Source organism: Talpa europaea, assembly GCF_964194135.1.
Source record: "Talpa europaea genome assembly, chromosome: 12".
NCBI lineage: Eukaryota > Metazoa > Chordata > Mammalia > Eulipotyphla > Talpidae > Talpa > Talpa europaea.
The window spans coordinates 47,220,045-47,291,200 of NC_140079.1; the positions used below are offsets into that span (position 1 = coordinate 47,220,045).

Genomic DNA, 71,156 nt, shown 5'->3' on the forward strand with positions numbered 1-71,156 from the left:
CTAGGGGCGGGGCCCTCCGCGGGGTCGGCGGCTTCCTTTCTCCTAGCGCCGGGGCGGGGCCTTCCGAGGGGCGAGGCGTCGACTCACAATCCCCCAGGGGAGTAAGCTATGTGAGGGGCAGCCCAGAGCCCGGAGACTCGCCCTCTGGGGGTTCCTGGCGTGCAGGCGCCGCCCCCCGCGCCCCGCCGAGGAGACGGCAGCCGCCCGCGCGCCCCGCGCTAGGGCGCAGGCGCGGCGCCGCCCTCCTCCGCCGAGCGCGTGTCCGACTTGAGCTTGACGAACTCCTTGGCCACCTCGTCGTTGCTGCGCTGGGACAGGATGCGCAGCACGGTGAGGCCGGTGTCGTCCATGTGGATGCGGCGGCCGAGCGGGAGCCAGCAGGCGGCACTTCCGCGCTGGGCCAGCTCGCGGAGCTGCAGCACGGCCAGCCCCACCGTGCGGTCCTCGCGCGCGAAGCAGTAGTCCTTGACGCACACCTGCAGCTCGTAGCACTCGGGGCCCGCGTCCGCGCTCAGCGTGCTGCGGGGGGGCGGGGCGTGAGTGCAGGCCCCGCGCCCCCGCCGCGCCCCGCCCCGCCCCCGCCGCGCCCAGGCCAGCGCTCCCCGCAGCCCCTTTCCCCTCACGCTGCCAGCCTACCCCAGCCCCCGGCCAATCCTCGTGCCCCGCCCAAAGTGAACCTCCCCTAGCTATCCCGTGCTCCCAGCACGGACACCCAACTCGTGGCCCTTCTCTGGCTCAGCTGCGTCCCCCACCACCGAGAAGCCCCTTGACCAGGTTCCCACTTGAGCCCAAATACTCCCCGTGCTGTGGCCCCTGCCCCATGCTCTCTAGCTCACTCCTCCAACAAGACCTGATGCCTCACCACGAGTGACCCTCCCCCCACCCCACCCCTACTCCAACATGCTTCACCCTCCCTCTAGATTGTGTCCCCAGCTCTGACACTGGCTGAGCAAGACCCCCTTCTTTTCCGGTCAGCTCCACAGTGTTCCCTTGCAGCCCCCTCCCAGTCTGTACTCCTAGTCCTCAGGTGCTTTGTCACACTCCAGGAATTATCGCCACCCCCCCCCCCACTAGATGGTGCTCCTGATCCCAAACCGACCATCACAGTCTTCTGACCAACAGCCCTCTCCTGACAGCACTAGCCCAGCTCTTCTCCCTCAGGGTCCCCCACAACGTTGATACCTCTTTATGCCTCTGCACTTCTGTCTCCCAAGAATGCCCCCTCCCAGTGTTCCCATGCCCCAGTGAGGTTCACCCTGATCCAGAGACCCCCCCACCCCAAACCCCACTCTAGGTAACCCCTCCCTATACCTGACCAGACTTCTTTATGACCCCTCACATTCCAGGCCACCTGTCCCTTGAGGTTAGGCCCCTGGTATCTCTGACAAAGCTCACCAGGAAGCTCCATTCAGATGTGACTCCAGCCCACCCCAAGTGACAGCCACCCCATGCCCTGGATCAAGAAGCCACAGTCCTGTCCCTCAGAACAGATTCCTCCACATGAGCTGCCCAACAGCCCTGATATGGTCCTGCCCTGATGGAGGCTTAGAGTAGCAAATTTAGGATAGAGGCTTCCCAATGCCAAAAACTGGAGGTGTGGGTACATTCCACCAGTTATAGAAATGAAAAATCCTTAGGTACAGGAAATCTTTAGGCAGGGACTACTATAGCAATGGAGACTGTCAGCCCACAAAGGAATGAACTCCCCCCAAAAAACACTATATAAGAAGAACCTCCAATTTGCAGTTCTTGTCCCAAGACTGCTGTGTGCATGCAGGCATCTCTTGGAACAAGTCTTTTCTTTTGAAAAGCAGCAGCAGCAGCAGCATCCAGGAGCAGCTCTGTCCCCTCCTGTGTCTACACAGGGGCCTCTTTTCCCTTTTCTCTGTTTTCTAATAGACCTGTTCTTTTAAAGTGCAGTGTTTGCTTGTTTGAGTGAATGCAAATATCTTTTCCTTAGTCAGCTCGCCATGTGCTGCTGAAAGGGTACACCGTGGAAACTTTTCTCAGAGGAAACCCAAGGACCCAGCTCACTGAACCCCATCTCATCATAACCCCATCATCTCACACCTGCCGTAGGGCCTTCAGGGCACCGGTGGGATCTCTCCCGCTCCCCTTCCTTCTATTATCCAGGGAAGTACAGTTGCTTCTGCTGCCTTCCCCTTTCTAGAGGGGGATTGGTGTTTGGTAGCAGTTTGGCTGCCTTCCATGAACTGACAGACTCTAGCCAAGACTACTCGTTGGTGGGTCTCCAAGTGTGGTGGTGGGGCCTTCCGACTGCCTGCTGATAGGGCAAATGTCTGGCTCCTTCAGCCTCTTCCCACTTAAATTTCCCTTCCTATACTTTAGACATGGTTCTCGCTCTTTCACAGAAGGGCTGGTGTTTGGGGCCTGTTTAAGACTTGCCCCCCACGAATTTGATGCTGCAACAGAGTATATGTCTCTCTCTGTCCCAGATAAGCTCTCCCATTTCTTTTATTTTCCCTCCAGGTTGCATGAAACCTGCTCTTACGTTCTGAGGGAAAAGAGCTTTCCTACAGAGATACCATCAGAATTGCTGACCGCCAGATGATGGCGGAAGCAAGCTAGTGTCAAACATGCTCACCAGCCGCTCTGTCGCAGGGGCAGACACGCTGCCCCTTGCCCACTCCCTCTTCCGCTCCCTTGTAATTCTAGATAAACACCCTACACTCTGCCAAAGAGCAGGACAGTGGTCTTTCAGACACTAGTTCCCTGCCCTCCTCAATCTGCCGACAAATTAAACTACTTTCCTTCTCCTGAAACTGCTTGGTCAAGGGAACAGAGACTGGGCCAGCATTCTGGCATCAAATTGACTGATTCTGGCCAATCAGAATCAGTGGGTTATGGTGGCTTATGCACAGCGGGTGATCTTTTAGATCCCTGTAGCCCAATGGGGGCAAACAACTGGCTTTCTTCTCTCTCTAATCTCTCTCTTCCCCTCTCTCTCAACCCCACCTCTCCCTTTCTCCCTGTTCCTTAGCAGCAGCACAGACTTCAGAGCCAATTCTTTGTTCAAACCAGCTCTCTTTGCCACTTACAATAGTGGGCACAGGACTGTTAGTTAAAAATGTCTAGGGTGGCTGCCACTTTCTGGAAGACTCCTGTAACAGGCTAAGGTAGTTTGTGCCCTGGGCTACTGTCTAGTCTGGCCAGCTGGAAGACAAAGGTGTGCACTGCAGGAAGCCACGCTGAGTATTTCACAACCCCCACCCTGCAGCTTTCCAATTTTTAGGATTTCAGCCCGAGACCTGGCTTTTACACCTCTTTCCTCGGTGCTGTGGCTTGTCCTTCGCTTCTGACTTCTCTGCCACCGGTCTTTTCCCTTTGCTGCTCTGAACAAACACTCCACCTGAAAAGACTCTTCTGCCCATGTGGGGTCTGACCTTGGGGCTGCTCCAGACTTTCAGCGCAGAGGCCAGGCTCCCTTCCTGATGTAGCCCATCTTTTGAGTGCTTCCTTAATCACTGGTATTTTTATACCCTCCATCCCTCATTATGGTTTCCTGATTTTCTTTCCTTGGGCTCAGGTTTTTAATTCAAGATACAAATCTGTGTTAATTTTAAAAACTGTAGAAGGACAGAAACAACTCCTGTCAGACACTCTGGAGTGGCAGAATTTTACAATTCTGTCTTCCAAATCATCTCACCAGATGCTATAGAGTTTCCATGATAGCAGGCATTAAATCTCGTCAAAGAGTATTTAGGTTGTAGGATGAGGGTCGTCAGTCAGTAGCTCCCCCTTCACTCTTAGCCTGTCACAAACACATCCTTACAGTCATCCAGGGGTGTGTGTGTGTGTGTGTGTGTGTGTGTGGTGTTTCGTGTACAATACCCCTCTCCCCAGAGAATATAAAATTAAAAGGAGCAGTTAGTGAGTAAAGCCCTGGGGATGCCCACCATATAGGACTACTTCCCTGGAGGGTATGCCTGTGGCGAACCCCGCCCCCCCCCCCCCCCCCCCGCAGTTTTGGTCTGTCTTTGACAGCCCCAGTCACAAGACATTCATCCTGATGGTTCCTGCTCAATCACTGGACTGCTCCCTGGGGGGCACCCTTGGCGCTCCCCTATGCAGACACTCATCTGTGATGGGGGCTGCTCAGTCTACCCCTGTGGACTCTGCACTGGATTGTAACCAGAAAGAGTTAATGCTCACTGATTTAAGGTTCTATCTGGACCCTTAAGTCCCAACTTGGCTAAATGGGTGTATTGAACGTTACATTGAGGCTAAAACATACCTTACTTGAGGAATTAGACTATCTTTGTTTTAAAATGGGTATGGCCCTAGTGAAACTGTCCACCCACCCAAAGTTTCTTCTAGCAATGTGAGAAAAATGTGGCCTTAGGCGACTGATGCAAATTTTCTGCCCACATTTTCTTTAAAACTAAAGGGCTATTCTTAGAAATATAAAGTTAAGAAATGGTTTCTTACCTAAAAGGGAAATTGAAATTGAATTTAAGTTATTTAAAAATTGAATTAAAAGTTTTCAGTGTCTTCATAAATATTGGTAAAATAACTATTTCTTCTTAAAATTAGTATTCCTCAGAGGTAACCCAAGGACCTGCTTGTGGAACCCCAACATTACACTTCATCAGAAGTCCATGAGCCCCATGCACTGCAGCCCCTCTCTTGCAGCTTCCTGCCCCATCATAACCCCTAGACTCCATAACCAGAACTCAATCTCCAAGATGTCCCTGCCTGACATGTCCCTTCTGGCCAGACCCCCACCCTTCACAAGCCCTCATCATGATGTTATGTCATACTGCCTCCCCTTGAACCTGACTGCCCTGAAAGGTGGTCACCTCCATCCAGTGTCCTCCCATGGACATCACCCCTCAGTGCTTCCCATCCCAGCACCCCCACCAGGATTTGACTCCTAACCCCTCCCGTTCCTATACCCAAGGACCATTGGCCCACAAGGCGTAATGGGCCTTGAAGTTCACCGGGCATATGCCCCCTCCCCATGCTTCCTAAAGTACCCCAAACTCACAACTGGAAGCTCTCATTATACTTGGGAGCCCAGCTGTTGTTCTTGGATTTGGTTGCAAACTTGCGTTTCTTGTCACTAAGCTGGGGTCCGATGATGTTGACCTCGATGAATGGTCGGAAAATGCCAGAAGTCTGCCACTTGAGGTCATTAGCAGCCACCACTGTTGGGGGAAGCAGAGATTAAGTGGGCAGGCAGCTGTGCTTTTCAAAGTCTGTCTAAAAGACCACATTTCCCAGCATGCTCCTGTAGCTAAGCATGACCATGTGGCTAAGTTCTGGCCAATGAGATGTGGGAGGAATCGATGTGCAAGGCTTTCCAGTTGTGGTAAAAAAAAGCAGTGACAGTGCCCAGGACTTTCTCCTTCCCCTGCCTCCAGGCAAAAATATTGGTGGGGGCTGAGTTCAAATTTGGGACCCTTATAAAGAAGGAAAAACACAGTAGGAATGAAAGTGCCACAAAAGATGTCAGGGGCTCGATCCCCAAACCGTAAACTTCCATATAAGCTCATTTATGCTTCAAGTTACCTCTGAGAAAAATTAATTCAGTCTTACATAAAGCACTGTATGTAATTTTAGGTCTTGGCTAAAGCAGCCCAAAATAATAGCCAACAAAAGGAAGGCAGGACTGAGAGATGGAAAACGTTGGAATGAAGTACCGTAACACTCTTTGTGCTGAAAGTGCTTACTTTGGAATCCTGTTTTATGAAAACTGTTGTTTTTTTTTTTTAAAGGAAAAAGTCTGTCTGTGTAAGCCAGTATGAATTAGATTTCTGTCTTAGAACCTAGTGCATCTGGGGCCTCCCTGGTGGTGCAAGGGGTTGAAGCTGTCTGCGGCCTTTGTGGCATGAGTTGGATCCCCAGCCGGCCAGGGAGGTGACCCACATGGCGCAGCAGACCTCTCCTGTCTCGCCCGCTGCTCCCCTCAGCAGTGTGTTTCGGTACATCTGCCTGTTCTGCTCCCTGCTCTCTCTAGTGAATCTTCTCACACATATAAGTCCCCCCCCCCGCACCCCCCCCCCCACAGCCTGGTGACTCTGGCCCGTACTCCACTTCTTAAAAAAATATTAAAAAAAAACCCAAAAAAACCTAGTGCATCGGGTTGAGGCACACTCCCAGCTCCCAGCCCCCACCTCAGGCTACTCACCTTTCACTGTGACTTTTTGTTCCCCAGTTCCTGGATGAGTGAAGAGCTCAACATGGACAGAGACTTCACCCACAGGATCTTCCACACCCGAGCCTGGGCGGGGCAGGGGAGGATGCTTGGTATTAGCGCCATTCTTTCCCACCCATCAGTAGGGTCCTGGCTCCCCCCCTACCCCCCACTGTGTGCTGGCAGCACCAGGTCATCAGCCCTGACAGGGTGTCACTGAGGACACTAGGATGGTAGGTAGTCTCGGGGAGATCAAGAATCCTGAGTTTTGGCCTTTCGCTATCTTGCTCTGTAATCTAGGGCAGATCTCTTAACTTCTCTGAGCCTAAAACCTCTGCTTCCCCTTTTCTCATTCTACTCACCACCATGTCGTCAAAACTCAGTCTTCATCTTACACCATCTCTTCCTCCCTGTCTTTCTGTGCCTCCATTTCCCCTCTTGGCTGCAACAATGCCACACTCTCCAGATTCTCAGCTTGTACTAAGATTCCCTTTCACCTCTTCAGTAGCTTCCTGTCACACTATTGGGGCATTCTGCACCTCAATCTTTGACCCCGTTTTGGCTTTCATTCCCTCCCTAAATGCTGAAATACTAGAAAACTCTATCAGTCCTACCTTCAAAACACGTGTAGGATCTGGCCCTCTCCCTTGGCGTCTGTTCTGGTCCAAACCCCATCAACACATGCTTTCACTCAGCTCTCAATACACCAGACAAAGAAATCCTATTGTCATACCACATCCCTTCTCTGCTTAAAACTCTTCCATGGCCCCCATCTCACTTGGAAATAACCAAATTCCTTTTCTGAGACCTGCAATATCTTTCCTGACATGTCCTTAGCATTACCTCTCCAGCCTCACCTCCTTCTACTGTTTTCCTCACTAACTCTTCTCCAGCCACAAGGACTTCACTGCTCCTCCACCACAGTGATAAGCTGACCAGCGTCCTCACCCTCCCAGGAGTGACAACTTGTAAGGGGATCTTTTATTATCTTGCCCATTCCCCGCAATGCATCTCAGCTTTTGGTGAAGAAACACACTCCACCTTCACCTCAGGCCCCGTGTTCTCTCCCACACTCCAGGTATGGCTAAGGGAACCTGGTTGTCCAATCAGAGCATTCATGCCCATAGCTGAACTGATTAGTTCAGGGATGGTCATGTGACCTGAGCTAGACCAATAGGAGCTGCCCCTGGGACTTTAGGTACGACCATTAAGAAATGGTGTCTCTCTGGTGCTAAGTTGGGCAGAGTGTCTATAATGCCCAATAAGGGAAGAGGTCTTGACAGAAACCAGTGAGGAATAGTGTTGTTGGGAATGCTGGGGTCCTGATACCAACTAAAACTCTAATGTTTCAGTTCCAAAGTCAAGAAATTCCCTTTTCTGCTTGAGTTAGGATGAGGTGAGCTTCTGTTTCTGGCCACCACAGGCCTGATTGTTTGATTCTGATGCAGATCATTGAAGGAGCCACTTAAAAGCTTTTCTCCCAGTTCCTCCCTCTGGGACTCTGGAAAGGTCATCCTGTGGGGCCTAGGGACCTGTGACCGCCAGCACCCTCCCCTGACCCCTCCCCAGCCACCCAAGAAGCTCCCCACATCTGGAGCACCCCATGCATTGGGGGAGGAAAGGGGAAAAGACAGGGGTGGGGGTGGGGAAGGAGACGGGTCAGTCCAAGGTTGATCCAGGTTATCTCACACTGGGTGGTAAGTGACTGAGGCTCGGGGGACAGAAAGGCCCGGAGACCCCATGACCCCAGTACTGGGGCGTGCACCCTCCATTTTCACCACCCACCCCAGGCAGTCTTCCTTGTCATCTCAGGCTCCCAATCCCAACCCCCCACCCCCAGTCACATGCTCAGCCTCCCCTCGCCCCCACCCCAGGCTGATGCTTCATAGCAAGCTCAATCCGGGCCAGACTGAAGGTGCCAGATGGGAGTTGGACAATGGTGGGTGGGGTTAGGGTCAGACCAAGGCCAAAGCTAGTAAGAAGGGGGAGGGGGGCAGTGCTGGGCGCCCCCATCCCATGGTTTGCTGGCTCCAAGGGGGTCTTTCCTGGTCTCTCTGCTCCCCCAACCCCACCCCACACCTGTTCCCCAAGTATTGGGCCCCCCTGCAGAGGAAAGTTCCTTGGGCAAGTGACTTCACTTTGAGACTCAGCATCCTCATCTATGCAATGATGAACCCCTTTGCAGGACAATTGGGAGGAATCTGCTAAATCCTTTCCTGAGAATTGGTTGGCAAAGGGTTGGCTCAGTTAGAATCAGAGCCTGAAAAAATAGTTTTCTTCCTGGGAAAGGGACATCAGCAAAAATAGCTCAATTGTATTACACATCAGGAACTGCTCTAAATTTAATTCATGGAATTCTAAAAATCACCCTATGATTAGAGTCTGTAACTGTCCCATTTTACAGATGAGAACAACGAAGTTCAGGAAGGCAGCCGCTTGCCCAAGGCGCCGGGCTCGCAGTGGCAGAGCTGGGACCCCAGCCCCGCGCAGAGCCACAAGGGCACCCCTCAGGGGGACCCAGCTCTACCTTCAGAGTTGCACCTAGGAAGGAACGAATTCCCTCGAATCGCTTCTCATTCCCCACGTGGAACCAGCAAGCCGTCCTTCCCCCTCGCCCACCTGGGCGCTGGCAGCGGTCTGGCCCTGCAGGGCCCCCCCAGGCCAGGGAGGTGGAAGGACGGGCCTTTTACTAGCCGGGCCGGGAGGGGCGCAGGCACCGGGCACCGGGTGCGGGCGGGCGGCGGAGGCACGTACCCTTCTCAGGATAAATGTCTTCACTAAGAGTAAACCTAGTCCCTTTTCCACCATGGACTAATCACGGGGAGAGGGGGAGAGAGGAGGGGTGAGAGGGGAGGAGGAGAGACGAGCGAGCGAGAGGTGAGGATGGAGGGCAAGTGTGCGTGGCGGGGAGCAGGGGAGGCGCGGAGAGGGGGGCGGCGAGTGAGAGGGAGGAGAAACAAGAGAGAGAGAAACGTCAGCTGCACACGGACGGACAGACAGCCTCCCGCTCCGATGTGGGGGGCACCAGGGACACTAAAAGCAGCAGCATGGACTGGGCACAAGACTGAGCGCCGCGGCCCCACGCCCAGGGTGGACCCAGGGCAGACTGGGGGCGGAGGAGGAAGGGGCTGCAGGGCTTTGCTCCCCCCTCCCCTAGCCTCCCCCACACTGCTGGTAGCTCGCCTGGGCTCGGAGGCCAATTGCTCTCCCTGCTCAGAGCGCCTAGGGACATTTTAAAGAGGTTCCCCAGGGAGGGGAACTCGGACCCTGGAGTCTTGGCCCTCAGCCCGGGCTGCTGTGGTGTGAGCTCAACGCGGGACAGGAGACAGAGGCGAGAGAAGAGAAGGAATTTGAGAAATGGGAACTCCCTCTCCGTCCACTACCTCTAGGTTGGGCTCCTCCCAACCTTGGCATTGTCAGTCACGCCTTAGCCCCGCACGTCACAGAGCTTCTCCCCAGGGCTCTTTAACCACCAGCAGGGCCGGAGTCTGAGGCTCCTCCCCTGGGGCTGCCAATCATCCCGGGGCTGAGCAGCCGCGGTCACACGCAACCCGCATCTGTCAATCACTCCCTCGTTCCCGCCCCACAGGGGTCCCTCGCTCAGAGCTGTCCACCACTCCGGATCCACGAAGTCGAGATCCCGCCCCAAGGAGCTGTCAATCACTCTCCGGTCCTCGAGATCAGATTCCGCCCGAGTTATCCAGGCCCCGTGACGTCACAAATCTGCCCGGGAGATGACGAGTCCCTCTGGCCCGATGGCGATCCCCTCTTGGTCCCCACCTGCTGTCGATCACTTATTGGCCCGTGACATCACAGAGCTCACGCCTGGCCCATGACGCCACAGAGAGTCAATGGGCAACCCCAGCAGCCGGGGGCTGGGCTGCCCCTGTGCGCCGGGCTCCTCATCGAACTAGTGGGCCGCCCCTTACCCTGGGTCGACTGTGTCTGCACGAAGGTCTTGATGAGCAGGTCGGTGGCCTGCGTATAAAGAGACAGGGCGTAACGCAGGGACTGCAGGTCGGGGCTCTTCTCCAGGAAGGTCTTCTTCAGGCCAACGCCCCCCGCGTGGAAGTATTGCTGTAGGGGACAGGAAGAGAGGCTTGAAGCAGGATCCCCTCCTGTCTTCTCCCCAGCCAAGCTGCCATCTATGCCACCGAATGACCAGGGCTTCTCAAAGACCCAAGTTGGGGTGTACTAGTCCCCATCTCCTCCCCTGCCCTAAATCTGTCTAGAGGAACTCCCAGTGCGCTCAGATAACTCCTAGGTCTATGAGCACCCTCTTCAGGTCTTTTGTGGCCCCAACCCAGCAACCTCTGGCTTTCTTTCCAATAGTCTCCTCTAGAACATTCTTGCTCAGGATCTTTGCACTTACTGTGTTGACTGATGGGAAAGGCCCTGCCACTCCCTCATTTTGCCTTGGCTGGTTCTTTGTTTTCCTTTAATTACAGTTTTCACAGAGCTTTCTTGGACCACCCTTCCTTAATATGCCAACCCTATTTGGCTATGATTCTCCATTTCAGTAAAATCTTGAAAAAGAGTAGTTTTCACACTTCTCATTTCATGAAGACCACAGCCTCTTTTATGCCTCCATATTCTTGCCTGGGCTGATCTTCTGCCTAGAATGCTGTTTGCTTTACCTTGTGAACTCCTATGCATTCCTCAAAACCCACTTCCTACATACCTTTTCAAGGCGGTCCTTCCTGCTTCCTTCCTGGGTTCCTCCAGCCCCTAGCCTTCACTTTACCTAACCCTAAACTCATAGGGCTGGGGAGTCTGTATCCTGCTGTCCCCCTCCTCCAGCCTGGCATTTCTCAGGGCCCTGCCATCAGCCAGCCCGGTGCTGAAGTGAAGGGGCATCAAGGAGTGTTTATAAATGGAATTAATTTAAGGTGTAGTGAGCCTAGGTTCATGACCATACCAGCCACATATTCTGCATGTTCTACCTGGGATGGGTGTATGTGTGTGGGGGGACATCTCTCACCTTGATGGTATCCAGGGCCAGCTCCACTACTGCACACTGCTTCGGGGTCAAGCTCTTGGCTTCTTCTCTTACCATGTGGTCCTGGATGGAAGGAGAGAGAGGCCAGGTGGGCAGAGCAGGCCCCCCTCCTTGGACATCTGTCTATCTATTGGTTTTATCTCTGAGGAGTTAAGTAGCAGGTTTGTCTTTTCATCCCTGTGTCCCCAGTTCCAGCATATGACTGTCACAGAGCAGATGCTCAATAAATGTTTGTTGAATACATGATTTTAGCCATGTTCAAGCTGTTGGACCACGCACAGCTTTCCAACACAGAGGGGCAAATAAACTGAGGTTAACCCACCTCCACCTCTGACCTCACCTTGAGTTTCGACAGCTGACCCAGCTCCTTGGCTGCATTGAAGATCATCTGGGTTCCCTGTAGGTAACAACAGACACATCTGGGGTAAGGGCAGGGATCTTCCAGCCCAGTCCCCAAGCACATGCTGACATCCCAGCCCTGGATGCCATCTTAGTTCTTGTCCAAAGTCACTGGAAAGGGCAATGCTGTGCCCCGGGATCTGTCCTGGAGTCCCCCAGGAAGCGCTGAGTGGAAGGTTGTAAACCTGACTCTGCAAATCCCAGACCCACTTCCCTCCTCCACCATGACCCCAGGTTTGTGGGGGAGAGGGAAACAGACAGAGAACAAGCTGCAGAGGGGTGTGGGGAAAGGGAGGTTGGGCAGCCCGAATGGTGTTTGTGGATATAGGCAGGACCTGCCAACCTTAAGTCAGGGAATCTTGAGAAAACCACGGGATGGGCTCTAGCAAAACCCTTCACTCCCCTAGGCCCATTCCTTCCATGGGAGGGGTTCCCCAGTAACCTGGGGGGCTGTTAATCTGACCTTTTAAAGGAAGAATCCTCCTTCCTCAACACACACCTCAGTACCCATCCCTACTTTCCCCCAAAACAGACACCAGCAAGACAGCATCCTGGTTATGGCTCCAACGAGCTGGGTGGGCTTGGGCTCAAATCCCAGCTCTGCTGTGTGGCCTGGGCAAGTCACTAACCTCTTTGCGCCTCAGTTTCCCAACTAGATGAGGGAAATACATCTACTCTGTGCTTAGCTAAAGCAAAAGTGTCTTTTTGTTCAATGTTCAATGTTTTTATCGCTTGGTTTCAAAGTCATGGGTAATGCTGGGGAATATGAGGTTCAGTTGCCCTGTATAGTCCATCATTGTGCTGGGTGAGTTGAGACGTGTCCTCTGTCCTTTCTGGGCCCGGTTCCTCTGGATAACAGGGGTATGGGGTGGGGCTGAGTATCAATGAAGTAACTGGGTCCTGGGGTGATCTGGGCCTTCCGGGTGTGGCTAGACATAGATGGGGAGCATTTACAGCGGGGATATTTAGAGTCACATTGATGAGCTGCCACTACTGTTATTATCCTCTTGGCTATTGTTACTCTTTCTATTCCTTGTCTGTGATTCTCCGAGGCTGTCACGAGGCACCGTTACTCAGGAACCCAGCAGCACTTTCGCCTGCTGCACCCTCCCTGCCCACTCCCCCACCCACCCCTCACAAGCAAGCCAGACAGACAAAGGAAGAAGAGACCGACAGACAGATTCACAGGACACCCCCAAACTGCACGGACTACAGAGGTGGAAGGAAGCACAAGGTAGGACAGGGCAGGAGTGGGGTGGGGGAGCCAGACAGACACTGAGAGGCCGGTCTTACATCTGAGTGGCTTGGCAATTTCACCCTGCCCTGTGGAGAGAATCAGGAGGAGGTCAGAGTTCCAGTGGCTGCTGGGGGGATTGTCAGTGGGACTTCCCTACCCCAAAAAGCACATTCCCACTCCCCAGCCCATGAGATCCCTCCCAGGTCCTACTCTAATGCTAAGCCCCTCCCCAGCTAGACAACTTCACTTGTCCCTGGTCGGGGGTTGGGGGTCAGACTCCCAGACTGCAAGGAGGCTAGAACTAGTCTTCCCCCTACCTGGGACAGGTTCCCAATCCCACGGTCAGCCTGCCCTGGGGTAGGTGACTTGGGAAGTGGGAGAGAAGAGAGAGGGCTCAGGTCTCTCCTCCCCCAGCTTCCAAGTCCTTACCCTGTCAGGCCTGACTAAAGAACTGTACTAATAGGTATTACAAGTTTGCTCAACATGGACACGCCCCAGACACAACTGTGGGTTGCAGAAAGTATATGCACGCACACACTTGGATCAATATTCAAACACACACAGCCAGAACTCTCAAGCAAAATACACATGTGCGCTCTTGAATCCTTGCACGTATGCACAGGCACACATATAACCCCTATTTTTTAACCCCACAGGGATGCACATACAGGGCCAGGCACATAGAATGTGCCCCTCAAAGGGGTGGATGGGGAGTAGGGAGACCTACAGCCCACGTTCATGAAGCTGAGATGCCATGTGTGAGCACACAGGAACATCTCCACAAGTGCAGAGCGGTGGAAACTGTTCATGGGCCGCCACAGCTCCACCTCCTTACAACGAACACCCTTCAGAACAGAAATATGTATTAAGAAACCTCATGTCTCAGTCCAGAGGGCCAGTGTGTAGGCCCTTTTTGAAGCCACAGTCAGCTGAGCCAGGACTGGGATGAGCCCCCTTGGGTATTGCTGTGAGCGGGTAGGAGCTGTTTGTGCAGCGTTTGCTCACATGTGCACACACACACCAACCTATGTCCCTGGGAATCACCTTGTCTGTGACTCCTGATTTTGAAGGACTAGATTAGGACACGTGCCTACTCCCCAGGACCCCAGCTAAACTTCCTGCTCATGCACACACGCACGCACGCGCATCCACGGCCACTCAGACACCAGAGCTTGGAACCTCGGCGGAGATGAGGCCCTCATTACCTTTTCTAATCCCTTGCCATGTTTTCTCAAGAGGGTGCCCTGCAGAGACAATGTCACAGGGTGATCAACCTGGCAAGTCATGTGGGGTGGGGACCCGGGGCGATCACATGTCTTCAAAGGATGGGGATGAGGGGCTGGTGAGTAGACTGCATGGGGTGTGTGTGCCCTAATGACCAACTCTTAAAAGATGGGGGAGAGAGACAGAGACTGAGAGAGAGAGAGAGAGAGAGAGAGAGGAGACAGAGAGATGATAGACAGAGAAGCAGACAGATATAGAGAGATACAAACAGAGCTAGAGACAGAGTGAGCCAGAGAGAAGAGAGAAGTCTCTGCCCAAATAAAATCCATTTACATATACTGTACACAAGGCTCTTGTCTCTTGGGTCAACAGGAAAGCAAATAGGCGCCAAATGACAGACCTGAACTAGAATCCCTTCTCTGGTATATATTTACTGGTGACTCCCCCTCGCTCAGCCTAGCTTTCTTCATCTGCAAAATGGGAATAAAAGTATCCACTTCCCTGGAAGGGGTGTCATGTGGTGAGCCAAAACAGCAGTCCTAATGAATGAATCCTGAGCTTCCTGCCTGCAGGCGTGCGCTTGGGAACACGCCATCAGGCTGCTACAGTCAGAAGCCCAGGCTGCAACCTTCAAGAGTGAGGTGAGTGCTTGTAACCCTCTCCTCTCTCACTCACAAGGGGGGCTCTAAAGTGTTTTTTATCCATCTTTGCTCTTGCGTGCTCTGCAGACTACGACCAGCAAGAACAAAGATGTTAAGCGCTAATTCACTCGCCATGCATTGGTCAGTTCAGGGATGGCTGCGATAATGCATCACCCCATTTCATCCTTAGATAAACTCTCAGAAAGATGCTACAACTAATTCCTTCATCCAGACAACAAACAGAGGTTGGAGGTGAAGGGACTTCCCAAGGTCACAGAGAGAGAGTGGCTGGGCTGGGATTTGACCCCAAGTCTGCCTGACCCCAACGCTTCCTCCCACTTGAGTGCCTGGGTGTGCCTGGGATTTGTGTGTCCATGTGATCTGGAGTGGGTCGGGCAGGGTGGGCAGGGGCAAGCTCTGCGCAGCTGAACAGGGCTCTGGGGAGGGCCTGTATTTTGAGGGTGGAGGGCTGCTCACAGGTCAGAATCTAGAGGGGAGGTCAGAAGGACTCCCTGGACTTCAAATTTCCTCCTAACTTTTGGGAGAGCCCCACATATCCTGGTGGCATCTGAGCACAGGAGCAAGGTTAAATTCCAGCTGAAGGAAGAGAGCAGAAGTGAAGGAGGAGCTGGGAGTGAGGAGCCAAGGAGGCTGAGCTTCTGAACTCACAAAGCAGCGGCAGCTGCGGGACGGTGGGCGTGGCCTCCCTCCCTCCCGGGCCCACCCCCTCCCCATGCCCCGCCCCAGACAGACACAGGCACATCTAGGCGGAAGGTGGGACGGTGGGGGTGGGGTAGGGATGGTGGGTGAGGAGGAGGCGCTGGGCGGGTGGGATAGGGGGTGCAGCCACGCGGTGGGCCTAGTCCAGACACAGAGCGGACGGACATACAGACGGACAGACGGGCCTCTACTTACGATCATCTGTCAGCCGCGATGGGGGCGGGGCGGCGGGGGAGGGGGGAATAAGTCACCATGAGTCTCCCGGGAAGGCCAGGGAGGGGGGCGGAGATGGCACCCATGGGCAGACCCTGTGTCCCAGCCCAGCCCCAACCGCGGGTGAGCAGGCAGTGGGTCTCCGAGCCTCCCCCACCAGCTTTGCCACTAGGTGGTCCAGACAACCCTCCCCAAAGATCCCTTGTCCACCAACGGGTGCCTCCCACTCTACGCTGTACCATCAACCTGCATGCCATTGCTGTCCTCAGCCTCCCATTCCCATGCCTCTCAAGAACCACACCCAGCCACAACCCTACGCATATGTCACAGTCTCCACTCTGACAACACCAACCCCCCCCCCCAACTCGACCCCTGGGGATCATGGTCTCTCAGCTGTTCCCAGAAGGGTCCCAGAAGCATGATGGTTCTCTCTAGATGGCTGTTGAGCCCTGGTTGACCACTCAGACCTTGGATGCTCTCCTTGACCATTGACCTCAGGGAGCCCTCTGATTTATTAATCTCTGGTTGTTGAAGTCTATGATGTCTCCACTTTGTCTTTTGATTGCCCTTTTGGGGCTCTGTGATGAACCCACTGATCCCTATCACCTATGTGACCCATGAATGGCCCTGAAACCCAAGCTGACCTCTCTGTTTTCTGGGTGATCTCTGACCTCTGGATGATCCCTTGGCCCACATATAACCTCTATGTCCCTTGGATGTCATTTGTCTCTACTGGCTGTCTTTGACCTTTGAATAATTGAAATATAAATGACCCCTTTGACACTTGGATGACATTTGGCTCATGTGTGATCTGTGAGACCCAATGCCTTTGGCACTCTCTGGGCTCCTGGAGCAAGGCAGTGCAGGTATCCCCTCTGGCCCACTGTGGACCTCACCGTCTGGTCAGTGAGGGGTGGCAGGACGATGGTCTTTTCCATGGTGTTCATGACCAGCTTCCATAACTCCTTCAGTACTCGCTTCAGCACCGTCTTCTCACAGATTTTGGCAAAGAGAGTGAGGCTAGAGGCAAGGGGCATGTCTGAGAGAGGGCCTAGCTGGCCCGAACCCACAGAGCCCCTTCCCCTCAACACATCAGCAAGGTGGGAAGGCATTCTACAGACAGGCTAAGGGCACAGAGCCTTTAAAAGGACCTCTAGGTGACCTGGTAGGGCTACAACGCATGTTGCACACGAAGAGTAAATGGTGGCTGGATAGGTCAGCAGGGGCCAACTGGAAGACATGTCAATGTCTAGAATGCCTGGGCCTTAGTATGAGGTCAGTGGGGAGCCATGGAGTATTCAAGAGGGAGAGACACAGCCAGACTTTCCAATACAAAAGAATGGAGTGGGGTGTAAATTGGAACAGGAAGGGTAGAGAGCAGGACTAAGAGGGGGCTAGGGCCATGAACAGAAGAAAGGGAGAGCAACAGAGTGATATTGACTTTAAAGAGATACTACCCAAGAATTTATGATTGGATGTATGGGGATTGAAGGGAGAGCATAATCCATTAGGATCTTTTCAACAACTGACTCCCCCAAGCCTGGTTCACCAAACCATCTCTCCCACAACTTTCTTTAATGCTCCCTTCATCTATTTTTCTTTCCTTCCTTCTTTCCAAGCGCCCATCGCCATTCCTTTCTTCCTCCCCATCTCCCATCCATCCATCATCCCCTCCCTCCACCCATGCATACACCCACGCATGCATGCATCGATCCCATCACCTCTCCATCCTCCCACCCATGCAAATACCCAACTAGCTATCCAGCCCTATGTCCACCCAGCTGTCCTTTCATCCACCTATTCTCCATCTAGCCTTCCAAGTATTTATCTTTTAACCTATGCATCTATTCTACCCATTCCTCATGTGCTCTGTCCATCCACTCACCACCCATTCACTCAAATATTTACACATCAATCCTTCCAATAACTTTTGGAAGGATTTATATCCTCTATTTATTTATATAAATGTATAGTTTTTATCCCTTCATGCCTCCACCCTCCCATCTAAACCATTCAACTACCACCCAGTCAGCATACTCTGAGTGTCCTTTCCAGGCCAGCTCCCTGAGTGTCCAAGGCCCTGCCCACCATCCCTCCCCAAATGGCCCAGTCCACCCAGCCTGGCTCACTTGCTGTCAAGCAGGTCCATGATGGGTTGCAGGACGTTGTCAGCATCCTGGGCCACACTGCTGCAGGCACTGGCTGGCACATTGCCTGTACCCTTCACCTGGCTAAGGATGTCACCCATCTGCTTGACACACTCCTCTATATGTGGCTGGAAGCTGGGGGCACAGAGGGAATGCGCTCAGACCACTCTCCTGGTCTCCCAAAGGAAGGGCCATATGGAGGCCACAAGTGCTGATCTGCAGACCTTGACCTTTTATTGTTAGCATCAGGGACTGGCATATAATAGCAGAATCTGGCCCTGCATTATTAATTTTAATTATATAATCCTACCCAGGTACTATTATTATCATTATCCCCACCTTACAGATGAATAAACTAAGGCCCAGAGAGGTCTAATGACTCACCCAAGGCATCACAGCTAGTAAATCATGAAGCTAGGATTGAACTCAGCATCATCTAACTCTGAGCCTTACTATGTCTGCTGAGTCTCTGGGTGTCCCAGAGGTCTGGGTTCTGTCCCCTCCCCTCTGCTCCCAGCCCTAGAGATGTTCCCACCTGGTAGCAAACACCCGGCTGAGCTCATCTAAGACATTGTTGAGTTTCACCTGGAGCTCCTTCAAGATGTCACTGGCCTCAGCATCCAGCTGAGGAGGGAGAAGGACATCAGGTCAGGTTTATGGGCCATCTAAATGTGCCAGGCATTTTTCCCATCTAATTCCTTTCCAGAGAAAGGTATCCTAAGGGCTTGAAGGAAACTAAGGCACAGACAGTTAAGATGCTTGCTTGGGTTTGAGGAAGTGGCTGATCTGGAAGTAATCAGGCATGAGCTCTGAGGCCTGCAGGGATATGGGGGTCACCCCACCTGGCCCTATCTCACCTCCTTCCCTCCCATGGCTTCAAACATCTTCTCTAGCTGAACTCGTAGCTGCTGAGTGTTGTTCATGAGGATGCAGGGCTGCGGATGTGAACAAAACAGGGGGTCAGTGCTCAGACATCCTTTCAAGAGCCTCCCCCCTCCCGGACCGCGAGGGACACCAAGATGGCTCCAGGGTCTGGGTCTGGAGGAAGCTAGGGTCCCACAAGTCATTTGAGACTGGAAGCCAGCCTTTGGGACGAGGTTCCTGGGAGTGTTAGGGAGGGGAGGCTCTCTGGGTACTGGCAGGTAGGAGGAAGGAGGACTCAAGTAACTCCTCTTTCCTGGAATAGGCTGGGCCTCCAGGAAAAGGGGAGTCCTTGTCATACATCCATACTCCCTGCATGGGCTTAAGGCTTTGCACACTCATCCATATGCCCTGACGGCTTCTCTCACAGCAACCAATCACGTCACGCCTTACCCCCCATATCCCCTATAGACACGCAGACATACACAGTTGGACACACAGATATAGGTCAGAGCCCAGGGAATAATGGATCCCTAGGGGTGAAGAATGGGGCTGGGAGGGGACAGGACAGGGGCCCCCGCAGGTCACCACTTTCTCCTTCTCCTTGGAGCAGTAGGAGGCGTAGTCCTTGGAGATGATGTCTGCATACTGGAGTAGGACATTACTGATGGTCTGGGAAGGACACACAGTGTGGATGAGAGAGAAGGCTGGGACTGGGTGGGCCCCTGGTCACTACGTCCCACAAAAAGCCACTAGCAAGATCAAGGATGAACTGGAACCTCTCTTAGCACCTAAGATAGACCAGTGGGCTAGGCAAATTCTCTACCCATGATCATCATCACCAAGAGGAAGATAAAGAGGATTAACCCTGCTCCAACCACATGCATGACCCGATTCCAAACTACATCCCAGTTTCCACCTGCAGTCCCCAACATCAACCCAGCCTAAAGCCAATCTGATTGAATCTCAACCCCTGTCCAATGGTTCCAACTTCCAAACTCACCTGAAGGTTGGTTCAAATTCTATATAAATCCTAAGACCCACTCCAACCTCAAGGCCAAATCAAATCCCAATCTTACTAGTAACCCCAAACCCAAATTCTACCCTCACCCAGCTCCAAATGTCTAACTTTCACCACAACGCAGACCTCAACCCCAACCTCAACCTCAGCCCAAATGCTAATCCCAACCTCAACTCCAATGTCTATAATATTGCCAAACCCAACTTTGACCTCAACCTAAACTCAAAGCCTGTCTCCAACTACAAGCCCAGTTTCAACTTCTATGGAATGATCAACTCCAATGCTGTGCTTGGGATTGGTTATTCCACTGACCTCAACCACAACCTCAATCTCAATATCAACCTCAACTTTGATGCAAATCCCCGCCTCAACCTCAATCCTAACCCTGTAATCCCAATGCCAACCTCAATTCTGACCCCAATCGTGACCTCATTTCAACTCCATGCTCCCCCTAGGCCGTATCCGCACCTTGGCAAAGCGCCTCATGTAGTGCCCCACAATCTGGGGGTCTGGGCACTCCAGTTTCTTGATGATTTCAAAGCTCTGGTTGAGCTGGGAGAAGACATCCACTACAGAGCAGGAGAACAGGGCATGCTCTGAGGTCTGCTGGAACTACAGCAGGAAGGGGGCCAGGAGGGAGGAGAGGGGTCAGAGTAGAACAATTCCCAAAGCCCAAACCACCCCCCCCAACAGGGAGACCCAGAGACCAACCATCCTGGAGATGAGATGGACAGATGTGAGGTTGACTTAGAGCTAAAAGAGAGGTGGATGCAGAGGTCACGGGGTGGGTAGGTGGTCAGGGTTGATGAACTGACAGTCTATATTTGTCGAATGAACAAAAGACTTTCAACACCATCAACTAGACAAACATGGTAAACACCTAAGGATACCTGTGGCCCCAATCTGCATCCTATGGAATCCCAGAGGGAGTGAGGCCACAATGGGCAGACTGGGGCCTTGGTTGTGGGTCAGCTTTCTTACCCCATCCTTCTTGTCTCGTTCCAGAGCCCCGTGCAGGAAGTCCCGGGACACTTCCTCATTCTCATCCAGCCACTGGATGACGAAGGGCTCAAACCACCTTGAATGGAGAAAATGGGGTCCTGTGACTCCTTGTTCCCCTAATCCTCTGCTCAAACTCACCTTGTAGACATGAGTGTTCACTCTGCTGCTGCCCTCCCCCACCAGGCCTCAGCCACTTTACCCATGAACCAGACTGAGTGACCATTGTCAGAGGAAAGCCCAGACTTCTGGGGATCCTGGTTGATAAACTTTCCACAGGCAAGTGGGTTTACTCTCTGAGATCTCAACACAATATAAGGTTGTTTGCAAATGGTGGTCACCATCCTATCCTTCAAAACAGTCCAGGAGTCAGAAATCTTGAGTTTGTATCCTAACTGTTATTTATCAAACTTTGGGAAAGCCCTCCATTTCCTCATCCACAAAATGAGAACTGTAATATTTGAGTCTCATAGAAAGGATTAAAAGAAAAAAGGTACGTGGGGCTGCTCAGCACAGTTCCTGATACAGATATTAATTGTCTGGGCTACTAGAGTCCATAGTATGATGACTAAGAATGGAGAACCCTGGATTTGGGCCTCAGCTGAGCTCCTGGTACCCAGGGAACCCTGAGTAGACCAGCATCCCTCTCTAGGTCTCAGGCTAGCTGCCAATGTGACAGTTCTGGCGTGGGCTCAGGGACTTACGCAGGATACTCAGGCACACGGTCCTTGAAGGCAGGAAGCTCTGCCACATACTCATTGTAGAGCCATTTGACCTTGAAGTGGAGGTTCATGTAATCAGCACTCTTGCATAAACGATGCTTGTCATGCTCTGGGAAGGTGAGGAGCAAGGGAGTGGGTCAGCCAGAAGGGTAGCTGCTCTCTGTCTCGGCAGTGCCCATACAGGCCATCACTGGTGTCCAACTTCAGGCATGAGGTTGCAGGGCATTCACAGCCTTGGAGGGGACATTAAGGTACAGCTGCCTGCTGTGACCAGGCTGGGACACAGAGGGTTGGGGGGACTCACCCTCCATAGCATACTTCATGTCCTGGGCAAACAGGTTCCACATCACTTCAGCACTGATTTTACCCACATTCAGCTCCTGGGGAAACCTGGTGAAGGTCACGAAGGGGTGAAACCTTGGCAGATGGAAGCCAGATGGCGAAGGCTGCTTTGGCCTTCTCAGCCACAGAGGATAGTGAGGATAGGCAAGAGAGCTAGATCCAAGTTGCCTCATAGCTACTGACTTGCTGAGTGACTGGAGATTGAGATCCTGCTTCTCCCTATACCTACCTACCCCTCCATCCATTCATTCACACAGTCATTCATCTATATCCATCCATCCATCCATCCATCCATCCATCCATCCATCCATTCCTTTATTTATACTTCCACTAATCTAGCCATCCATCTACCTGCCCTTTCATCCAGTCATCCATCCATCTGTCCATCCTTCATTCCATCCACCTCAAATCCCTGAACTTTACTCCATATCTAAGTAACCCAGAGATGTTCGCACCCCATTAAGGGGGGCCCCTCTAGTGCTCACCTCATGGAGAAATAAAACATTCAGCTAAGACAGATGAAAATTCCACAGACATGTAAATCCAGCCAAAACTGTGCACACAATCACACAATACACAATAAACACTATCTATTCTTATTTATAAGCTTATACACGCATACAAATGCGTATGTATACACATTTGTACACATCGTTATTCACACAGATCACATGCAAAATACATGTCTAGATTACACCAGTAATTGTGAACATACACACAATTTTATGTTTATGTCTGCAAATTATGCCATATTTCATCTAGGCAGAACCATATCCACAATTGTCCTTACATATACATTTTATATATAATTAGACATCATAATCTTTACACTCAAGACACAAAATTGTACACACACACAAAATTGTACACACACCTCCAGATAATTAACTTACACACACACACACAACTCACTGATTGAGGCAGGGAGTGTAGGAATTTTTGTCTTCTTCAATGATGGACACTATAAGAGTGATCAGTTTGGACCAGAAGTCAAGATTCTTGATGCTGGGACCCTGTTCCTCTGGGGGAACTTCTCCCTTCTTGGCCTGGAAACAACAGTGGGGACATTAGCAACAAGGAGTCAATGACCAGCTCATTATTGAAAGGCAGGAGGTTGGTGAGGAAGGGGCCCCTTTAACGTGTGTTAAAGGGGTGGGAGGTCTGTATGGCAATGAACTGCACTCATGCAAACTGGCCCAAACAGGGCTCAAGTTCAGTAGTTCATGAAATTTAATTAGACTCAACTCATAAAACTGAATGGAACTGAATTTAGTTGAACAAATCCAAGTCCACTAAACCAACTGGAACTGAAAGGAATGCAAATCAGGCCCACTTAGCTTAAAAGCTGGCAGTTCTCAGATTTAATTTAACAAACTGAATTTGGGCCAATTACACTGAATAGAGTAGAATTAAACTTAACTAGATGGAATTAAACTCAAATAAACTCAAGTGGATTGAACCTAATCAACTTGGCCATTGACCTAAATCAAAATAATGGAAATAAATCTACCTGAAAACAACCCAACCCAAAATACCTGAAACTCATTTAATTTAACCCAACTCAACCCAGTCTAACTACCTATTCAACTCAGCCTAACGCACTAGCACCAACTCAATCCAACTGTAGCCAGTCAATGGAAACAGGCATAGCTAAACTCAGGCGAAGTTACCTGAACTCACCTAACCTAACAACCCAATTCATATGAACTCAAGTCAACGCAACCCCGTCAAGAAAAATTTCAATTCAACTGAATGGAAATGAGTGAATTTTTGCTCATTTAAACTCAACTTAATTCAACTCAGTTCTGCTCACCAAAGAGCAAAGACGTACTTCATCTAAATCTAACTCAATTAAGAGTGACTTGATTTTGACTCAACTCAACTAAGAATGAAATAAAATTGGACTGAATTCACCTACCAGAAGCCCAGGCTGAGGTTAGAGCCACATCAGGCCCTCTCACTCACCCTCCCATGATTTCTCCATTCCAGTGCAAATCACCCTGGGTCATAAATCTCCAAGTTATACATTTTTATCTTCTTAATGGAGCATAAGCCCGTTAAACCTTTATTGATACGCATTATATATGCAGATAAGCACATTAAAAGATCTCAAATAAATTGAGTTGATGTTAATAAAAATTAAGATATTCAATTCAATTCAACTAAACATTCATTGACCGTGATTCTATTTCAGGCATACTGTATTATGCCAAACTCAAGCAAATTTAACTATAAGGAAATTTACTGAGTACCAGTTGTGTACCAGGCGCTAGCACTAAAATATATTTTACCTAAGGTGTACATCTCATTCAATCTTCTCAATTCTGACTTGTGGACTTATGGCCCCATTTCATAGAAAGAGATGTTGAGGCTCAGAAAAGTTAAATTGCATGACAGTGGACAGATCTGGGATTGGGCCAGTATCTGGTTGGCAACTCTACTCCCTTTGGCCTCATCGAGGGTCCTCACCGGGTCTGTCTGGTACTCCCGACTGTAGAGTTCATGACAGTTGTTAAAGATATACTCATAAGTAGAGTTGAGGCAGGCTTTCACGCAATCCTTTACCACCTGGCTGGCTCGGGGTGGGCTCTGAAGTTCTTGCACCTAGAAGGAGGAAGACAGGCATGGGTGGGGACAGATGGAACAGGAGTTGCCAAGGACGTGGCTCCAAGTGGCTCTGGGTTTAAAGAAATGTAGTAGTGTGAAAACAGTGTCACTGAGAAAGGGTTCTGCTCTCCAGGAGAAATGTTACTTGTTTAGGAGCTAAGTGTCCTGGAGGAGCCTCCTTGGCAGACTAATAGTGCCGCAGACCAGCACAGCAGTAGACGATGAGGCCACCTCAGGGTTGAGAGAAGAGTGCAGGGTGGTCAGGGCGTCGGCGAAAGAAATGACAAACAGACACACTTCAAGAGTGAAAATCTGAGTGTAATTTTTTTTAAGTTTGTGACTAGTATATATATGTTTTCTAAAAGCACAGGAATGAATATCAAAGAAATTAGCTTGCTCGCTGGCTCAGTCTATCACTATCAGGGAGGTGATCTACATAACAAGCAATGACCATTATAGAAGAAAGGAGGAAGTTTAGAAAGACAGATAAGGGATTAAAGTTTGTAGTTCTAGGAAGACGGGATAGGATTTTTAGCATTCTTGTAGTGGTTCTTGGTGGTCTTATCTATTGATAAGCTTCTGCCTTTTCAGGGAACTTCCGCTGCACTTCCTCTCTTTCTTTCTTAAAGGAGACCGGGTCTCACCAGACGGCAACGAATGCGGTTCTTTTCCAGAACGCCTGAGGAGCCTCTTCTCCGTGCTCCGAACAACTGTGTGTGGTACCCCCGCCCCCGGAGAGGTCACCACGTCTGAGGAGGTGAAAGTGCGGGCACCTGGGTGCAGCGCACTGTGGCCGACTGTGGCCCAGAACTGCCGATCAAGCGATCCTCCTGCCTCAGCCTCCCATGTAGCCTGGGATTACAGGCCAGCTGCCTTCCAACATGGGATCACATAAAGGCCCTCACGACAATGGCTGAACATCTAGTTCAACAAAATAATGCTCCACGCACAGCCGCATCAATCTTCCTGGCTATCATTGCCATCTTGGCGACTCAATCCACGCCTGTACAGTCGGCCCACTTTTGGGCTTATGTACCCGAGCCGCCTTTTCTTCATCCAGTCCCCTGGACTGAAAATTCTGCCATAAAAGTTTACGTCAATGACACTAACCTCCTTGGTGGGTTAGCTAATTTTCACCCTGAACATATGGTTTCTTCCCCTATTGATTATGAGGGTTTCTCTGATGACCCTCCACTCTGTGTCTTTACTAACTCTGTATCCCTTCCCGGTTGTATGATGCTACATTATGTTTCCATGCTCACTGATGCACCACCTCGTACCCCTCCGAAGAACCACCGCACGGACAACAAAGACCGTGTCATCTGGGACCTGACGTTTATGGCTTTGGACCAACTGACGGCAGACAATGAAATCCGCACCTTCTCCTCGCCATCCTTTACTCCCCCTTTTCCCAACTGTGTTCAAAAATACCGGGATGTTGACCAATTCTGGGATTCCCTTATTTCTTACCCAGTTTGGCTACATTGTGGTTTTCCTCAGGCAATGCCTATATCCCCTCTCAAGTCTCAGTTTACTGTGTATGATTTTTCATTTGCTGTTCCAGCCCTTCACTACAGAAAGTTTTCTGTTGGATGGGTACCACCTATGTATGCTTTTCATCATCATAATAAGACTTATTTCCAGCCTGAACTTTTTCGCCTTTTCGCTGCTGTTGATACCGTTCACTTCAAACAACCTGGACAGGACACCACTAAGATCCCAGTGCGTGCCTACGTTGGATACCCCTTCGCTATACTTCTGGGGAATGCCTCAGCTACACGCATTCAATCGCATGGGACTTCTTACTCCATTCATTGTTCCAGTTGCATTGTTACTAATTGTATTATCCCCTCTCTTGTTTGTCTCTATCCTGTGGTGGTCTTGCTCAAAAGACCCTCCTATGTTATGTTACCTGTTGATTTACATGACATGCCTTGGTATGATAACATTGCCATGCAAGTTTTAGATGAGGTACATGCTCTTCTTCGTCCTAAACGTTTTACCCTTATTTTAGGCATTGCGGCCCTGATTTCCCTGGTTACTTCATTACCTGCTTCCTCTGTTGCTTTAATTCAGGAAGCTAAGACAGCTTCTTTTGTAAATGACCTTACCAAAAACGTGTCCATGGCGCTCGCAATACAGCGGGACATTGATTATAAGTTACAAAAAAGTTAAATGCTCTAGAAAAAATTGTTATTGCTATTGGCAATGAGGTTCAACTTCTCAAACAACAACTGTCTACTCGTTGCCATGTTCAGTTTCGTTTCATTTGTGTTACGCCTTTACATTATAACTCTTCCTTACATTGGAATCTTACCAAACATCACCTATTAGACATCTGCAAGACAATGACCTTTCTCATGACCTTTCGTCTCTCCAAGCTGAAATTTCTGCTGTCACTAAGTCTCATCTGTACACTTCACTCTCTTCCTTTGCTCATTCTCTAGCTTCCACTCTCCAATCTTTGACTCCTACTCACTGGTATCATCTCATTCTCTCTTTTATTGCTCTTTCCCTACTCGTCCTGTTGTTTACTCCTTCCCCTCTGTGCCCGCTTACTTCACAGGTCCATTCATCATCTTCAACGAGATATGTACACCTTCCAGCTCCGTTCTAAAAACAAAGGGGGACCTGCTGCACCTCCCCCTGCAGTGACCTTTAGGGCTAACCGTCCCTAGGTCCGGCTGGGCAACCAGCGCGCAGGGGGAGAACAGCAAAACCCTACCTGCTGCACCTCTCCCCGCAGTGATCTTTAGGAATGGCTTTCGCCACGGTCCCTAGATCCGGCTGGGCAACCAGCGCGCGGGGAGAGAACAGCCTGAAGCAGAGGAAGTGCAGCGGAAGTTCCCTGAAAAGGCAGAAGCTTATCAATAGATAACGACCACCAAGAACCACTACAAGAATGCTAAAAATCCTATCCCGTCTTCCTAGAACTACAAACTTTAATCCCTTATCTGTCTTTCTAAACTTCCTCCTTTCTTCTATAATGGTCATTGCTTGTTATGTAGATCACCTCCCTGATAGTGATAGACTGAGCCAGCGAGCAAGCTAATTTCTTTGATATTCATTCCTGTGCTTTTAGAAAACATATATATACTAGTCACAAACTTAAAGAAAATTACACTCAGATTTTCACTCTTGAAGTGTGTCTGTTTGTCATTTCTTTCGCCGACGCCCTGACCACCCTGCACGCTTCTCTCAACCCTGAGGTGGCCTCATCGTCTACTGCTGTGCTGGTCTGCGGCATAATAGGACTGAGTTCCCTTTCCTACCTTCATCCGAAAGAAAGTGATGCTGGTGAGAAGGTCCACAGTGGATTTGAGGTCCTGGAGTCTCTCGGGGCTGCTGGCTGGGAAGTTATTCTGTTAAAGGAAGAGGATGGATGGGATTATGAGAGGTGGGGCAGGATGAGACACAGAGTTTGAGAAGAGACACAAGAATCTCAAATTTTGGCGAAGCAGACCTCTCCTGTCTCTCCCTCTGTTCCCCTCAGCAGTGTATTTCGTCAGTCTGCCTGGTCTGTTCCCCACTCTGTCTCTGGTGAATCCTCTTACACTCCTGCGCATCTGGCTTGTACCCCAGTTCTTGTATAAATAAATAAATCTTTAAAAAAAATCTCAAATTTACAGAGTGGGTTGGAAGTCAATGAGAACACCTCAAAGCCATCAGGGGTCTGCTGGGATGCACCAAGCACATTGGGCAGGCACTGCCCACATGTGGACATATGTGCCCACATGTGGAATACATTCTACCTGTTAAGATGGGCTCTCTCACATGTCTACCAGGCACAAATGTACATGGGGTCAAGTCATGCATGAACTTCTCACCCGGTACATAGAAAGATCAATCCGCAGAGAATTATGCAGCTGATCCAGGAGCTTCACAAAGCGCTCTTTCTGAGGAGGTGGGGAAAAGGGAGGATGGGGTCAAGTGTCGCAGCTAAAGGTGGCTGTCATATTTGCTGAGTGGTTACAATACACCCCATCCACCATTAAACTGATCCCTCATAACATTGCTTCCATCCTACAGAGGTCGAACTGAAGCTCGGGGTGCGGTGTGGGGGGCGGTGACTGATACAAAGTCAAATAGCAAATCAGGTTCTGACTGGGGATATGGGAGTTGTACAGGGACTCACTAGTACAGAGTCAGGCTCTCCCTCATCCCCCAGCCCCAGGCCCTGGAACTGACCCCAAAGTTGGAGGCGGCAAAGCGGTCAGAGGCGGACACGTTGGTGGAGGCGGTGGTGTGCGCATAGTAGGCGTTGATGTTGGCGAGCAGAGTACTCATGACGGCAGGCACCCCGGGGCACATGTACTTGGAGGAGAGGCAGGCAAAGTGGCTGGTGGGAGGGAGCAGGAGGCGACTGGGCCTGATGTCCAGTCAAATGGGCCTTGTTCCCCCAGAATGCCTCCAATACACCTTGTGGCTCCCCCAATCCCAAAACAACACCTGATTCTGCTTGATTCCTCCCTCCAAGTTTCTGTCTCCTCTCTGGGTTGCCCTGTTACTGTCTCCAACTGTGACTTTCGCCCCTGTTACTCCTCCAGCCAAGAGCAATGGCACTTTCCTGACCTCCAAGGGAATTACCTGAACACCACCACGCCCACTTCCTCTCTGGCTCCTCCTCCCAAAAAACTCTTTCCATCCCAGATCTGCCAGGATCCATTAGGTGAACCCCCTAGCTAAGTTTTCTGCGCCCCCTGGTCCTCATGTCCACCCCAGGCTGCAGCCTCACGTCATGGCTTGGTAGATGGACTCAACGCCGTAACGCATAGCAAACTCATCCACAATCTCCTGGGCTGTCTCATCGTAGTAAACCTTCCAGGCATCGTCACCTTTGGCATCTGGGATCTTCACAACCCCATTGTTCTGCATGTCTGTCACAAAGTGGAACAGGTTCTGCCATAGGGAGAAAATCTCAGAGTGACAGAGTGCAGGAAGTTTCAGAGATTTTAGGTTTGGGGTGATTTACATCATCCACCATTCTGCTAATTCATTAATTCATTCTTTTATTCTTTCATTCATTCACTACCTACCCTTTTCATCCAACTACCCAAAATTTCACCTATCTATTCATCCATTCTTTCATTAATTAAGCCACCAATTCATACATCCACCTACATACACATCCATCAACCTGCCCATCCATCTGTATGCCTGTCCATTCAGCCACTTACCAAGCACCCTATTCATTTAACTACCTCCAAATTCATCCATCTCTTCATCTCTACTTCCAATAGTTCAATCACACATCCATCTGCTCATCCCTTCAACTGTTCCTTATCCTTTTATCTACTCATCACTCATTTGCCATTATCATTTATTCTTTCAACAAAATGAGTTCTCTCCAGAAGCCCTCAAGCAGCTAGAAGAGACAGACCCAGACCAGACAGTTCATTCCTGATCATCCAGGGCTGGCACAGATGGAAGAACCCGGAACTGGGTAGTGAGAGTTGACTTGGAGGTGTGGGAGGGCTTCCCAAAAAGTTTTCCACGGTCCCCTGACACTGGACCTTGATAAGTGGACAGAGGGAATGCCAGGTGGGACAGTCTCAGAGACCCTGGGGAGCGTGGACATGATGTGGCTAGAGGAAGGTGGAGCGGGGGCAGGCAGGTAGCACACGGGAGAGCACAGTGAGCCCTGGAGGATCGGCACAGTGGGCCTCACCTCATGCAGACAGGTATACTGGACGTGGTAGGGGGCCACTTTCTCCTCGCCTTTGATCTCCACACTGATATGTAGCCGGATGGCACCAGACACAGCAGATTTGTCAGTCCTCTTGTCTGCGGGGTAAAAAGGGATGGTAGTGTGAGAAATTCCCACAATATATTCCCAATATAGAAATTCCCAGGATTTTTTTCAAATGTGCATGACTGTATACTCCTCAAATTAAGATCTGGGTGTCTCTCCTCAGATCGCCTCCCGGGGCTTCTGTATTGCCCATTAGACTAGAATTCCTTACCCCCACTCTCTTTAAACTGGGATCCCAGACATTGCTTCCTCACTCAAATGAAATTCCTGGTCTGTGTCTCCCTCTTCACACTAGTCTCCTGGAGACTGCCTCCCCAGGTCCTGCCTCCCCATCTCATCAAGCTGCCTAGACCTACTCAGCTTCTTACACTGGTTACTGGATCTGTGCCTCCTCCTCGGACGAGGATCCTCAGGTCTTGCTTCCTGCTTCTCCTACCAAGATGGGATGTCTAGCTTTCCTCCCACCAAACTCAGATGTTTCTGGGGTCTGTTCATCCTCCTCAACTTGTGTTCTTCGTGCTCCTTCAGCTTGGGCTCACAGACACTGCCCCTGTCCCCATCAGACTGTGTCCACAGATTCTACTAATCTTCTTAAATGGATCCGTAGCTCCGATTAGGATTTCCAAGTGACATTTCCCCCTCACACAGGATCCTTGAAGTCCAGTCTTCCTATCAGGGTGGACACCTGCATCTCTGAAGAGCAAGTGCCCAGCTCTAGACTTCTGGCCTGGCCGTGAGCCTGGGGAATGGAGATTCTGTCCCTTCCCCACCCTCCCAAACTGAACAAAGAGGTTCCTGGGTTGTTTGCCCTCTCAGCAGGGTGCTCCAGCCCCCTTTAAATTGGGCCCCCTTTAAATTGGGCCTCCGTGGTGGTGCAAGAGGTTAAGCACAGCACTATGAAGCAATCTGAAGCCTCTGCAGCACTGAGTTCAATCCCCGGGCAGGGAGCAACCCACATGGCGCAGCAGACCTCTCCTGACTCTCCCGCTTCTCCCCTCAGCAGTGTATTTCAGTCAGTCTGCCTGTTCTGTTCCCCGCTCTGTCTCTGGTGAATCCTCTCACCCCCACACACCTCTGGCCTGCACCCCAGCTCTTGTATGCATAAATAAATAAATCTTTTTTTAAAAAAAATTTGGGCACACAGACCCTGCCTTCCGCATCAGGCTAGGCTCCCAGACTGACTCCTCCTGACACTTCCCTCCTCTTCAGCAGGGTTCTGTACTTTGCTTGACCCGCTGGGGCTGCCTCCCCTGCAGAACTCCACCTTCACTCACCCAGGTTGTACCACACGTCCATCTCGCCACTGAGTGTCCGCACCTCGATGATCGTCTGCCCGAGGAAGTCATCAGATTCCCTCTTGAACCGCTGCTTCACTCGGGATTTTATGTCATCATCCTCATCCCAGACACGCACCTTGATTCGGTCAGAGGAGTTGTGACATTCACTGCAGAGGGTAGAGGGAGAGTCCAGGGTGGAGGCCAGGTATATCACAGGCTAGGTCTGAGAGGCCCCTATGACTTCCCCAGCAGGGAGCCCCTCCGGGAGGGCAGAGGAGGGGAGGAAGGCACTCACAAGTGGAAGTTCTCCTCCCACACTGGGTTCAGGTTCCCATAGATGGTTTTTGTTCGTTTCTTGGTCTTCCCCACCTGGACAGTGACATAGGGGTCACTGGATCCCGTCTTGTCTTTTGCCTGCAAGCCCTGGGCACAGACCACTGGAAGACACACAGGACAAATACAGATTTGGCTCAAGGACTGAGAGATGCCCAGAACAGTCACTGACAGAGGCGCTAGACCACTTGCTGTATTGCTCTGAGGCAACTGGAGAGAGGCCTTTGTTCTGGCTGTAGGAGCTTGTGGGCATACCCAGTGGAAACCCTGGACTTGCTAGAGCCCTCAGCCAATGAAGGACAGGAGGGTGCTCTACTGTCGGCCCCCGGAGACTTTGTCAGGTGTGCCTCTGTGCTGCTCCCCCTGAGGCCCCTTGCAGAATTGGCCCAGCCCCTTGGCCAATGTTTCACCTGCTCACTGAGGCCTTCTGCAGAGCTCCCTTACTCCCTACTCTCAGTCTCCAGCATCCACCGGTGCTTTCTGTGACCACTTCCTAGATACCCAATTGCCCTAAAATTCTTATCTTGGGGTCTGTTTTCATGGAAATCCAAATTGAGGTTAGGCATGGAAAAATACTGCCAAAGCCCTGGCCCCCGAATAGGACCACTCTGCTGGGTGATTTCAATACCAGCCCCACTTGACACCCAGTGGATTTCACTTCCCAATCCCCACAGGTGCTTCCTGCGGTCACCTTCCAGATAAACCATGCACCATCAACTCCTCCTCTTGGGGTCTGGTTCTACCCAGCACCAACTAACAGTGTTGGGCACACACGTGGAGTCATACATGCCCACCCCATGGACACTCATGCACACACAGCGGCATGGAGAAGACACAGAAACGCTGAAACATGCAGCACAGAGGGAGGCCTGGGACACTGGAGGGAACGCCAGGGCTGAAACAGAACCGTGCCTATGAGGCCTCACCAGTGATGCTGATCTTGGCCGACCACTTGGATGTGCCATCCAGCACGCTCTGCTTGACTGCCTTCATCTGCTGTGTGTGTGCCGTCTTGGTCACAGCGAATATCTCCTGGATGAGCTCGAAGATCTCCGGCTTGTTGCGCTCCCGGATCTTCATGCGGTCCTTGAGCACCATGATGATGTTCTGGGTTCGGTCCTCTGCTCCGTGCTTGGAGCTCTTCTCCGCCGCCCCTGCCAACGCCTCACCGTCAAGTCACTGTCGGGTGCGAGAACCTGGACGCCCACACCGGAGCTTCCTTGGCTGCACCACACACACTTTAAACCGTGGGAATTCCATGAATCATCCCCCAAAGCTAGGGCAGCCAGTGCCAGTGCTCTCTGAATTCCCCCTTTCCCTGGCCTTACACCCTCCGGACCACGTGCTCTCTTGGCCTCTCAGCTCACCCCTCCTGTTTCCTTCCTCCACCCCGCACTGAGTCCCCTTCCCTACAGGAGCCCTTTGCCCCAGTAAACACTCCTTACAGGGCCTCCCTGGTGGCATATGGGTTAAGGCTCATCCCCGCTGTGGTCTGAGTTCGATCCCCGACCCAAGAAGCTAGCCCACATGGAGCACAGCAGACCTCTGCTGCCTCACCCACTGCTTCCCTTAGCATTTTCAGTCAGTCTGCTTGTTCTGCTTCCCACTCTGTCTCTGGTGTGTCTTCCCAGCCCTCTCACCCACTCACCTCTGTCCTACACCCCAGTTCTTGTGTGCATAAGTAAATAAAAAACTTAAAAAAAAAGACAGAGGGACTCCCTGGTGGTGCAAGAGGTTAAGAACCGCACTATGAAGCTATCCGCATCCTCTGCAGCACGAGTTCCACCCACCGCCAGGGAGCAACCCACATGGCGCAGCAGACCTCTCCTGACTGTCCGCTGCTCCCCTCAGCAGTGTATTTCGTCAGTCTGCCTGTTCTGTTCCCCACTATGTCTCTGGTGAATCCTGTCACCCCTGCGGGGCCCCCCCCCCACGCCCCCATCTTTGGCCTGTATCCCAGCTGTTGTATGCATAAATAAATACATCTTAAAAAAAAAAAAAGACAGAAACATAAACTCCACCCTACTCTGGCTCCTCCCTTACCGAGGCCCCTTCCTTTCTGAGCCACAAACGTTTTCTGAGCTAATCCTAACCCTAACCCATCTTTCTGCCTCTCATTAAATCCGTCCCTTGCAGAGTTTAGCGGGTCCCAGAGCCTCGCCCAGCCCTCTCTGACCCTCTCTGCTCTCGCTTCAGTTCCTCTCCCCTTCAATCCTGCCCCCACGGACGCCCCATCGCCCGCCCCCGCCCCTCCGCCCGGCCTCCTGGGGGCTTCTCTCGCGCTCCCGGGCCAGCCCGCCCGCCGCCCTCCGCCCTCCGCCCTCCGCCCTGGCGGGCCCCTCCCGAGGCTTCCAGTTCCAAACTCCCGCTCCCGCCCCTTCTCGCCCCGCCCCCTGACCATTCACAGCCCCGCCCTCCCGCTCTTCCTCCCATCTGGCCGGGCCCTGCCGGTTCCCAGCCCAGGGCCCGGTGCTCACGCTGTAGGCAGTCTGCGTTGAGCAGATCCTGGCACTTTTCGTGGCACTTGACGCCGCATTCCGTGCAGCGCATGCCCTGCCGCGCAATGCCCCACAGCAGCCCCTCGCACTCATAGCAGTAGGTGGGCGTGGTGGCCGTCCACACCTCGAAGTTGTGCGGTGTAGTGCATGAGATGGGGTAGATTAAGGCTTGCAGGGTCTTCTTGTAAACGTGGTTTTTCTGCGGGAAGAAGATGTGGTATGGGGCGCAAGGCCCTAGCCTGGGGGCACCGTCCTGTCCCATCCTCACCCTTATGCTGAGTCCCTGTCCCTTCCCAATGTCAGAGTCCGTGGCTCCTGTACACAGAAGGTGCTTGCTGGACGCCCAGCTACAGGACTTTGGAAAGTGAGGAATGCTGTCTCTGTCACACCCTTCTCTTGCTATAAGGACCTTGGACCAGAGGATCCAGCCCAACCGACCCCCCCAACCCAGGCAGGTAGAGGTCCCCCACTCACCAGCTCCTCATTGTTCAAAGTGCTGGAGGCCAAGGCTGAGGTGATGCCGGCTTTTCTGGACTGGACCAGAGACTGGGGGGCGGGGGGTGGGGAGGAGTTGGAGGGAGTCACAGGAGTTGATTGACACCCATGGGGTTGTCACCACAAGCAGAATCCACAGCCAGGATTTGGGGTCACCAGCCACAGATTCAAGCCATAGCCACAAGGGCAGAACCAAGAAAGAATTGGGAAGTAACGGAGGCTCTGGTTAGAAGGAACCCTGGAAGGTGAGCAGCTCCTGATTCATTCCCTCCCCTCACCCCACCCCAGACTAGACCTGCTTGGCCAGTTACCAACCCCAGCATGAACCATGGTGGGAAGTCACTAGTGGCCCCCCTACCTCCTCCCTACCAGTGAACTGAGGACATGGCAGGGCATCCCTCCCACCAGTACCCATAGGTTGGGGGACAGTTGGAAGATCCCACTGAGAGTATCTGGGTAGCAGAGTGGGGCAGGGCTCAGGACACCATCACTCACCATGGCCTGAAGTGTCCATGCAGCACACAGGGTAGAAATCAAACTTCATTAGTTCCAGAGAATGCCTCACCAGCCCCCAGTCCCCGGTCTGCCATGGGCAGTTGTGCAGGTTGAGCCCCCAAGTGGCAGGCTTGCTTTGCTGGGGGTGGGCAGTGCTCACCAGGTCGCTCACGAGTGGGATGGGCTTCCTCTTTCGGATGTCAGGCATGCTGTCTATGATGATGAGACCACCTCCAGGCCTGCAGGATACAAGGGACGTCAAGGGTCAGTCTCAAAAAGACATCACCTAGTGCCTGAGCAGGACATGATCTCCCTAGATATTAAGGATTGTTTTTTATCCCCCTTGAAGATTTTGGAATTCTGTTAGATTTTAGAATTTTGGAACTGTGGGAGAATGGTTTGCATTCATTTGTGGTAGTTTGTGATAGCAACCCTGGGAAGACATGGGGCCTCAACTTCCACATCTGGGAAATGAGGAGATGATGCAGTGGCCCATTAGTAATGAAAACTGAACTAAGGTAAACCTAAATAATACACAAAATACCAATGAAACCTTTATGCTCAAAACTGGAAATACATGTGTACAGCTGTCTCCCCTCACCGTGGGCACCTGTCTGAGATGCTCAGTGGATGCTGGAAACTGGATTCTATCAAACCTTATGTTTCCTATGTTCGTTACTATACCCTCAGATATATGATAAATTTAATTTATAAATTGGGCACACTCAGATTAACAACAGTAACTAATAGTAAAATAGGACAATTATGGGCCTCCCCGGTGGCGCAGCGGTTGAGCCCTGGGCTGCGAAGCTGCCCCAGCCTCTGCAGCACTGGTTCGATCCCCGGCCACTGGCGAGGGTCCCACATGGCACACAGACCTCTCCTGCCGCCCGCTGCTCCCCTCAGCAGTGTACTCCGTCAGTCTGCCTGCTCTGCTCCCCGCTCTGGCTCTGGTGAATTCTCTCACCCTCCCATGCTTCTGACTGTACCCAGTGCTTGTATAAATAAATAAATAAATAAACCTTTAAAACAAATAAAATAGAACAATAACAATATACTGTAATAAAAATGACATGAATGTGGTCTCTTTCTCTCAAAATATCTTATTGTTATACAGGGTATTTTCAGATTGTGACTGACTGCTGGTAACTGAAACCTTGGGAGGAGCACTATATATATCTATCTTGGAAGAAGTGTTTTCAAAGCTGATGGGAAGAGGGACTGGAAATCGTGCTTGTGTTATTGCCTCTTGGTAGCTTTGCCACAGCTGGCGAATCAGAAGGAGCACTGCAGCAGATGCCACATTGTCCTGCCCAAATTCACTTTACAGAGAGGTGCAGGCATCACAGAGAATCTTCAGGTGTGGCTTTTCTCCAGAAGTTTCCTGCTGGCTAGTAAGAGAGATGCCAGGCAGTCAGTGACTCTGGACAAGCCCAAGCTCCCGTGTTCCCTGCAGGAGCAGGCAGAGTCTTGGTGACTCCTGAATATCTCTGCAGGCTGCTCCCCCAGTCTGGTTCCGCCTGCTTCACAGGTTTTCCCTGAGAGCACTTCCTCCCTAAATCACATGCCAGAACCCCATCTCAGTTCCTGCTTCCAGGGCTCCCCTCCCAGGACACCTGCTCCCAGTTCCTGTCTCTCCTCCTGCTATTTTAAAACATTCGTGTAATTTTAAAATATTTTTTCGCATTCTCTAATCTCACCATCCAAATGCTGAAAAAAAAAAAAAAAAAACCCACCAAAAAACACTGCCAAAAGTCAGTAACTTGAGAAGTTAGACCAGGCAGAATGCTCCATGAAAGCCCAGACAACTCATTATGAAAGAGTCAGCAACCATAGCAAAGATCTGAGAAACTTAAAAGCAAAAATCGAAGCAAAAAATTTACTCTAGCATCACAGTTGCATGGTGTGGGAAATAGGTTTTGCCTTTACCTTACATTTTATCTAGGGGGAAGTGGTACTGAATTATGCAAATCTCCCTGGACTCAGTTTTCCCCTCTATTAAATGGAAGTAGCTCCCCACCACTACCACCATGGATTTGTTGTGAGGATTCAACATGTTTCTATGTTAATTATACTTATGATAGTGGCTACATTATTTCAACTGGTTCAATCTGGGGCCTGTTTATTTTTTTTTAAGATTTATTTTTATTTTATTTATGCACACAAGAACTGGGGTGTAGGCCAGAGGGGTGAGAGGATTCACCAGAGACAGAGTAGGGGTAGAACTGGCAGATCTAATGAAATACACTGCTGAGGAAAGTAATGGGCGAGACAGGAGAGGTCTGCTGTGCCATGTGGGTTAGGACCCTGGCCAGGAATCAAACTCATGCCACAGTGGCTGGCAATAGCTTGATAGCACTGAGACTTTAACCCCTTCACCACCAGGGAGGTCCATTCTGGGGCCTGTTTAACTGGAACTTCCCCCTGTCCTCACTGGGCTGAGATTCTTAGTGAAAAATCAGCCTCTAGCTCTAGGTTCAAAACTCCCTCCCACCTCTGAGACTCCATTACTCACCCGCCTTTGAACCACAAGGATTTGGACATCTCTCCTTCTCCCCGGGCCTGTGGGACAAAACAGACAGATATAATCAGCATGGCTGCCCCTCTTCAGAGCAAGGCAGTCTCCACTCTTATTTCTGTCTCTCCCTTGGGCTTGGAGTCTGAGGGCCTGGAGCCCTCACTGTATGTCCTTAGGGAGCTCACTGACTTTCTCTGAAGCTCAGTTTATCCATCTGTAAAGTGGGAAGTGAGGAGATACTCTGCTACAAACATCAGACGGCCTTTATCATTTCCTCTGAGGATTCATTAGTATCATCTCCAGCAAGAGCTCATGGTCTCTAAAAATGGGATTCTCTAAACTCTCCCAGTCTCACCTGCTATTCTGCTCTCATACCCCAGGGCCTTTGCCTGAGCTGTGCCACCTGCCTGCCCTCCCATCTTCTGCAGCAGACAAGCCCCCATTGATCACTCAGGTCTCAATGTGAATCCAGAGTTGACAACTCCCACTTCCCTTGCAACTGAAAGGTAGCATAGTAGGAGGTGGGCATGGGGAGAATGGAACACTGTCTTGTGAAAAATTGTCCAAGTATTTTGGATATCACTTTTCCTTAAGTGTTACCTCCTCCAGGGATTTTTTTTCTTGATTGTTTTGATTTAGTTGTATGACCCTTATATGAAACCCAAAGGGTTCACCCATGTTTATTTTTCTTGTCATATCACTACTTTTATCACAAGGGTAGCTGTTGTTTTTTAAAATTTAATTTTTTTGACTTATTGAAAGTTACTCAATGGAATTTTAACTGCAATAGTAGGTCTTCAAATAAGGCTGCTCAGTTCAACATCATCTGTTACAACATTTATGAGAAAAAAATAATACCAGGTAAAGTTAAACAAAATGAAACTATTTAAGGGCCCAGTTTTGCATAAAGCCATAGTTTCTAAAAGCCTGTTGATGACACTAAGTGAGGACCAATGTTTCTATGTTTATGTTTACGGATTCTTTTCAACCTTTTGAATTTAGAGTCATGTGAATATATTGCTTAGTGCAAAATAAATTCCATTTTAAAACCAATGAGAATTTGACTTGAAATTTCTGTGGCTCTGATATTTTATGGTCTAAGATTCTGGTTGTTTGTTTAGGATCTGGTTGTTTGTCAGTGAGTCCTAAGCAATATATTGCTTAGTGCAAAATAAATTCCATTTTAAAACCAATGAGAATTTGACTTGAAATTTCTGTGGCTCTGATATTTTATGGTCTAAGATTCTGGTTGTTTGTTTAGGATCTGGTTGTTTGTCAGTGAGTCCTGCCAGACTCACTCAGTTTGGGAGGTCACCCTGGATAATAACACAGGTGTCCACTGCCCAGAGTGGGTGGAATGGCTGCAGGAGCACATGAATGGTCTCAGTCCTGCTGCCCATCTGAACAGTCACCCTAATGGTAACTCTCTTTCCTAATTTCTTTTCTCAGGCTGACTTGACCTCAGGCCTTTCCCCTCACTTGACACTGACACTCAATGTGTCAAGCACATCAACACCAACTCTAACCCTGAACTCCGACTACTGTCCTAAACTTACCCTCAATCCCAAACCTCCATCTCTATCTATGAATTTGACCCCTGACATGGCTATAGCCATGACCTAGCTCCAGGTTCTAACTTGCTTTTCTTCTTTCCCCACTTAGAAATCAATCTCAGGCTGGCATGGGGGAGACTGGGCTGAGCTATGATGGGGTCAGTTGGCTGTCAGGAAGGACACTCAGGCCTGGGTGGGGCCTGGGAGGGCCCTTCTGGGGATGGGTAGGGTCAAGGTTTGGGTGGGGTCAGGCATGAGTCGGAGGTAAGTCTAAGTAAGGCAGGTAAGGCTAAGTCAAGTTAATGTGGGTAGGACCCCCAGAAAGACCAGGTGGGGTGTGGAAGTGGGTGTGGCCCAGCTGCCTATTGGTGGGGCATCTGCTGGTGTGGGCGGGGCAGGGAAAGTGGGTCTTGGGAGGAGAAGGGGAGGTCAGACTGAAGGCAGAAGGTTGGGGAGGCACTGGGAGGCAGGCTGGCTGCGCGCCAGCCAATGCTCTCACTCACCTCTTGCAGCTGCAGCCGCACTTTGTTGAAAGCTCGAAGCCAGTTGGATTTGGCCCTGGACATGGAGTCCTGACCCTCCTGGCCTTCCTCATTTTCTCTCCGCCTAAAGCGAAGCAAGTGGGTTCTTGAGGTTCTAGGGCTAGTTCTCATTTTACCCCCGCCCTCCGAACGATGCCGGGCTGTCTCTCTGGACCACTTGGCCCTTCAGAGACATCATGACTCCCGTATGCCCCTCTGACAGGCCTCAGTGCCCCTCCCCCCATCATGTCACTAACACTTGTGGGTGCCCTGGCTCTCCCTTGCTAGGGGATCCCTTTGGCCCTTGGCATTCCTATTTGTTCAGGGTCCCACCAATGCACTCGTGACCTCCCAACCATGCCAAATTCTCTGGCTCCTTAGAAACCATAAGACAGCTTTATGACTTTGTTTGACCCCCTCTCACCCACTGAACACCACTGACCTCCCGGGCCCAGCCCACCACTTCAGATTCTTTCAATAAACCCCAAGACCTGTGACTTCCTCCCCCACCCCCAGGGTGACACTGAACCCATCAATGGCCCTTTGATCCCATGGCCTGTGACGGTGCCTCTGCCTCCTCCCATTACCTCTCCTCATCCTCGGGGGGCTCAGACTCAGGTACCCCCTTAACGGCGGGAACCTCCTCTGGCGCAGGTGGTTCTGGGGCCTCCTTGGCTATATCAGGGGCCTCCGCAGGTGCAACTGGGGCTTTGGCCCCCTTCTCTGGCAGGAGGCTGATGCGCTTGAAGTCCTTGGGCTCGGTGACGGTCGTCTCCTTGACATAGTCATCAATGTCTTCTGGCACTTCCTCCTCTTCCTCCAGCTCCTCCTCCTCCTCAGGCAGCTCCTCCTCCTCCTCCTCCAGGTAGTCCTCCAGATCCTCATCCAGTTCCTCATCCAGCTCCTCATCCAACTCCTCCTCATCCTGGTCCCAGCGTGGCGAGTCCTTGTGGTAGCTGACCGAGCTGTGGCACGAGTGGTAGGAGTCTCGGTCTCTTTCATCCTCCAGCTCAGAGCCCTGTAGGCTCTGCTCATCTGGATCGAAGTCCTCGCTTAGCTGTGAGCTGCCCTGGCTCAGCTCACCGGAGGAGGCATAGCGACTGCTGCCTGTGGGGCTACAGGGATAGGCTGGTGTCAGGGCTGGGGCACGGAGCTGCCACCCAACCCAGTCATTCAGTCAGCGTCAAACACCTACTGAGCACCAGGGGAACAGTCATGAGCAAAAGATACAAAGGCCCCTACTCTTGTGGCATTTATGGTGGGGATTAGTTGCAAGGGGGGCAGGTATTATACCAGATCAGTGACAAGAGATTGCTAACTTACTGTGCGTCATTCCTGCCCACCCACTGTGCAAGCTGCAAGTGCTCTGCCCACGTGCTGAAGACCCCAATCAGTGTCCCTGCCACAGCTCCAGAGTCCCAGAAATTGAAAGTGGCTGCACCTGGCTCTTCAACCTGGTTCTCCCACTGCCAAGCCCCCATCAGCGGGGCCCAGGGCCTCCCTGCCTCTGCTCCTGGGTGTGGCCTCCTTTTACTACAGTGGGTTCCCTTGCACCACCTCAGAAATATATTCAAATGCATCCACATCTCTGTACCCCAAGCCCCACCTGGCCCAGGCTCTGCCACTTCTATCAGTTGCTTCCCGTATATTCACTGCCATCCCTGATGGTACCTGTTCCTCATGGAAGCCACAGAGAGGCTTCTTTGAATCATTAACTCAATAACTTATCTTCCTGCTCCAAATCCTACCACGGGTCCCTAGCACCCTTAAATAAAACCCATGCCATGCTCTGCACCCCCCAAGCTCCTCACATTCATCTCCCTCCTTCTTCCTTTCCCCTACACCCCAGCTACCCCAACCTGCTCACTCTTCTTCTAGCACCTTAAACCTCTTCCTACCTCCAGGCCTTTGCACAGAACATCCTTCTTCCACCTGCTTTATCTGGAGAAGCTCCCCCACCCCATATACTCGTTATAAGCACCTTGGATCACATGACATGACCAGAAGAAATCTGTCTCTGCCCCAGGGCAGGTAGCATGACACATACACCACCACTCTGTGTACTTTTAATCATTCAGTCACTCAACAACAGCATTCCTTGTCTTAAACAATTCCTCTTAGTTACCAGGAACCCATTCCTTAGTGGCCCTTGGGATGTTATAGGAGTTGGCTCAAGCATCTATCTTTGCCAGATACTTTATTTGTTGGTTGTTTTTAGTGCTTGTCCTTGTAGACAGTGGAGCAGAATGGGGGCGTCAGCAGGTAGTACTTGGCTATAAAGAACTCCAAGCTACTCCTAGTGAATACCTCCCTTGAAAGTCCATCCCAGGACATTGTGGGGTCCCCAGTGAGATGGGGGTAGCCTAGAATAGGGTCCCAGCATAGGCCCGGGCATGTCCCACCTTATGACCGTGGGGACCAGGTGAACTTTCCCAGTCTTTGCTTTGCTTCATCTTCTCAACCTGAGGGGTGGGAACTGGTGGCCACCAAGACTCCCCCCCACACCTCTACATACTAGGCACTGACATTTGAGGTCTTCATATAGCATATATCTCTAATCCCTCCTCCCCCTCAAATGCTTAAATGCTTCCCTGGCTCCCAAGTCCTGGAGCTGGCCACCCAATGGCCTTCCTGCAGGATCTGGACTCATGCACTTCCCCAGCCTTTAGCTGAACTATTTCCTCTGTTTGAAATCTTCCTCCTCAGATACTTCATTTATCCTTCAATGGTCAGCTCCCAGGCATCCTTCTCTAGAAAGCCCTTTCTAGCACCAGGATGTCCAGGCATTCCCTCCTCCAGCTAAGCCCTGTCCTTTGCCATGGAATGTGAGTCTGGCTTTATCTCATGGGGCCCAGTATCACCTAGCCCCTGGCAGCAGCTTTCAATAAGGCCAGCTAGAGTCGTTCATGCCACTCTCGGCCTCTGCATCCCCTCTGTCTTCTGGAAGTTCTGCCCTCACCCCTACATAACTGTCCCTGGCATGAGGGAGGGGATCCTCCCCATGCTCTCTCAGAAATGCTCATAATAGACTCCCACAGGAACAGACAACACACTTAAAGCCAGAGAAAAATGAGAAGTGCCATGCACACAGGACGGGAGCCTGATCAGTCACTTGTTTGGTGGATGTTAAACACTGAAATAGGCAGCTCCCTCCTGCCCTGGGAGCCTCAATTTCCTGATCTGTAAGATGGTCACCAGCCACCCTGTGCCTCCTGGTCTCTAAGACACTCATAGAGATGGTGGGAGCACAGCGCTGCCTCATGCGGGAGGAAAGTTTCAGAGAATCGAGCAGTCCCTCTAAGAAAGACATTCCTGAGCAAACACACTTCCCCAAAACCCTGTTGTCCCTTTCCTGCTCTTTTTCTCCAAGAGTGGGAGAGACCATAACATCATAGCCTCTTCCTTTTTATAAGAGTCAACATTTTATTAATATTTAATATCTTACTCCCCTTTCAGCTGTCTCCAACAAGCTGAAGTTTTGTTCCCATCATCACTTAAGTCTAATCCAGCATGCGTGCATAAATATACCATGCTTTAAAAACTGTAGAACTTGAAAAAATGGTAGGCAAGCTATTAAGGAGAGAAGAATGTTTCTGAAGATGTTTTCAATAAGGCAGTCACACACACAAAGAAAAAGAGAGCTGGTTCTTTGCTTTCAGCACATAGAATGGCTCGAACACAAAGGATTTAAGTGAGGAACACCAGGGGATTTCCAAATGAAATTGATTCTACTCCCACCTCTGTCATGCAATGATTTACCTTGACTATGTCATTTCATTTCCTTACAACCTAAAAGATAAAGATGATAGACTAGATGTTCAACCTTTTCAAAAAGTTCCTTCCAAAACATTTCACCTATAAATCATACAAATTTTCTATGGTTCAGTCAAGTATCACTTAACCACGTTCTGGTCAGCAGGGAGCAGCTCACTAAGCTGTACCCTTAAGCCTCATTGGATACTGGGCTGCCCTGTCTAGGTTTGTGTAATGACACTCTCTGATGTTCACATGGATACAAGATCGCCTAACAACACATTTCTCAGAATGTGTCCCTGTCATTAAGGGACAGGTGACTGTCTGTATGAAATAGAGGAAAATTCAAAATAAAAGTTTTTCAAATATCCGCAAAAATAAATTGTATTGGCTGATACTGAAGATAGAATAGGAAGCTCAAGAAGATTTTCTTCAAATTACGTTTCCAAATTCTCTATAGCACTGTCCCATTGAACTTTTGACAAAGATGGAAACATTTTTACCAGCACCATCCCACACAGCAGCCACCAGCTCCATGCACACAACACCTGAGCATTTGAAAGGGTAAGGAGTGAAGTTTTACCTCATTAATTTTAGTTAATTGAAATTTAACTTAAAAAGGCCACATGCAACTATCCTGTTGGATAGTGTGGCCCTGAAAGTTCAGTCTACCTTGCCTACACAGTGATAGACAAGAGATGCTTTCTTACTGCACAACACAGACAGTGATACTGAGGGTTTCTCCTCACCTGGGCCACAGTGTCAACGTTTGTTTGCCCACCTAACCTCTTTATCAAGGGTCAGAGAAGGCCAGAAGTTCAGGAGCCTGCAGGGTGTGGCCACTGGGTGTGGCCCTGAATTTTTCAGTGTGAGACAACCAGGAATGCAAAGAGCTAAAGAGCCCTTTGGCCAGGATCATGTTGTGCCATGGGGGAGGGGCTGTCACTTCTATGCAGCTCTTACTCCTTCGGAAGCCGACTTTGCAGGTTCCTAGACAGTATTTTCAGGGCTCTGAGGCAGTGTGGTGTGGTGGCTATGGACTCAGAAGCCTGCCTGACAGGCTCAGGGCCTCCCTGGTGGCGCAGTGGTTGAGCGCTGGGCTGCGAAGCTGCCCGCAGCCTCTGCAGTGCCGGTTCGATCCCTGGGCCGGCGGCCGGCAAGGGTCCCACATGGCGCACAGACCTCTCCTGCTGCGTCTGCTGCTCCCCTCAGCAGTGTATTTCATCAGTCTGTCTGTTCTGCTCCCCGCTCTGGCTCTGGTGAATTCTCTCACCCTCCCGCGCTTCTGACTGTACCCAGTGCTTGTATAAATAAATAAATAAATCTAAAAAAAAAAAAAAATCCTGGCTCAGCCACTTACCAGTGACAGATGGGAGCTTGGGAAAGTCCCTTAACTCTCTGTACCTCACTTTCCTTATCTACAAAGCTTGAGGAGATGAGGAGGTGAATCCTCACTCATAAGATTGGTATAAAGAATACGTGAATTATTATTCCCATATTCTAATCAGTTGAGACTCTGTTAGAGTGCCTAGTATTGTTAGGGGGAAAGGATGTCCTGAGCTAATCCCATACAGGCTTTGTGGACTTCACCCCCACTCCAGACTAAAGCCATTAAGGCATTGGGAAAGACAAATCCCATCATCACCAAAGGGAAGGTGGCTGGGACCTGAGGGTGGAGTTAAGTAGCCAGGGTTGGTATAAAAAACCAAACACATGGGCCTTGGGGGCTCTCGCTCTGTCTCTCGCCTCCTGGCTTCATGGCTCCTGGCTCGCGGCCAGCTCTCAGAGTGCCATTTGGGATTCCTGATCGGCAGAGGTCAGAGTGCCATTTGGGATTCCTGATCGGCAGAGGCAGATCGGGTAGGACGCATTTAAAACTTTGTCTCCCACTTTTCTCCCTGATTTCCTCTTCCCTTGTGAATAAACCTTTATTAACCTTTCGCGTGTGCCTGCAGTAGAGCATTGATAAGTCCTTTCAAGCGCGCGGGAGAGGACCCACAGTCAGGCACCCCGTTTTGTATCGGGGCTGCCCTATAACAGTATGTAATAAGTGCTCAATGAACCATCGTCGTTTTTCCCACATGTAGACTAGGTACAGCAGGACAGGGATCAGGTTGAGGTGGGCAAAGCCAAGACCTACAAGTGCAAAGTCAGATCCTTTCTTTACTTAAAATTCGATATTTTGTTTATTATGGATTTTTAGAAATTTCACTGAAGTATAACATATGTACAACAAAATTTACTTTTATAAAGGGTTCATTTTAATAATTTTTCCATGGACTTTTTTTGCATTTGTTTTGATTTTTAAAAATATTACACTGAAGTATTATGTATCTTAATGACTGAGGTTTTTGTCACCACCTTAAGTTTCACACTTGAGGCAACTTCAAGTATACCTCACTCACCCCACCCTAGGCCTGCACCCAAGAATAGATTAACTATTCCAATTACTGGAATAATTGGAAGCCCTGGGTTGTGTGTGTGTGTGAGAGAGAACACTGTGTCTAATATCTTAAACAAAGATTTTTGGGGACATATTATTTTAATAGAAGTTAAGGTTTAAGATGAAGGGTGTGTAGGAAATTGAAAATTTCCTTCTTACCCACTCCTGAATGGAGGAAATGTTCTCTTTGGAGAACAGATATTTTGGAAAAAGATCCATGATCAAAAATCATGCCAAGTCACTTCTTGGCTCCCAGTCGGTTCACCATAAACACTAGTTCTTATGATTATTTACTATCTGTGTCCTCAGCAAATGACCGAACCACTTTGTGCCTTTATTCTCCACCAGTCAAATGAGGTCAGTAATGTTTCCACTCAGAGAATTAAATGAGATGATGAAGTCAAGGTGCTGGCTTAGCAGTGGGCACGTAGTTACCTGTTCATACTATTATTTAGGTTATTTGTTTGCCCAACAGTCACGCCATAGCACTTGCAGGCATCCCCACCCCCATCTACGGCACGGTTCCCCAGTCACTGTGTTCATGCCTGCTAGTCAGGAGACCACCGGGTGGGGGGGGGGGGGCTGAGAGAGACCACTCCCAGCCCACAGGCCAGCTGCTTCCAACATCTCAAGGCAGCGTTCTCCATTAATGCTTATCTCTTCCTCTACTCGTCCTTCCCCTGCCTGCCCTGCCCAGCTAGCAAGTACACAGCGGCCATTCACTTTTAAAGGGAGTGCCAAGGGGTACTATATTTCAGGGTCTTCCTGATTCCCTTCTCTTTCTTCAGCCAATGCATATCTCTTTTGAATTAGGTTTGTTTTCTTGCAAGATTTCGGCAAAGGAAGGGCTCCATTGCCTACAAGAAAGCATGGATGCTGCTTTTTTGATCCAATTACCTGCATCCCCAGCACTCTCAATTCCCCAACTCACAGAGCCAGCCAGCCAGCCAGCCAGCCAGCCAGCCAGCCACACACACACACACACACACACACACACACACACACGCACATATCATGGCTCTCACAATGACTACCTGAGGGCCCGTGGCTCAGAGAACTCCTCATAACTGTGCATGGAGTCACTGTAGGATTCTCGGGAGCCCAGGGGTGGCGGGCGGACAGAATACTGGTGAACTGAGGCATTGGGCTGGGATGTAGTGTAGTAGGGTGGCGGGATACTGTTGCTAGTTTCGCTGCGGTAGTCACTGTCTCGGTCATCCACTGCACTGTCGGGGTCATCATCTAGAAGAGAGAGAAGGTGAAAGGAGAGAGTCAGGAGGGGAGAGAGAGAGAGAGAAACACCACACCGCATAAAATAGGGGAGGGGTCTTCACTGACCGCTAACCAGAGAAAACTTTACCAGAATGAAGGATCTTGGGACCTAAAAATCATGCTCTGCCTCATGTGGTCACACTGAACCTACAGTCAGGGTCCAGGGTAGGTTCTACAATGTGAGGAAGACAGGGACAGGATAAATTGGAGGGTTTTCTTCAGTCCAAATGTGAGAATGGACTTTTTAAAAATCCAGGCTTTTTAAAAACAAGATGGCTTTTCCAGCAGGTAGTGATTAGACTTTTGGCTATCATTGAGAAAAGGCGATGCTAGAAGGTCTGAACTTTGGGATCTGAAACCTGGATGATCCTACATGAAACTCTAAACAATGTCACTGTCACCAAATTGCCCCTCTGGCCAATTTTTTGTCTACCTTTTATCTGTGTCTTTGGTCAAATTGGCATTCTTTCTGCTGAATGTGTCCTTGACCACACTGAGATGTTGCCCAATTTTTTTCCTCTTAAGGAAAACTGACTTAGCCCTAGCTAAGTCATTTTGCCATTTTTGTTTTGACAAAATGACCTGTTTGGGGCCTAATTGCCTTTGCTTTTGGCCCTATTATTGGCTTAGCCAGATTGAGTTTTAACCAAAATGTTTTTGTTTTCAATGGTATAGTTTGTGCAAACTGGTTGTTACCAAGCCTACTTGTCAGTCAAATATCTACTTTGGTTTCTGTCTGATTTGTTTTTGAACATCTCAATTGTTTTGTAACAATTTGTTTTGTGTCAAAGGATTTATAAACAGTTTCCCTGGTTCCAGTGGGAGGGTAGAATTTAGCTTGACCATCAGGGTATGGAAATAGGGTGGAGGAGCGCTCAGTTCATTGAGGAGTGAGGAGACAGATTTATGCTCAGACATAAGTACTGGATTTCTCTGGAAGTTGTACGACTTGGGGAAGTGGGAGCTATTCCTAAAGAGAAATATGGGTATTTTCTTGGGGGGAGGTTGATTTATCTCCCTACCCTGGGGGCACACTGGAGGAAGGTGGCTGGGGCTTTGGGAACTGAAATCTTTAGAGTGATATTTGCCTGGGGGGGTCCCCACTCAGCTGCTCTCCTTTCCCCACCCATTAGCTTCTGAGTGATATCAGGGTACATTTCCTTGTGGAAGAGGGAAATGGTGAGACAAAATGAGGAAGGCATCGCAGGACAGGAAATGAAGTTATACATGAGGGGTAGGAGGAGAGGGATCATAGTGCCCAGCTGTAGACAGGATCACCGGTCTCAATACCCACCCTCCCATCTGAATCCCCCCACCCAAATGGTGGTGCTTACTTCCCACCATATAGAGCAGGACCCCAAGACACACATTAATTGTCAGGAGGCAGAAGGGCACAGGAAGGGTTTTGCCAGTCCTTTGGCCCCAGTGTGCCAGTAACAGGCTCCCTGCTTCCCTGCATGGTAGAGCAGGAGCCTCAGGGTCACCAAGGCACCCACCTCCCATGGCCTCCCAGAACATCAAACTGGGTACTTACTCTGCTGCTCACCCCAGCCAAAATAATTCCAGTTGCCTACAAAGAGAAGGGGCAGAGATAATAAAAGGGGGCAGGCAGAAGGGGGCATGGGAATGTGAGAGTCTCCCATCCTCCTCATTCTCCCCATCTCCTCCTCCCAGGACCCAGTTCCCTCCTGTACTTAGTATTTTCCCAGCACTTTAACCACTGACCTTTGTCATGCCTTAGCTTACCACCTTGGGAGGAAGGCAGGATAGCCCCATTTTGTTTGTTTGTTTCTTTGTGTTTGTTTGTTTGTTTGTTGTACAAAGTCAGAGGCTCAGCCAGCAAGTAACAAAGGAGGCATTTGAGTTTAGGGATTTCCAACTCTGAAGTCTGGGGTCAGCATTCCCCACTCCTTCCCTCCCCATCTAGAGGATAAGCAGAGAAACACTGAACTCAAGATCCTAGACTTTGAAACACTCCTGTTGTTTGGAACTTTTTAAAAATCATTCTTCTCATTTTACAGGTGAAGAAACAGGGCTCACAGAAGTGGAGTGAGCTGCCTACAGTTACACAACCTCTGAGCATCAGGGCCAGACAGAGAACCATGTTGTGACCCTCATTCCTTGTACCTGGAATCTCAGAAAAATATCTTGGACCAGAATCCAGACTCCTCTGACCCTTGGTTTCCTCCTCTGTGAAACAGGATCGACAAAACAGTCACAAGAGGACTTGCAGGTGGATGGAATTCCATTCCCAAATCAAACCCCCACCCCCCCACACTTCATTTCACCTGCCCAGGTATTCCTTCCTCCACCTTGCCTGATCCTGCCCTCACCACAATTCATCAGTGACCCTATTCCTGGGGATGGGTTTGTAATTCCTCAAAGACAGTAACAACTCCTCAGCAGATAGGGAAGTCAAGGAAGTTTCTCAATATCATACCCCAAGTTGGTACATGAACAGGGTCTCCAAACGCAATCTTCCAGCCCCTCCCAAACTAGGCCCCATCCTCACCATCCTGGGCATTTGTGTTAGGAGGAGGATCAAAGGATACAGGGAGACTGTGAGAGGGGGAAAAATGGGAGGATGAGGAAGTAGATGGAAAAGGATAAAAAGATTGAAGGGTAGGGTGAGGGCAAAGTGTCATGGGTGAGGACTATATGATTTGTCCCTTCCTCCCCACTCCAGAGGACACAGGGGACACTTTTATAGGGAGCCATCTCCTTGGCCCATGGAGACCTGGTCTGAGTGCATCTGAATGCCCACAGGGTTAAGGAGAACAAATAATCTTGAAAATTCCAGCCTTGATGGAAGGGCAGTAGGCAGAGGAACATCATCATCATCATTAATAGATGGTATACAGTGGAAAGAGAAACAAACTTGGAGTCCCTCAGACCTGGGTTCAAATCCTGGTTCTGCCTCCTGCTGGGTGTGTGACCTTGGGCAAGTCGCTTCTCCTCTTGGGCCTCAGTTTCTTCATCTAAGAAAATGGGTGAATGAAACAGCCTTTGTTTATTGCACATGTGCCTATTGTACATGTGTTGGACCATCTCTTCATATTTGTACCATCTGACTTTGGGTTGCCTGGGGGTCTATATTGACCCCCAAGTTTGTTGAATAATTAGAGGCCTTCATCTGAGATCTTATTAATGGAATTTTGAACCATTAAAAAAGTTTTTTCAGCCTCTGGATATCCTGGGTCATTCTAACAGCCCTCAGAGTTAGGGAACTATCACATGCCCCATTTCAAAGAGAGGGACTCTAAAGAGAGGGACACTGGAATGCCTATGGCCACATAGCAAGGCAGGACTTAAACCCAAGTCCCAGATCTCTCCTCTTTCCACTACACTGTAAGTGGATACCATGCACACTGGAACCTGTATCTCTGGAGGGAAGTGATCTGTTACATTAGACTGTCATGGGGTGGGGGCGGGATGAGAGTTTCAGCTGATGTCCAGGGAGAAATCAAGAGGTACTTACAACACTGGTTGCTGGGGACAGGGAGAGGCTTGTCTTGTTCATCTTGGAATGAATACTGAGAGGGAAGGAAGGAGAGAGGGTTCATCTCAGGATAGTCAGAAAACAGAGGACCAGAATGGTCCTCTGTGCTGTTCTATCTTGACTACTCCCTGCCTCCTGAATGCTCTCCCTCTGGAAGAAGATACAAATGTTCACAAAAGGAAAAACAGAGAGAGAGACAATGCTAAACAGAGATAGACAAAAATACTGAGAGGAAAGAGGGAGAGAAAATAAGGGGCAGGGAGGTGAAGAAAGAAGAAAAGAGAAAAAGTTGACAAGAAGTTATTAACATATGAATGTTGGAACTTTGCTCTCCACCTCCTACCGAAGAATGTTCTAGCCTTGCCTGCTATTTCTTCCCCACCCTCAACTTCTGAAGACTGACTTCTGGGCCACACTGTGTCTTTGCATTGTGAAGATACAGAGCTAAGAAGAAAGGGGATGACATGGAAGAACAGAGGCACAGGATGTGGGGCAGAGAGAGGGTATAAGAATTGCTGCAGGACCCCTATATATCGAGGGTATTTGGAAAACACAGAACTTGAGTTAACTGAAATGGTTACATCATTGGTGGAAGTATGTTCCTTGATGCTTTGAGACTGTACAACATGGGTCACTGATGGAGTTGAGTTACAGAGTTAGAGACACAGACAAGCAGAGAGAAACAGACAGAGCAAAGTATTTTGGGAGATACAGAGAGACACTCAGGAAAACAGCCCTTTACCAACACTTACCTCATCCTGGTCTCTCATGGCATTCAGCTGTTCCAGCTTCTTGGCCCAATAACGTGCCTCCTCCTCAGGAATGTCTGAAAGCAAAGCCCTAGCTATGAGTCTGGAAGCCACTTCCCACCATCCAACCTCCATCTAGTGCGTCCATCAGGTCTCTGTGTGGGAGGAAAGTAATGTCCTTGACCTTCCCAACCCCAAAGCTGTCTTAGGAATGGATAGAGTATGGAAAGAAAATGTAGCCTAGAATTATAAGGGTGGGGAAGATATGAGTTCTTGGGAGGACAATAGGGGAGAACCAAGCTGCTTCCAAGAAAGGTAGAGAGGCCTCTCTGTCTCTGCTTCTTCTGTGTTTTTATTTCTACATCTCTCTACCTCTCTATATCTCTCTGTCTCCTATATCTCTCTGTCTCTTTGTTTTTTTCCTCTGTCTCTGTCTTTGGGTCTCTCCCTCCATCTTTCTCTGTCTCTCTTCTGCCTCTGTCTGTTTGTCTCTACCTCTCTGTTCCTCTCTCCTCCTCCTTCTCTCTCTCTCTCTCTCTCTCTCTCTCTCTCTCTCTCTCTCTCCCCCTCCCTCCTTCTTTTGGCTTCTCCTCCCATATGCAGCTTGTTGCTGAAGCCATGGCTTCATGGAAGATGTTCCAGGACAGCTTGGACCCAAGCCCTGGGACCCCTTTTCATTGGCAACCTGTAGAAACTGGGACATACTCTGCACATGACAGATGCACGTTGCTTACTCATTGCAACCTAGGAAGCTCTCTCCTCTAGGGAAAGGAAACCCCATGCTCAGAGTGATGAATCATTTGACCCCACCTAAGTCAGTCATTCTCCTGGGGCTGGTGAGGGTCCCATATCTCTGCTCTCACCTAAGGGCAGCTCAAAGCGGGTATCCAGGAGGATGCGGTGGAAGGTGGGATCCTTGGTGCCACAGATCTCACTGTCTGCCATGATGACCTGAGAGTCCAGCGTCAGCCACTCTCCAGGGCCTTCCTGGAATGGGTGGGGAAATAGGGGTCAGTGTCTTGGGTGAAGTAGGGAGCACTGAATATTTGTTACATTCTAGCCAGCAGTGCCCCCTACTCTCATATGAGATGTTTCTTTTACCTCAACTCCGTTGGACCCCAATGGCAAGCATCACATCCCTACCTTACAGATAAGGGAATAAATCAAAGGGAAGAACCCAATCCAGGGCAACATGGTGGGTCTGTGGGACCCAGAGGCAAGGACACGGAAAGAGAGCTCCTCGGGGTTAGCCAGGGGTGGTCCCAGCCTTACACAGCCATTTCCCATATGTGAAGAAGGGTTCTGAGATCCTACTTCAAATAAAAGGCCTGATGTTCCCACCATCCAGGGAGGAAACCCCATGAGTAAATCACCAGTCTCCATAATTCAGAGACATAAGCCCTTGAATAGATGGGGTCTACTATGAACCTCTGCTTATTCATCTCTCAAATGAGAAGAATGTTCTGCAGAATCTGCTCTGTGCAGCTCCAGAGAGGCTTCAAGGGTGAGGGTAGTAGTCCAGAGTTCTCTCCATGGGTCATTGATGCCCCAGGTGACCAGGCCTTCCTCACACTTGGGGGATCACTGAGGAAATTCTGGATCATGCTGAAGCCCTCCTTTTAGACTCACTTCATTCAACAGTAAACCTTCCATAGCAACATCTTTGAGGTCTATGAGTGAGTTTGGGTTGTGGGGTAAGATAAGGTTCGCAATGTGGGTACTTGTTCTCTAGAAGATCTTCCAGGGGAGATGGGCAGGTAGTGCAGGGCGGGGTCCTGGGGTAGTAAGATCCTGCTGGGCTTAGCATGAAATGGCTGTGAAGAGGGAGTGAGACTTATGGCTGTTGACACTTGGGGCCTCTAGGACTTTTGGGGCTAGTGTAGTCTTCTCCTTGCACAAGTACTAGTCTTCACAATAACCCTTCTCCTCTCTTCCATAAGAATATTTTTTAACTAGACTCCCTTCAGCTAGGTAGTGGTCACATGACTAAGTTCTGGTCAACGGGGTATATGTGAGGTACAGTGAGTCACTTCCAGATTGGACCCTTAACGACAAGGACAAGCCTATTCCCTTGCCACCTTTTCCTCCCCTGACTGGAATGCTGATGCAATGGTGGTGGTCCTTGAGCAGTCATTTTGGGCCATGAAGTGGAAGTCACATAGGGAGAAAGACAGAATAACAAGACGGAAGGAGTATGGACCCTAGTGACTTTGGAGCCACCATAGCAGCCCTGGATGTCTACACAAATATTTTCAGGGGATAAATGTCCATTTTGTTCAAGCCCCTGGTCTCTGGGTCCCTCCCAGATACTTCTCCCCAATGCTTAGTCTATCACTTACTTCATTGGACTGACGGATGGTCCTCAGTGGGATCCACACAGTACCCACCATTGTGTCCCAGATGAGACCCTTATTCCACACTTCCACCGTCAGCCCCAAATCCAGGCGGTTAATTTCACTATGGAGAAAGGAGAGGGGACATGAAGGGGCAGGAGAAAGGAAACAGGGACTCAGAGAAGTTTACTAGCCTTAGGACACTCAGCCAACTGGAATTCAAATCCGGGCCTAGATGAGTCCTACCCAGGCAGGTAGCACAGTGATTTTCATTTTACAGAGGTGATACAGAGACCAACAGTGAAGTTACAAGCTCAAGATATCACAGAAGAACCAGGATTCCAGGGGCCTTCCTGGTAGCTCAAGGGGTTGGGATGCAGCCTATGAAGCTATCTGCAGCCACTGAAACACGAGTTCGATCCCCAGCTGGGGAGGTGACCCACATGGCGCAGCAGACCTCTCCTGTCTCGCCAGCTGCTCCCCTCAGCAGTGTATTTCAGCCAATCTGCCTATTCTGTTCCCCACTCTGTCTCTGGTGAATTCCCTCTCCCCCAGCACCTCTGGCCTGTACCCCAGTTCTTGTATGCATAAATAGATAAAATCTTAATAGAATAAAAAGAAAGAACCAGGATTCCAAGCTGGAAGGGAAGTGGAAACAGATATCACACTTCTCTTGTACCCTAACTTGCCCAATACTTCCTTTAACCCTCAGATTCTGAGCATGCTGGTTAAGTGAGGAAGAAACTCAGCACCCTCTGTGGCTCCCATTCAGGGTGACTCCATCCTTTCAGTATCATCTCTATCCAGGCATATGATAATGCCCTTGAGTTTTATGAGTGAGCCCACCTCTAAGCCCTTTCCCTGCAGGCCTTGGCCGAGGAATACACCCATTTGGGGAAAAATACTAGTGAAAGTCCACTTCACTGAATTTACCAGCTTACCGAAGATTTGTCTTAAGGAATGTTCTCCATGGATACATCTGTTGCCTGACCTGGTCATACGTTAACAGCTTTTGAGGAACTGGGGGCCACTCTGTCCCTCCCCCATTCACATCCCTAGAATAGTAAGGCTGGTTCCTCCTTGTCTGCCTACTCCAGGATCCCAGTTCTGGGTCTCTAGTAGCTTCTAGCACTAACAGTCCCCAGCCAGGCTCTGCTTAGAGCATAGACAGGGTCAAGTGATGCCTGGATCCAAATCCCAGTTCTGCCACGTACAGGTTGTGTGACATTGAGCAAGTGTTTTTGCCTCTGGGCCTCCATTGCCTCATCTGTAAAATGAGAATTACAAGACCCCACCCCACCCCCAGCCCCGTGGTTGTTGGCAAAATTAATTTATCAAGTCATGTAAAGCTGTAGAAGATGGCAAGGCACACTTTGCTGGCCATTGTCAGCAGATGGTGCGTGATATGATTTCTTGGGTGGGTGAAGGTTAAGGGGAGAATACAGGTCATTAATTCAGTTATTAGGCAAATATTTATTGAGCCAATGGGATGTGTGCCAGGCCCTGAACTTGGCATGAGGGTTTCAGTAGAGACAGGACCAATTTGGGCTTACTCTCCTGGAGCTCACAATCTAGAAACAAGGACCAGAAATACATCCAAAAATCGCACAAATGACTGAAATAACAACTAGTGGCAAGAGCTGAAATTATTCTGCAATTGAAGCTTAGGGTAGTGGTCAGAGAGGGGTTCTCTGAGGAGGTGACACAAGCTAAGGACTGAAGGAAAAGAGGAGCCAACTCTGGGTGGAGGAGGGAAGAGCAAGTGCAAAGTCCCCAGGGCAGGAAAAAGCTGGCCCTCCGGGATGAAAGGTGCAGAGGCTGTGTGGCTGGGCCTGGTAAGCCAGGAGAGATAAAGGGTGAGGAGTCACAGTGGCCCAGCTTGGGCTCTGTGGGGAGGAGTGTGGGCTTTGTTCTGAGGTTGAGGAGGAGCTCTACGCAAGTTTGGAGAGCTACAGGATGTGATTTGCAGTTTTAAAAATATCCCCCTAGCTGCCTGGAGGCAAACAGATTGTGGGGAGGCAGATGGCAGCAGGAGGCCAGGGTGTGGGCTAGAGGCCTTGGAGATAAAGGGAAGAGAGGATTCAGAAAGGCTTTGGAGGCAAAGCTGATGGCTGGACATTGTTCCCAGGAGAAAGAAGGAGAAGGAGGGAGAAAAGTCCCAGACAACACTCAGGGTCGGGCTCTGTCCAGTGAGGTGGGCAGGGCCTGGCTGTGTAGGGGTGAGGGGGATTGCCGCAGACTCACAACATGAAGTCCTGCTCCCAGCTGGGCTGGCTGCCCCGCACAGCGATGGTTGTGCTCTTGACATTCTGCACCTTCAGGGTCACGTAAGTGTTGAACTTCTCTGTGGTGGTGAGACAGGGATCAATACAGGGTGTTAGGTGCTCCCCCACAGACCTTCCCAAGCTCTAGTTGGCTTTCTTTGATCCCATTCATTTGGGATGACCCCAGATCCAGCACACCATGATGCTTTTGAGCCTCCACCCCCAGGTCAGCCCCCAGTACCTCCCCCACCCACCCAAAGTTCCTCATAGCACAATGGAAGGGCCTTTTTGCACAGAGACGTGGAATTTGGGGATCCCTAATCCTGCTGCTTAGAAATGACTATGTCTAACAGCCTTGATTTTTGGCCCAGAAGACTGAAGCCTCAAATGGGAAACAAAGTCTACTGAAAGCAACTCCCTTCACCTCTCTGAGTCTTACTTTTCCAACCTGTAGCCTGATCTAAGCATCCCTAAACTAACTCTTAGGATGCTGGGACCAGCCACTGGGGTGAGCCACACCCCCACTGAGATCTCTGGGGCATGATCAGGAGACCTGAGGAAGCCCCGCCAACTGCTGGCATCCCAGGTCAAGGCTGACACTGTTGTGTAAGCAGACATTGAGCCCAAGTCCCTCGTCTCTGGGTCAGACCCCTCCCTGGCCTCTCCAAAAGACAGACAGACAGACAACACAGGACAGAGCCAGAAGAAGAATCACTTACCTTGAGCACCATCAAACTTGGCTTTTTTGACTGTGGAGAGAGACAGAGATTGGGAAGGGAGACGGGAGAGAGGTGGGGAGGAGAGACGGACAGAGACAGGCACAGGAAAATAGAGACATAAGAGAGAGAGACAGAAGGGAGAGACACAGGAGAGAGACAGAAAAGAGAGGCAAAAATAGAGAGTAAAAGAGACAGAGACCAAACAGGAAAAAAAATAAATAAAGGTAACAGACAAAGAAACAAGGAGAGGAGGAGGCAGGGATAAGAGGGAGAGAGAGAAGCCATCAGACAGATGAGCACAGGCAAACCTAGGGATGGAAGGAAATTTGGACTCGGAGAAGTCCCTGCCCCTCCCTCTCCCTCCTTCCCATCAAACTCCCCCTAACCCATAGCTGGGCTTTTATCCACAACTGAACAAGATTTTTTTTTTCAAAGGAGTTGGGTAGATGGCAGGAGAGGCCTCCCACAGGAAGCCCTCCAGAATTGCTACAGAGGAAAGAAGGGATCTGGGAGGGAAGAGAAAGGAAACAATTTCCAATGACTCCATCCCACTGTCAGGTCAGTGAGATGTCTTCCCTAGCTGTCCAGCTCAGTTACTCCCACCAAATGATTCTAGGGTTTGGGCCCCAATATTAAAAGGGGGGGGGCTGGGCAGGGTGAAGAGAACAATCCAGAGAGCTAACCCCATAGGCACAAGAGGCATCCAGTCTTGGCTGAGGCTGTTAGAGCTTATTCAGCCCATCTCATGTGTGAATGTGTAACCTGACTATGTCACCTGAATATGTCAGGGTTCCACATGGTTCAGCCTCTTTAGGTTTCACATATGCCTGCAGTCTCAAGTGATTTTCTCATGGGATATTAAACTTTACTTTCAACATCTCTCACATCCTGCTGCTGCCCCCATCTTTCTCCTCCACACCTACCCAAAACCTGCTCTTAAATGGAACCCTTTTCTGCTTTTATATTTCTTCTTTTTCTTTTTTCAAATGATTTCGTGTGTGTGTGTGTGTGTGTGTGTGTAGGCAATATGTGCACATTTTACAAAATCTAAAACAACCACAAGACTATACAATTGGAGAGAGATGAGGATCTTTTCTCCCCAGTTCTCTCCCTCCTGGGTGTGATCAACATAACCAATTCCTTATACCAGAGAAAAACAGTCCATGCTCTGCCAATCCTGTGCACAGGTACATTATTTTATTCCTACATATAGTAGCATTTACACGCTTTTAGAACCTTCATGCTTTTCCACTATGTCTTACAGAGTGTGTGCAAGTTGAAGGATAAATTCCTAGTAGATAAATTATTTCTACTCTTCCCTTTTGTTAATCAAGTTTGTTGTTTTTTTGGGCTCTCTGTCATCAGAGATGTGGGCCTGAAATGAAATGACACAGCCTCCCATTTCAGGTCCAAATCTCTGTCCATAGCACTTGAATTTTCTCTCACAAAAGCATCTTAATGAAGCCAGTGAAGAAAAAATTCCCATCAAAAGCAGGGAAAGTAGAAAGGCTTTCACCATGTGTCAGTGATACTATTTGTTCCTTTAGCGGACAGAAGGGCTATGTGTGGGGACAGGAGGCTGGTGCCCAGAAGCACAGAGTGAACTTCCCAGGGCTGCAGAAGGGGAGAGGGAAGAGCACGTCCCTGTGTCCAGGCAGGCCTACCTCCCACCAGAGAAAGGTGCAGACTCTACATGCAGAAACATTGGGCATTATGCCCACCACACCAGGGTTTGAGATGGAGTGGGGGCGGAACTCTTGGTTGGGCAATGGGAGAGGTGAGTACTGGTTCAGCCTGGAGTCCGCTGGAGCCAGGCCCAGCTCGTAGTGCTGTGTGATCCTGGGCAAGCGAACCATCCTATCTGGGCTTCCATCCCTGTCCCCGTTATTTTCTGTCTCTGTCTCTTTCCCTCATGTCCAAAATCAGTCACCTCAACTTCCCAGATATCTACACAATCAAGACCCTTCTCTCAAAGGAAAACTCAGTCTTGTCACACTGCCCCCTTTCACACTCTCCGCCCACCCCAGCCCATAAGGAACTCACCCGCTCAACCCCGAAACCCTAGGGCTGAGTGTTTTTCAGGAGTACTCCCTCTTTCCCGGGGAGCTCCAGTTTGCAAACCTGAGGACTCTAAAAGGGGCTGGGAGGGAAAATGGTGAGAGAGATGCAAATGAAGGCTGAGAAAGGCACACACGGAGGGACCAGAGTGGGAACAGGAAAGGAAAAGGAGGGCAGAAGAAGGGAGGGTGAGAAGTCATGAGAGTCAGAGACAGAGACAAAGAGATAGAGAGACACGTGAATTTCTACCAGGGAGGGCAGGCAGGGCAGGTGCTGTTGAGAAGAGAGGCACAGTTGGGAGAGAAGTTGGAGGGAGGAATCTGGGGGTGAGGGGAGGTGCCAGACCCTGGAGGAAGGGAGACATCCCGAGGGACTGAGTGGTCTAGGCCCAAGCCTGCAGCGACTGCTCTGGGCTCCCAGCAACACTGCTCAGAGGAGAGGCTGCCATTCAAGTCTGTCCTCCATTTCGCCCTCTGGTTTCTCCCAGTCTCCCTCTTCTAGGTTGCTTTTCTCCACACCTGTCATTGCTTTCTCTTTTCTTCCCCTTTTCACTCTGTTTCTCTCAGTGGGCTCCCTTCCTCCTCCCTAAGGTCAGAGGCTAATGGGCTCACTAGGGGCCCGGTGGCAGTGGAGGGACTGCTGCAGGGCTGTGCCTCTAACAGCTGACTGCCAGGCTCAGGCCCTTCCAGGAGTTTAAGATAAGGACTTCAACATGGAGAATCAGAGGGAATCAGAGAATCAGAGGACTTCCTCACTGGAGAACCAGCGGGAGGATGAGGAGACTTAGGGGGGAGAGGGAGAACCGTGGGGAATGAGGAATTAGGGAAGATGGAGCAGAGTGGGGAGGAGGGCTGGAGTGCAGGGGTTTCAAAGCCGGGCATGGGGTACGGGAATGAGGAGCAGGCGAAGGGAGTTGGCCCATGATGAGAGAGGAGACCTGCAAGGGGCAAGGTTGTGGGTAGTCTCAGGGGAGGGGCTCATGGATGGAGAGGGCTTAGGTCAGCAGGGGGTTCAGAAAAATAACAAAATCAGTGCTCCCTTTCTTGGTCCAGAGTTGCTGCCTTCAGTACTGTCTTCCAGCTCTCACCTCCCCCCACCCTGACTGCACCAGGTTGCTGGGTTGCAGTATTGGGGCCAAAAGGGTGGAAGCATTACCCCTCCCTTGTGTGCTTCTGGTCACACGCAAGCACACACGTCGCTATTTATAGGGCAAAGAGCTGGCAGGGAGTAGCGGGAGGGGAGGGGGTCTGCAGGAGACTCCAGCACACTGGGTCAGCAGTTTGTGTGGCTTCTGTGGTCCCTGGGGCCCCCATCAGGGCAGGCCGATTAATGTAGTTGCACAGGCAGATGCTGGTTAGGGCAGAACCCGTGGAGGCGGGAGTAAGGCTCACAAGCATTGCCAGGCTCTGGGCCTCAGTTTCTGCATCTGGGAAACTGGGTGAGATAGGGCTAGATGGTCTCACCTCCTCCTTCCTTCCCTCTTCCCCGCTTCTTCCTGCAGCTTCCACCCTTCCTCTTCCTTCATCATTTTTTAGCATCAGCATTATTATACTATCATCACTATTGCTATTATTATTATCATGACTATTATTTTATTATTATTATTATTTGGTTGGTTGTAGATGTGCCCACTGCCTGGACCACCCTGGATTCATACTGAGGTGGATGTCATTGGGGCACCTGGTCCATAACCTGCTAGACTTGGGGGTAGAGGTGGGAGCATAGGGAATTACAGTCATGGAGGGAGACATCTGAAAGGGAGAGAAAGAATTCAGAACATACTGGGAGGGAGAGGAAGAATTCAGAAACAGATTCTAAGATGCTTTATAGTTCCACATGTGGTGTCAACAGAGGAAATGGATTTTGCAGTATGGCCACTGGCCCCGTTGACTTTGCATCTGGGAGAGAACAAATGAAGACTCTCACTCTTCATCAACAGAAATAAACCAGAACTCAGCTCAGGCCTTTGGTGTTAAAAACAAACAACGCCAAAAATATTGACAATGTTTCTGTGTGTTTACTGGACAACGGTTCTGTCTGTTTACCAGGTGCCACTTAGAACTGGGCCTGGCATACAGCAGGTACTCATTAAATAGTGATGCACTTGAGGGGTGACGTCATTTCCTCCTCCAGCCACCCTGAGGTGAGACTTTCTGCTCGCTTCAGAGGGCGCTGTCCACGGTTCTGAACCCGTGGTCCCTTGCTGTCCGCGGTGCTGAACACACTACCCCGGTAGAGAACCTCTATGAACCCTTCTGCCACCAATGTACTGTGGAACCCTCGCCAGGCCTGAGAACTCACTGAGCTCTCTGGAAATGCCCTACCCACGGACCTTCTTCCAGAAAGCTTTTAGTCCCCATTAATAAAAACACCTTCATTGATTTTTCCTGTCTTTGACTTACACTTATGGAAACTTTCCATGGGCCAGGCCTTTTGCCAAGGCTCCTCATGCCTCATTTTACCAGAAAGAAGGGTTCTACAAACCTGTCAGATGGTGCTACTAGTGTGCCCATTCTATAGATTTGCACGTGGAGGAATGAAGATGATATAGGACTTTCCAGAAAGTGGTGGATTTAGGGATTCAAACCTAAGACTGCTGCACTCAGAATGTCCTCACAGAGGAAGCCCATTGTATGTGGGAGGAAAGTGAGGCCCAGGTTAGGAGAGTAGCTAAGATTACAGCTCTGGCTATGAATCATCAAACTATCCTTTGAGAGTGAGAGTGAAGACCGAAATTCAGATTCCACTGATTGGGTGGTTTTAGGAATGGGGAAGCCAAGAGCAGAGAGGTTTGTGATGGTTTCCTAGGAAAGGGGCAAGGGAACAGTAGTGATGAATGGGGACATCATGACATGTCTGTTAACTGAGTGAAGGAGGCAATCCCAGAACAGATTGTTGGCCTATAAAAGGGACTTAGGAGTTTCTACACCTTGGATATTAAAAGGAGGCTCAACCTTCACCTTAACTCCCACCTCCAGTAGACTGCTGAATCAGGCAGCTACCCTTCTGTCTCTATGGCACCAAACAACTTGTTCAATTTCCCTGGTCCTCAACTTTCCTTATCTGTAAAATGGGCTGCTATGAGAATCAAAGAGGACAATGGGCATAAAATTCCTCAATAGCATGCCTAGTGAATGTTGACTAAATGGGGTTTGTTGTTGATATTATTACCAGTTGTGAGGCAAACTTGTCTTCATATACATTTGCTAAATTGTATGCAACATTTATCAAATATTTATGGAAACTTTAAAATACTTGAGGGCCTCCCTGGTAGCACAGGGGTTAAAGACAGCGCTGTAAAACTATTGCCAGCCATTGCAGCATGAGTTTGAGTCCCCCACCAGCCAGGAGCAACCCACATGGCACAGCAGACCTCTCCTGTCTTGCCCACTGCTCCCCTCAGCAGTGTGTTTCAGTCAGTTTGCCTGTTCTGCTCTCTGCTCTGTCTCTGATGAATCCTCCCACCCCCTGCAATCTGGTTTGTGCCCCAGTTCTTATATGCATAAATAAATCTTTTTAAAAAATAAAATACTTGGGTGGCCTAGCAAAATGCCATGAGGCACATATTATGGTCTAGAACGAATTCCCTTCCACCATGCTTTTGCATGTGCTGTTCCCTCCATCAAGAGTACCTTGTTCCTTCCATTTAGCTCCCCCTCATCTTCTGAAACCCTGGCAAATGGTGGTGAGGGGATCGAACAGACATCTTAGAGAAAGAGAAACCTGGATGAGCCTTCCCCATCTCTATCATCTATTCCCCATCTCTCCTACTCTGCCTTCACCAGAATGAAGCCAGGAGTAGGGATGAGTCTCCAGTGCCAGAAATAGTGGGTGGCATATAGTAGATGCTCAATTAATGCTTGCAAGTAAATTCATGAAGGAAACAGGTGGCATTTGCCACTAGCAGCTTCAGGACTCTGGTAAGATCTAGCAAGTGGGTTAATGGGGATGTGTGCAATGGGGTAAAAAATGAGTGGGGGCTGGAAGCAAAACCTATACAGAGTGGTCTCCCATGTGTTGGTGCAGGATATCCAAACAAGAACTTTCATTTATGTGTCTTTGTTCCTGTTACCAAAGTGGGCAGTTGGTGTACATGGTTGGTATGCATGAAGAGATATGTTCATCATTTGCGTGCATGTGTATGTGCCAGGGAGTGGGAGATGACAGTGTGTGGGACAGGCTGCTATTTGAGTTTAAATATGTGCAGTCTTACGGGTGATGTTAGACCGAAACTCATGGTGGGAGGGTGTGTATGCACTTATTTGATATATGTATGTGTTTACTTGTATACATGTATACACTCGTGGGAAGCTATACACATAAGAATGTGTTTGCATATGTCAATTCACATGTTCAAAGGGACTGCTTTTGATGCTGGCAAGTGTTGTCATGTATGTATACACATAGCATTGGTATATGCCCATCTGTATACACATGTGTATTTCTTGGGTTTTTGAGGCTCTAACTGGTAAAGATGGGTTACATGTCTGAGAATTAAGGCATGAGCAGATATGACATGGATATTGTGAGCACACATCATGCACATGTGGAAATATCTGTGTGTTTGCATGCACACTCACCTGTATTGCAGGGACCAGGTTTGTGGGGGCACACTGTCCATATAATGCTAGTGCATGTGTTCATGTAGGCACGTGAATTGTGCACATGTGTCATGCATGTGCAGTCACAAGCACAAAGTGGAGCTTTGGTGGATCCTGAGCATTTCTGACTACACAGGGAAAGACTGAGTAGGAGCGTGCCACCTATGTGTATGCGGGTATGGGCAAACATGGGTGGGCTCCTAATTGAGGGGGCAGTTATTTCCTCAATCCAAGGATGAGCTCAGATTCAAGGAAAGTCCTCCCAGCCTAACTCCACAGTGCCTTTACACCTCCCCTTCGCCCCCTCCACCCCATCCTCCCTTTTCAGCCCTCCTGATCTCCCACCTTTGGGCCTTTCTCCACCTCTCCTCTCTTCTCCAGATGTCTTCTTCCACTTCTCCCATCTTCTCTCTGTGTTATTTCACTCCTCTTCCATCTCAGGGCTTTACCCTCACCCCACCCCCAGTCTTTCCCCTTCTAGAGTACCTCCTCCACTCTGCTAGTGACTCCTTCTTGTAAGTTCCACACAATCATCCAACACAATTCTTTCCCCAGGCCTCCAGTTTCAGGAAGCCTCACCCCTCTTACTGCCCCCCCTTTACACCACCCCCGCAGCCCAGCCTTCTGTTTGCGTCAGAGTTAAGGGTGAGGTTCTCCCTCCCAACACACACACACACACACACACACACACACACACACACACGACAAACCTTTCAGAAAAACCCAACCCAGAAGACCTGAAGCAGGTTGCAGTGGGGATGCAGGAGTCAGCCAGAACATCTGCAGGTGACGGATGACGAGAATAGAAAGACTGGAAAGGAGGTGCCCCAAGACCAGAGCCTGAATCACACAAGGAGGTGGGGGTAGAGGGAAATAACAGGACCATTAACCCAGCTGTAGAGGCCAGGACCCTCAGGCACCAGTGCCTTATCACAAGGCATAAGACCCAAGCAGGCTCGGACTCTCGTAGGGAGTGGAGCACAGGCCTGAGGGCAAAGACATGGAGATTGGGCTCATTCTGGAATCTCTGGTCCTTTTCCAGTTTTGCCTAGTTATCCAACATCAGCAACAAACAGGCCACTCCACAGAGGCGTGAGCCCCTCCCTAAGAGAAGAGGACTATATCAGTGCAGTCTCTGCACTGGCTCGGGGCAGCAATCCCACTGCCCAGTGTGACTATGCAGGTGCTTTTTTTCACCAGCTCTCTCCCTCTGCAGGGCAGCAGCCTCCCTGCCTGACCTGTGCCATGCCAGGACTTCTCCTCACTGACCTCCCTCAGTGGAGGCCGCTCTCCTCAAGGCCGCCTGCCTGCAGCCATGCAGGCCTCTCTCAGCAAACCTGTCCCTTTCAGGCAGCTCTTCCTGCCTGCTTGTGTCTATGCAAGTGTCCTTTACTGTCCTGTCCCCTTTCCTAGTAAACCTGCCCTTTAAATACAGCTACCATCTCTGTCTCATGGAGAAACTCGCCTGGGAAACTCACCACGTGTCGCTGAAAGGGGAGCTCTGGTAAAACCTTTCCCAGAGTGAACCCAAGGACCTGGCACTCCAAACCCACACTCCAAAAGGCAGTCCCCTTCTCCAGTGCCCCTCTCACTCCCAAGTGCTCCTCAACTTGGAGAAGGGGAGAGGCCAATAGAAGTTTGGACAGTCACTTTCCCCTTTCTTGAAGTGTCTGTGTAGGCTGCATGGGGGCTCCTCCACATTCCCACTCCCCGAACTCCACAGGCCATGAATGGCTGATCTCACCAGGCCTTCTCCCAGCACCAGCCCCGCCCGTCCGGAACGGGCTCTGAGAAAGGAGCGTCCTGTCTCTTTAAGAACACCCATGTCCGCGCAGACCCAGCTCAGCGAGAACGGTACACTGGAAGCCGCGAGGAGGGAGCAGGCGGGCGGGGCTGGGTTTGTGAATGGAGCGGCGGCGGGGGGAGGGCCGGAGGGGTGGCGGAGGCGGTTCCTGGCTCTGGGGCCCGACCATCAGGTCCAGGCGGAGCCGGGGTTCAGCGCGCTCGCGGTCTCGCTCGCGCTCTCCCCGCAGCCCCCCCCCCCCGTGTCCACTCCCTGCTGCCTAAAGGTCTCCGGAAGCCTCACGTCTCAGGCTTAGCTGACACACCTCTCTCGCCACCCCCAGGGAATTGGGGTGAGGGGGGCGGATCCCTGTCCTTAAAACCCGCCGCCTAAGGGCTCCCAGGGACTGCGTTTTCAGCCGGAGTGACCCGAGACGCCGGGGAGCCACCGGTCTGGCTTCTACCCCACCCAGTCTCAGCGGTGGGGGGGTCGCTCCCGCCCCTCCCGCGCTTTCTGTCCTCCCCCACCCCCCAACGCAGAGCGTGGGCCTGGGCGTGGGCCTCGGTGCAGATGGCGTCCTGGCCCCAAAATAGCTCCACTCCGCCGCTCCCTCCCTCCCTTCGGTCAAAGTGGGTGAAGTGAGGATGGGCTGGGAGAGGTACAGGGGGTGCTGCACCTCCGAGGGATCGACTCCCTGCGGAGAAGACCGGAAGCGCGTTTCGTAGGACCAGAGCGGGCAGGGAGAGGGAGGCCCGCATGCCATTCCTCCAGCCCCCTCTCGGAAGCCAAAAGAGTCAACTGGAAAAGCGCCCCCGACCCCTCAATTACAGACCTCTCAGGACGTAGGGAAGAGTCTTCTTGGTCCCCTGCCAGACCTCTCCACTCTTAGCGCTGGGGGATACCTTGAGTTCGCGGCTGTCCCGACTGCTGAGCCCCCTACCCTATTACATGCTCAGGGCTTAGAGATCCCTCCCTCTGCACTCCTCTCCGAATTCTGAACCGGGTCGGAGTCCATGCGGGCCCGCAGTCCAACCCAACGCACAGGACTCCTGCCAAGTACCCTGCAGGGTTCAAAATGCCCAGCTCAGCCCCTTTCACAAAGACCCCCTAATAACCTGGTCTACAAAGATGACTCCATCTAGACCGTTCCCAGGTAGTGCCCCCAGATCTCTGCCAGTGTTCACACCGGCCTCCACATTCAGTTATGTTCACGATACCCAGCAGCGACCACCAGGACCACCTAAGTGCCCAGTAGCGCCTGCATGCATCATCTCCAAGGCAGCCTGACGCGTCTACACGGACTATCTCCTCAGTAGTCCAGCCGCGTGTGCTCGGGTCGCCCCCTCAGGAACCCAGGCGCATCCACACGGAGCCGAGCCCAGCCCGGGTCCACACGGGCCCCCCGCCCCGCCCCGTCCTCGCTTCCTACCTCCAACGCAAAGCAGAGACATGTCTCCGGGATTGCCGGCGGGCCGGCTCGTTCGGGTCTGTCTTAGTGGCCGCTGGGCCGGGGCATGGCGGGTGCTGCAGCCGGCGGTCGGCTCACGCCGGGACCCGGCCTCCGCCGCCGGCCATCTTGATTCAGCACCGGGGGCGCGGACAGCTCCTGACGTGGCGCTGATGTGGCGCTGGCGGGTGGAGCCCAGGGACGCCTGATGGGGCGGGGGCGCCGCGTGCCGGCAGGAAGGGGGGCGCGTTAAAGGGCCGCGGCCAGGTGGTGCCACTTGGCCCTGGGGTTCCTTGACCGGAGGGACAGAGGGCGCCCCCAAGCAGATCCTTCTGGTTCTGCTTGTTTTCCTCTCTGCTTGAGTCACTACATGGATGCTCTGGTTCTCTCTTCATTCAGTCTTTCTATTTCTCTGCCATGTCCTGTCTAGGTCTTTGTCTGTTGCACTCTAATTCACTCAGCTTGTGGATCTTTGCACACACTCAGATTGGATCACATCTTTCATGCCCACTTGTAACTGGAAAACCCTTATCATCCATCAAGGCCCAGTTTAAACATCCCCTCCTCCAAGAAGCCTTTCCTGACTCCCCCAAATTGAGCCTTTACTCTATCTTTTGGGACTGCCCAACCCCCACCTCTGCTTCTGGTTTTGGCTCTGATAGCGATACCAGCCCTGCGAACTATCCCTACCCATGCATATAGCCAGACAGTTCCATGTGAGTTGTTCCCTGCAAAACTGTATCTCCAGTGTCAAGAACAGTGTATGAAGCTAAGTCCCACAGAGTCCCCAGCCCCTGGCACATGTGAAGTAGCTTCATGAAGATAACGTACATGGAGTTAGTTGTGAGAGAGGCTTTTTTAAAAACCCAACTCTGTCTCTAATCATGGACATGTAAGTCACATGATCTGTCCTGTACCTTGGCTTCCCTGCCTGTAGAATGGAGAGTATAATAGGGCCTATGCTCAAAGTTCCAAGAGATAGTGCATAAATTAACACCTAATAGGTGTAAACATCTCTAATTTTATGACTTGATTTCATTATATTTAGGGATGGTTTTCTGAACAGAATCTCTTAGCTTTTAAATAAGCTTTATTTACTTTGGAAAAATTGTAGTAAACAGAAAAGTTGTAAGGGGTACAGAGCTGTAAAAGGTTCACAGTGTCCCTGTAAGCCTTTTGCCCATCTTCCCCTAATAGTAATATCTTACACGTGGCTACTAGGTACATATATCAAAATTAAAACATTAACTTTAGCATTTACTATTAACTAAGTTACAGCGTTTATATTTCACCAGTTTTTCCACCAATGGTTCTCTCTCTGGTCCACGAACCTACATTGCATTTAGTCTCCTTGATCGCTGGCCTATGACTTTCTTAGTCTTTATTTATTTTTAATAACCTTAACGCTTTTGAAAAGCCCTGATCAGATATTTTATAGAAAGGTTTTTGGTTTGCGTTTGACTACTTTTTTTTTTTTTTATCATTAGACTTGGGTTATGGGCATTGGGAGGATGTTCACAGAGATGGGATTCCTACCTCATCACATCCTATCAGAGGTTTCTGATGTTCATTCACATCAGAGGTGATGTTGATTTTTATCACCTGAGTAAAGTGGCATCTGCCAGGTTTTTTCCTGTCAAATCCTATTCCTCTTATCCCCTACTCTGTTCTTTGTAACCCAATCACTAAGCCCAGTCCATCCTCATGGAAAGTGATGATGCTCTAGCCCATGGAGTGGAATATCTAGGAAGCTCTTACTTTTAGATCCCTTTTTATATTGCTGTAAAATATAAATAACATAATTGATTATCTTAATCAATTTAATGGCATTTAGTACATTCATGATATTGTGCAAACCGCCACTTTTATCCAGTTCCAGAACATTTCTGTCACCCCAAAAGGAAACCCCATCTCCATACATTTTCTTTCTCCCAGCCAGCTCCTGGCAACCAGTAATCTGCCTTTTGTCTCTATAGATTTAATTTTTTAAAAATCATTTATTTATTTATGTATACAAGAACTGAGTTACAGGCCAGAGGTGCAGGGAGTGAGAGGATTCACCAGATACAGAGTGGGGAACAGAACAGGCAGATCTACTGAAATACACTGTTGAGGGGAGCAGTGAGCAAGACAGGAGAGGTCTGCTGCGCCATGTGGGTAGCTCCCTGGCCAGGATCAAACTCCTGCTTCAGAGGCTGCGGATAGGTTCACAGCCTGGCACATGTGAAGTAGGCAAGGCAAGTTTTCACACGTGTGGACTCAATGGTTGAGCTGTGCTTAACCCCTTGCGCCACCAGGGAGGCCCCTGGATTTAATTTTAAACTCTAAGACTTGATCTTCTTTTCCTGTGTAGAGCATACACTGTAATGTAATTAAGAACGAGCCACAGCATCATAACGATATTCTCAAAGCATCTTCTAAATTAAAATTTTGTCAATGACAGTGAAGTCTTGATTTCTCTTAGAACTGATCTAGGAGTGTGGAATGAGATAAGTGCAATTGCATATATTTTTCCATGTGGAAAAGGAAAAAAGGTATTGTTCCAATACCTTTTTTTAAAAAAGATTTATTCACTTATTTATACAAGAACCGGGGTACAGGCAAGATGCGCGGGAGGGTGAGAGGATTCACCAGAGACAGAGCAGGGAACAGAACAGGCAGACTGATGAAATACACTGCTGAGGGGAGCAGCGGGCGAGACAGGAGAGGTCTGCTTTGTCATGTGGGACCCTCGCCCGCCGGCCAGGATTGAACCGGTGCTGCAGAGGCTGTGGACAGCTTCACAGCGCTGCGCTCAACTGCCTGCGCCACCAGGGGAGGCCCCGTTCCAATACCTTTTAATGAAACTGTCACAAGGCAAGTTTTCACACGTGTGGACTCAATGGTTGGGCAGAGACCAGCCAGAATGTACACAGTGCTGCTGATGTCTCTTCCAAGGTTCTGCCTCTCTACTATTCTGGAGCCATCTAGCCCTGTCACTAAGTTTTATACTCGGATACTTTTATCTGTGATATTAGCTAGTGATGTCACTCATCAAATCATGTTCTCTGTCTTCAGGAGCATCTGCGTTATTCTTCACTTTTCTCTCAGCTTGTTGGTTTCCATGGGGAGAGCCAGTTGGGACTTTGATTGCGTTGAATCTATAAACCAAATGGTTAGAATCACCACCCTTTGTGATACTGAATCTTCAAAGTATAAAGACAATGAACATTTCCATTTGCTTATTTTTCAATAAAGCTTCCAACTTCCTCCATAAAACTCATGTACATTTTTGTTTTTGAGATTTATTTCTAGATGTTCTATACATTTTATGTTACAGATAAATGACCTTTTGGGGGATTACCTTTTTTAAAAAAACCTGTTAGCTTCAGGACTACAGAGTGCATTTGGCTCTAGCATCTAAGGCGTATTCTCTGTGTTTACAATTCCAATAAGATACCTGCAGATTCTTTGTGGTTTTAATTGTATACAAATATGCCATCCGCAAATTAACATACTTTCATTTCTTCTTTTCCTGTCCTTAACATTTCATTTCTTTTTCTTGCCTTAATGTGAAAGTCAAGATCTTCAGTGCAATTTCAGTACCAAAGCTTGGCTCATTTCAAAGCTATTTATTCGAGCTGTCGCAAATAAATAAATAAATTAATTAATTAAGCCATCCTTACCGTATCCCCCTATCTTAAAGAGAACATTTCAATATGTATCATTAAATATGAAATCTGCTGTAGGTTTCAAAAGAAAATCTAGTGAAGGAGATTCATGTCTATTTCTGGTTTGCTAAGATTTTTTTTTTTACCACAAAGGGATGGGGAGTTTTAGGAAACACATTTCCTTCACCAATATAACTTTTGACCTTCAGTCTGTTCTTGTGAATTATATTCTCCCAACACATTCAGTATGCATTGGTCTCTTCTGTTGTCTGTCTCTCTTGCCCACACCTCATCTTTCTCTTTCTTCCAAAGCCCCTGATTAATTTATCACTCATATCCAATTAATTTTTAAGCTCTGGGGCCCCATTTTGCTCCCAACAGAGCTAGGCTCATTCCAAATCTATTTATTTGAGCAGTCTCAAATAAATAGATTTATTTATTAATAAAGTCACACTCCTCCCCCTCATCTTTCTCTTCCCTGTCTTCTCTGCAGCTCCCTCTTCCCCTGACTTTTCACATGGTGCATCATCCCTCTTAGAAACTCTCTCAGACTCTGGCTCTGTCTTTTCTCTCTTGGTTTCTGATGTCTCACTCTCTCTCCACCATCTAATGACACCTACAGAAAAGAAAATAATTGAAAGAGAGGTAACAGGAGAGGGTGCACGGACTGGTGTAAAGCACAACCTGCACAAACACCAGGAGAGCAGCCCCCCGCAGCCGCCACAACCACGGCACAGCCAGCCGTCCTGGCCATCCCTAGGGGCCCTGCTCTGATCAAAATCAGCCCATCCCCTATGCCCAGAGCAACTATGAAAAATCTGGCACTAAGTGAGAAAGTTTCCCTTCACAGCATC

The 71,156-nt window shown here is 50.0% G+C and overlaps 1 protein-coding gene across 1 annotated transcript; it reads right to left on the reverse strand.

The window, feature by feature from the left end:
- Nucleotides 1-218: 218 nt before the first annotated feature.
- UNC13A (unc-13 homolog A) lies at nucleotides 219-58,619 on the reverse strand (the record flags this gene model as incomplete). The annotated part of the gene is made up of 43 exons (XM_084250028.1): nucleotides 219-519; nucleotides 5,009-5,168; nucleotides 6,152-6,244; nucleotides 8,912-8,968; nucleotides 10,087-10,234; nucleotides 11,139-11,219; nucleotides 11,497-11,553; nucleotides 12,849-12,878; nucleotides 13,998-14,036; nucleotides 16,475-16,610; nucleotides 17,720-17,872; nucleotides 18,273-18,361; nucleotides 18,595-18,672; nucleotides 19,187-19,270; nucleotides 20,088-20,231; nucleotides 20,601-20,697; nucleotides 21,323-21,449; nucleotides 21,645-21,730; nucleotides 22,595-22,728; nucleotides 24,152-24,286; nucleotides 27,562-27,651; nucleotides 28,117-28,185; nucleotides 28,478-28,628; nucleotides 29,025-29,188; nucleotides 29,958-30,073; nucleotides 31,316-31,485; nucleotides 31,614-31,755; nucleotides 32,578-32,805; nucleotides 34,129-34,348; nucleotides 34,624-34,695; nucleotides 35,300-35,378; nucleotides 37,655-37,701; nucleotides 39,714-39,816; nucleotides 40,319-40,846; nucleotides 46,962-47,169; nucleotides 48,734-48,769; nucleotides 50,678-50,732; nucleotides 51,451-51,524; nucleotides 52,311-52,434; nucleotides 53,787-53,904; nucleotides 56,025-56,124; nucleotides 56,764-56,793; nucleotides 58,457-58,619. 43 exons carry the CDS (start codon nucleotides 58,617-58,619, stop codon nucleotides 219-221), a joined length of 5,316 nt encoding a protein of 1,771 aa, XP_084106154.1.
- Nucleotides 58,620-71,156: the final 12,537 nt, after the last annotated feature.